Source organism: Panthera pardus, unplaced genomic scaffold (genome assembly GCF_024362965.1).
Source record: "Panthera pardus isolate Hobbes unplaced genomic scaffold, ASM2436296v1 HiC_scaffold_17, whole genome shotgun sequence".
NCBI classification, from domain to species: domain Eukaryota; kingdom Metazoa; phylum Chordata; class Mammalia; order Carnivora; family Felidae; genus Panthera; species Panthera pardus.
Window position 1 is genome coordinate 34,688,837 of NW_026526732.1, and position 72,089 is coordinate 34,760,925.

Consider the following 72,089-nt stretch of genomic DNA (forward strand, 5'->3'; position numbering starts at 1 on the left):
TCTTACAGGAACTGTCAGAGGTAGGTGTTTTTATTATTCACGTTTTACAGATGAAGACACAGACACACAGAGAGGTCAAGCAAATCTCCCAAAGTCATGAGGCTATTAAGTGGTATACAGCCAGGGTTTGAACCTGTGATTAGGCATCATAGTCAAATACCTTAATCACCATATAGGCTAAACTGGCTCATATCTACATTCATTAGTGGTCTTTGCTGATTATAAATGTTACTGCATGACAAATAAGGAACTGCGGACCAGAAAGGTTAAGGGAATTATCCCAAGTCTTTGGTTAGTTAGTAGCAAAGCCGAGACTCCAGGTTTCCTGTCCAGTGTGCCTCTCAAAACTGTATGCCTCCCAGTTCTATGATAAATGAAGAAAGCCAGAAAGTAAATTGAGAAGATAATCTGTGGCAAAATGACCACAGAATAATTAAACATGACCAAATTGATTTAATCATTCAATTTACATTGCCGGTGTGAGTGCTTCCGTGCCATTCCCTCCTCCCCCTCTGGCTTTCTATTCATCAGGGCTTTTAAAAAAGTCTCAGGATATTGACTTTACTAAATTTCTTAGACACACATAATTCTGCCTTAGTTCTGAGTTATGGCCAAGGAGAGGACACAGTTTTAGCTCACTTGTGAATGATGTTATTAGAAGCATGCTATTGTTTGGATCATAGATTAAGAAGGTAGGAACCTTCTGAGCTATTCATCTGACATCTTTTATTAATTTTAAATTAACCTAGAAATTAAACTGAGTCACTTTTATTAGGAAAAAAATTGGTTTGATAATTATCTGAATAGTCACTAGTCTGTGCTTTATTCTTAGGTCACGTCTTGAGTTGCTTGTATAACCTTCAGAAAGTCCATAAATCTCCCCCAGTCTTAAGATAAAAATTATGAAGCTTAATTTTATCCTGCTTTCTGCCACTTAGCACTGCCCAACAGTGCTCCTATGTGTAATGTTTTTCTTCTCATAAGATGATATGAAATAAGCAGAGAAAGCTGACAAAACTTGGTTGAGCCCATGTTTAACTGGGCTTTCTCCTCTTCTCGAAACCTAGGCCCCAGGTACTGTCCCTCCAAGACCTACTAAGGCACACTTGCAAGAACTGGGTCTGAAGGCTTAAAAAGAGTCCCATCTTGCCTATACTGCTGGGTATCAGTTATATAATCTTTCTAGAGAAACACTCAATACTCCACAGAGGCCTGGAAAATATGCAAACCCATAGGCCCAGAAATTCCACTTTTAGTTATCTACCACATACAACAATTTACTCATAATCAGAATCCACATCACAGCATCATTTAAAATAGTCTAAGAGCAAAAATTCCAACCACATCTGTACATGGTAAATCCAGCAGTAAGGGATTTGTTAAGGACAAGGAGACTTCCAGACCATGTGTATTTCATAGCCATCTAGCCATTAGTTCTTGGCTCATGGAAATGTCAATAAGAAGTTTACAGAATTTGGGTTCAGGTATATCTTCTTATAAAATAAATAACTCATGGGGGTGTAATGTACATTCATGATAACTATATGTTAATAGCACTGTATTGCAAATTGGAAAATTTCTAAGAGGGTAGATCTTAAAAGTCTTCATCTCACACAAAAATACTTTTTGTAACTATGTGCGTGATGGACGTTAATAGACTTACTGTATTGTCGTGATCATTTCACAATATATACAAATATTAACTCATGTTGTACACCCAAAACTACTGTTATATGTCACTTATACCTTAATAAAAGAAAGGTTACAAAATATATCTATTTTTAAGACAACAACAAAAACCATTATATTAACATCCTGAAATTTAACCAAGAGTATATCTGAGGCATGAAACTTTTGTGTAGATTTTACATTCTTCTTTGTGAACTTCCATATTCCACATTTCCCTAATTTTCTAAATGAATGGGACACATTTCCTAGTCTTACCTCTTTCTAAGTACTGACTCTGAGTTACCATTACATTTGGTTTCTATCTCATCTGGATTCCCGCCCCAGCCAGCTGCTGCTGCCATTACATCTGTCCTAGGCAATGGTGACCCATCCCTCTCTTTCCTGCTCTCGGTTTGACCTGTTTTGTTTGGGTTTGGCTTTGTTTTCTGTTGTTTCATCAATTTTCTGTTGGTAAAGTCAAGGGGAAGTCCTGACAAAAGTCATTTTCCTTTCCAGGAATCCTGGATCATCTTACTCCTCTCTGTGTGGGGAGTAATTAATAATTTATTCAAATCAAAACTTTGGAGTAACTGAAAAGAGGACATCTCAAATCATTTTTACTAATGCTATGTATGTCAGGGAACATTATGGCAGGGAACATTATGACCAGTCCCGTGAATGAACATAAACAATGACAAAGAGACTGGTGTGTATAATAATAAGACTTTCTCTTTCTTACATGATAAACATGTTCTCCCAAATGAGCAGGCATAAAGAACAAAATATGACCTTGCAATTGAAAGGAGAAGGAACAAAAAGCCTCTTAAGGGGCTAAGCATTTATTTTTAAGTTTTCTGTTTGGTAAGCTGAAATCTCATATGTAGTACTAAGCATTTAATGTCTTAGAGAAGGGCATGGTAGAGTTTTCTTGGAGGAAATTTTGTTTATCTGAATAGCTTCGGTTTTGTGTGGGTTCAGTTTCATGCAATCAGGTTTCACTTCCTGGAATAGATCATTATTTTTTTTTACCCCATGATGAAGTAGCTATGTGAGTTTATAACATAGCAGTTCGTTCGAGCTAGCTTAATGTAATTAGTTTATCAGGTGTTATCTCACCTGAGGTTTTTATGCAAAACTTCGTATTTTCCAGGAATGCCATCAATACCTACAAACATAAATATCCCATGTTGGCACAAAACTTTCTATGTAAATTTGTATATATTCAACTATGCTCCGCTGAGTTGCTGGACTCAAGAGCCATTATGGTCGAATTTCACAAGAACACCAGGCAAGAAATGTAAATACAGAGCTTATGGACTTATTTATGGAACACCTGTCTGCAACATGACAGTCTCAAATGGTGTTTTTGAATGGTTCTTTTCATGAATTTTGAATATGCTCAACTCTGTAATATAGCATCTATCATAAATCCAATGGTGGTTTGGGCTCATTTAATTCTAGGTCGTTTTCAAATGCTTTGGGTTTGGTAAAACTCAAACAAAACCTCCTCTACCTCCCCGCACCTGTTTGGAACTATTCACACTTTAAAGAGCAAATGAATCCTTCCGCGTATGCATGCCAAATTAGCAATCAAGTTGTCGGGGTGTTGTTTTATTTTCACTGTTTAATTTCTCAAGAAATTGCAGAACTGACTTTATGAACCACCGCTGCCGTTTCTCCTCCTCTCCTTCTTGTAAGTTGCTGGACAGACACACTCCTCAGTGAGAGGCAAAGCAAAACCCGAAGAGATTTGGACAACTTGGTTTATTTAAATGTGGATTCCATGAGGTGCTGAGTGGTTCTAAGTTTGGTAAAACCTGTTCTCTCACTCTTACGGTCAGCTCTTTTTTAGAGTCATCTGGACTTGATTTTCAGAAGGGAGAACCTGAAGGTTGAAATTCAGCTGTACAATTTAATGTCAGCCCAATACTTCGTGGGGATGTGCATGTGGGGTACCTGTGTGTGTGCACTTCTAGGTACGTACATGTGAGTATGTGTCTTTAAATAAAAAACAAACTATACATTAAACCTAGGGATTATTCCAATCAAGTTTTAAGGCTCCCACCTCACCTCCCCACACTGACTGTGGGTTTGCACTGGAAGGAATAGTGGAAAACTATTAGGAAATGGATCTAAATGTTCCAAAACTTTTTTTGGAATTATTTTTTTAAGGCAGCAATCTATGCAGAGAATCATTCCTTTCTGTAATTTCTTTGTCAAAACACCAATACCTTTGTTGGCCTAAGTTGCTTTAAAAAAATCATTCTTTCATCACTGCTTTCACGGGACTGTGTGTGTGTGTGTATATATATATATATATATATATATATATATATACACAGTTATTCAATAAATTTTAGTAAAATCAATGTTTGGATAAATGAGTGACTAATGATTTTGTCTACAAAGATGTTTGAAACTTTCCACAATTAGTACAATTTTATATTCTCATATACAATTATGTGGTTTTATTTTAAAAATAAAATTCTTTTTTTTTTTTTTTTTAGTTTATTTTGAAAGAGAGAAAGCATGAGTTGGTGAGGAGCAGAGAGAGAGGGAAAGACAATCCCGACTCAGGGCTCGAATCCACGAACCATGAGGGCATGACCTGAGCCAAAGTCAGACGCTTAACCGACAGCCACCTAGGTACCCCTAAAAATAAAATTCTATTTAAATTTTTTTATGTTAAAATTTAAAAATATGCAAAATATTTGAAAAATTATATTTCTAAATGCTACAATTCATTGATTTTTCTTAACTTTTGTCATGGAAAAATCCTTTTTTGGTCCTTGGGCATTCTGTAATCATATTATTTACCCCAAATGTTAATATTTCATGATGTGTGCATTGGCTAGCTTCCAAAGCGGCCCTATATCATCCACACCCCTGGTATCTACACTCTTGTGTTGTCCCCTCCCATAGTGAATCCAGGCTGACCCTGTGTCACCAATGGAGTACAGAAGTGTGATAGTCAAGGTTGTGAAAGCCATTGTACCTTCCACCCTGATCTCTTGGATTGCTCATGCTAGAGGAAGCTGGCCACCATACTGTAGGGACACTAAAGCATACCTTGGGAGAGGCCCAAATGGAGAGGAACTGGGGCACCGGTTTGCCACACAAGTGAGGGAATCCCCTTGGAAGTGGATTCTCAATCCCCAGCCAAGCCTTCAATGACTGTCATTCCAACCAAAATCTGACTGTAACTACATGAAAGTCCTAAGCGAGAGCTAACAGTTCCCTTTTTGAATTACTCAGAATTTGTAAGCATAACTTGTTATTTTATGGTATTCATTTTTGGAGTTATTCATTACACATAGTAAGTAAAGTGATATCCAACTGTATATGTATTCAGCAAATTTATAGATTCAACTCTCACTTTGAAGGATATGAAAATCCATAGTGATTCTAAGATCAAGTAGATACTTAGATCCTCCAACAATCTTCTATCAAATTTATCTTCTTAGGAAAGTTTCTCTGTTGAATGTATTCAATTCTGGGCCATTAAGTTCCCTGATGCCTTTGATATTATGTAATACTGAAAGCTGCAAAGCAGCCAGTTCCAAGCCCAATTATTCTACCTTTAAAAAAAATTTTTTTTAATGTTTGTTCATTTTTTTTAGAGAGAGAGAGACAGAGCATGAGTGGGGGAGGAGCAGAGAGAGAGGGAGACACAGAATCTGAAGCAGGCCCCAAGGTCTGAGCTGTCAGCACAGATTCCAGTGTGGGGCTCAAACTCACAAACCGTGAGGTCATGACCTGAGCTGAAGTCAGACACTCAACCGAGCCACCCAGGTGCCTGGCAGTTTTTCTATGTTTTAACTGCTTTGGTGAATTTACTTGTTCTCCCTCTTGAAAAACATGCCCCCTTTGCAATCAACATCTGCTGGTGCCCTCTGGGGGTGGTGAACCAGATCCGGTGAGTGAATCAATAAAGGGATTAGTGAATAGTGGTTGGAAAATATATGAACCAAAGAACAACTTTTGGTGCCTAATATGTGTCAGGTACCGTGTGAAATGTTTTCAGATTACGTTCCATGCTTCCATTTCCATTAGCTTGTATGTGTGTGGTGCGTTTGGTGGCACTTCATTCACATGCATTTAATCTTCCCAAGAATCCATTGTACTCAGGAAGAAAGGAATATCATGGACAAAGGGAGTTCGTTAGTATTGAGAATCTTCCTGGCATGATTTTTTTTTTAAAGTGATAATCAGCTTTTGGTTTGTGGAAAGAAAATCTGAGAACTATCCATTAACCAATAGCTTCAACTTCCCCAGAAGACAGAGGCCTCTTGCTCTCAAAGATCTTCATTCTTGAGAGGAAACTGATCATCACCAAAAAAGGAAAAAAAAAAAAAAAAGAAAAGAAAAGAAAAGAAAAAAAGAAAGAAAATTACTACAGAGCAGTGGCTTCTACAGAGAGATGCAAAATAAGATCATACGTGAGAGTCGTCAGATGGCTGCTTTAAAGGACAGGTAGCCAGAGATCTGAAAAAAGGGCCAAGATGAAAGGCAACCTGGGCAGAAGGAGCAGAGCACAGAGGCCACGAGGTGGGACAGAGCTTGGTGTATTTAAGAGGACATGAAGGCCAGTGGGCAGGAAGAGAGTACACAGGGTGGTACAAGATGAGGTCAAGAGAGAGAGACCAGCCCAGTCGGGGAGGCCTTTGTGCAACAGCATAAGAAATCAGAATCTTCTTCTAAAAGCAACGGAGAAGCCAAAGAGGATTTTAAACCAGTTATTTGACTTCTATTTCTAAAGGATCCTTCCTGCTGCTCTGTGAAAAATGGGGTACCCTCAGGGGCAAAAGTAAGAGCAGGCAGTTGTTAGGAGATGGGTACCGTGGGAGTGGGAGTGGGAGGGGTGAGGGAGGCCTGGCTGCGGAGGTGGTAACGCAGAGCGAGGGAAGCTGGTTTAGGCAAGGCGTGCTTTGGCTGATGGATGGCAGGCAGAGGTCTGTCACTCTTCTGGCTCGTACAGCACTGTTTCAACAGTCATTTTCATCTTCACCTGCCTATCCCTTATTATTTTAGAAAACAATAAAAACGGAAAAGTGAAAATGTCAGTGTCAATGATAAAAAGCATGGGTCTCTCAACGGTGATATCTGAAGACCAAGATGGCAATGTGAAAGCCACAAGTTTTAGTGTCCGCTGTTTTGTCAATGAAATCTAAAGCGGTTAACAGGGGGAACAGAAGAACATTAAAGACTGTGTGGAATAGGGGCACCTGGGTGGCTCAGTCGGTTGAGCATCTGACTTCGGCTCAGGTCATGATCTCGCGGTCCGTGAGTTCGAGCCCTGCGTCAGGCTCTGTGCTGACAGCTCAGAGCCTGGAGCCTGTTTCGGATTCTGTGTCTCCCTCTCTCTCTGACCCTCCCCCATTCATGCTCTGTCTCTCCCTGTCTCAAAAATATTAAAAAAAAAAAAGACTGTGTGGAATAGATTACTGTATTGTTGAGAACTGTTTCTAAAGGAAAAGATACACTGAAAAAACTTTTTTTAACATCTTTAATCTGGAAACCTTTGCATCATGTTCAGGTCTATTGTTCAACTTTTGCACAGTCTTGATATTCTTCAAGGTTTCATGCTTTCCAATGTATATAGTCCTTTAGCAAATATCACATTTTATTGAAAGACTATATATGTTTGAATGTAAATCAGTATGTATTATGGACTGCTATGTCCTGGGCACTTTTCTACGTGTCTTGGTTACAGACATGAACGAACGAGGTCAGATACAGCACTTGCCTTTGTAGGGATTACAATCTAATGGGTATAAAAATAAGTACACAGGTAATCACAATGGAAAGACAAGAGGTATCATGGGCAATGGTCAGGGTACCACAGAAACACACAGGTAGAAGTACTAACTAAGAAGGTGGGTCACTTAGGGTAGGAGATAGTACTGCAGGCCCCCTGCAAGAGGTGACCTCCAGGCGGAGGCCCCAGTTTAAGTGGCAGCGCTCCGGGGCTCAGTTGTAAGCACTGGCCACCTTGCTAAGGTGTCAGCCAGCCATTCATTCCACAGCCACACCTCAGGGTAGCATCTTTTCTTTCTCTAACATGGCACATGTGGGAAGTTTGGTAAAAAGATAAAAAATCATGTCTGTTTTGGGGCACCTGGGTGGCTCAGGTGGTTAAGTGTCTGACTTTGGCTCAAGTCATGATCTCGCGGTTTGTGAGCTCGAGCTCCGCGTCGGGCTCTGTGCTCACAGCTCAGAGCCTGGAGCCTGCTTTGGATTCTTTGTCTCCCTTGGTCTCTGCCCCTTCCCCACTGTGCGCGCGCTCTCTCTCTCTCTCTCTCTCAAAAATAAATAAACATTAAAAAACATTTTTTTTTTTTAAAATTGTGTCTGCTTCTTTAAAAAAAAGGACCTGGAAGAAAAAAGTTAATTGTTAAAGGCCAGTGATGGAAGTGAAGATGAAGTTAGCTGATAAAAGAAATTAATGACTTTTAGCCAGAAAAACAGACATCTCTGATATATGGAGAAGCGGCATATTGGGGTTCACAATGGCTTTGCTCTGTGAGGCAATGGAAGTTTCCCTGTGGGTTCTATGTGGAAACAAGTCAAAGCAAATTGTAAAAGTAATTCAGAAAGTACCAGAAATAGTAAAAGTATGCTCACTGAGAAAGATAAATCATTATGTGTCTGAAGAAGTACATAGATGTTCACTTGTGTTTTTATTTTGTTTTGTGGGAAAAGCATATATTATGGTGGAATTCACAAATTTGGACACTCACAAAGGGTTCAGGACCCCTCTCTGGAAACATAGAGGTCTCTATCCCCTTTGGATGGATATGAGTTTTTCTCTAAAAGAGACTAATACAAACCCAACACTTGCATCGTGGGTCTTTCTTAACATCTGCTGAATAAATCCACCCATTTCTGCATTGCTGCTGGCCCTTCTCAAAGTTCCCCTTCCCTGCATATGATACTGCCCGAGTTAAGAAGCCAGAAGGATTGACTCTCACCTATTTCAAATATTATTTATATAACCAATTCAGTTTATTCAAGTAATAATGTATACACCCAGTGGGATCTGCTCTATAAATAGCTCCCAGTTCATCTTGGGTTTCACTTAAAAATTGCCCTTATTACTAGCTTATGAGTCAAAAGGTGAAGTGCTTTTGACAGATCTGATGATCATGGGAAACTTCCTTCTAGGGAGCTAGAGCCCATCAGCAAAGTAAGGAAATAGTGAATCCACTCACCTGGGTTCAAGCGTGAAACTGGGGCAAGTCCATGTTTCTGATATCCTCGCTTGTGTCCATAGCAGAAGTCTAAATTTTAGGTCAGTGGATTAAATACTACAAAGATCGTCATACTTTCTTGTCTCCATCTCTGTGAAAGCTCTCACTATGTATTCCATTCCTCTTTACCTCTTTTTTCAACCAAACAGTGAATATTTGGAAAATGTCTTTCTCTGGATAGCCACTTTCTAAGTTATTACATGAAAAGTCATAGAATAGGATCTTATAAGACTCTCCTATTAGTATTAGATCCACCAGAAAAAGGCATTGGGGAAAAAAAATCTTACACTGACAACTCTTATAAGGCTGAAAAATGTTTAGCACAATGAAGACAATAGAACTGAGTTTTTTTTAGAAAACATATTTTTCTCATAAATCATTTGTAAATGACTGTGTAAATGCTTCTAAAGCAACTTGAAGCTTATTGTGACTTGCTAAAGTGCCAAAGTTTTGTATAAATCTGGCTCTGTCTTACCTGATATTAGATGCACCAGACGGCCTTTACAGCAATCTCAGCCCGAGTGTCAGCTTACTGACATGCTGTGTACTAAAAAAATGACAAAGCTAGTAAGGCATACAGATAAGCACTACCATGTGTTTTTCTTAAAATCATGCTTTAGTTATCGTCCCCACTGATTTTAATTTCGTTTAGGTGAGAGAGAAAAATGGCCAGCAAATAAAACACCCTCTCAGCATCGGGTGTGTACCCACCTCGTACCCATGGCACGGAGCATTTGTAGTCTCAGAACTACTGTCTCCATTCGATTTAGACTTGCTCTTGAACACCCTTCCCTGATCCCTTGGAAAACTGGCGCTTCTCTGTAGAACTTGCTAGCTGCTTTACAGACAGTATTCCGTATCTTCATTAAATTACAATTAGGTCATTTTTATTCCTTTTTTTTTTTTTTTTTTGGAGTGCAGTTTATAAAAATGAAAGAATTTGGAACAGTTTTGCATACACCAAAGCACCTCAGATTATTTCTCAAGTGTTTTTGGTTGGGTAAAATCTCAAACGCATCTTGCCAAGTGCCCTTTTCTCCATGACTTCCAAATCCATGCAAATTCAGGGAAAATTTAATCCGTATGTTTCTGATTCATTCACTCTTAACTCATCATATTGTTGTTTTCAAAAAACAATTTTATATCCAAGAAACCCTAGGGGCAGTTTTTAATATAATCTGTTCTTAGTCAAATTTTTCCCCAGTTGGAAGATGGAAGTTGTGCATTTTCAAGTATTAAGCATTGAACTTTAACTTCCTCCCACCCCCATTTTAACTTCAAATTATTCACGTAAGAGGTAAGTTCCAGTCAGAATATGGAGAATGTGAAATGCCTGCACATTTCTGCCAGCAGCTGCCTTGCCAGGACCGAGGCTGACTCAGCCGGAGCCTGATGAACAAAGCCAAGTGTGCCCCTTAATCGCCCTCAGCGCTCTCAGGTCTCAGGCAAACTTCCCTCCGCTGAGTCACCGTTAAAAAAAGTTGCACTTGTGGATCTGAATCTGCCATTTTGCAAAAAGTACAGGCTGATGCACTTCTGAACTGTTTTGGAACAATGGAGTATCACACTTCGTAACCATTAGCTTTGAAAGGAGGTGGGGAGCCTGTCTATAGTTCCCTGCATCTACCATAATATTGTTTGTCTACTCTTTTATACATCATTTTAGGGTCATCAAATCACATTACAGAGGATTTCAGATTTCTTGCAAAAAGACAAAAATACGTAAAGATGCTGAACACATTAACAAGTAAATAACAAATACATGTTTATGCATTGGCTTCTAGTTGAAGCAATCTGGTTGGCATTTTCTCAAGGGAGTTATTTAAATTTTAAATGGAACAACATCTCATTTAGATTTCTGCAAATATGCTAGGGCACAGAAGTAATTTATATGTACATGAAACTCTTCACTGGAGCACCTGGGTACTTGACAATAATTAAAATACAAAGTAGACTTATTAACTTTCCTTTCAAACTTTCTACCCTTTGGCTTCTTCACCAGGAGGGAGAGGACATTTCTAAGGGAGACTGTCAAGTACGTAGAGGTCCTTTTTCCTACCTGCACAAAATGCCTGACTGCAATTTGCCGCTGAATCTCTTTCCGTTGCATCCTTCAAAAGTTATGTGTGGCTCTTCTCTTCTACATTCATTGTCTATTTTCAGAATGAGTGTTTTTATTTCTTAAACTTTCGGTCCCTTTTATTCCAGCTGCCAGAGACTGAACACTTATTTCACTTTAATGCTAGCGATATAATTAAGGAAACAGATGATAGAGAGCATAAAAATGATGGAAGGGGCTGTAAATCAGAAATTCCCCCAACATAGTTTCACCAATGGCCTGGGTGTGGATAATTCCCATATTTACGCCATTGGCCCCAGACCCCCCATCCTCACCTTCATCGTCACTGTCTTTGAGTACATGATTTAAAGCCATGGTTCTCCAAATGTGGTTACAGAAATGCAAGGGCTGAGTCTGTCCCAGACCTACTGAATCAGAAACTCCTTCAATCTGTACTGCAACAAAGCCTTCAGGGGATTCCTACACCCCCTGAAATTTGCCCTGGCCCCAAACGTAATGTGTTCACTCTGCCAGTTTGCTTCTTATTTCCAATTTTCTTTAACCTTACCCTTCTTTTAATTTTTTTAAATCAATTTATTTATTTTGAGAAAGACAGAAACAGCCCAAGTGGGAGAGGGGCAGAGAGAGGGGTGGACAGAGCATCCCAAATAGGGTCTGCTCTGTTAGCTCTGAGCCCAATGCAGCTCAAACTCACAAACCATGAGATCATGACCTGAGCAGAAATCAAGAGTCTGACACTCAACCAGCTGAGCCACCCAGGTGCCTCTAACCTCACTATTCTTATCAACAGCTTGGCAAACACCTTAGTTTGTTGTCAAAATCTGGAGGCCATTTTCCCTCTTCATCATTTTGCCTTCTTCCTCAGCGCCTCGCAAGAAGACTGGCCCATTTCGTCACCAAGGTGTTTTTAAACATCAAATCCTCCTCATTCACTCTAGGTCCACAGAAACTCAAGTCCCAAGCCTTTTCCAATAAGCCAACTGTTATCCTCTCCGTAGTGTTTCATGCCATACTACCATTAGAATAATTTTCCTTCGATGCTAGTTTTTACCTGTCTTGCTGCTGCTCAAAAACAGCACTATTTTATTTTGAACCCAAATCCAATTCTCTGCCTTGTCCTTTGTAGCCTCCAGGGATCAGCATTTCTCTGCTGCCTCGGGCTCATTCCTCCTTCTCTAACAAAGCAGTTCTCATTGGCTCACTTTCATTTCCTCCATATTTTCTGTTTCTCTTGGTTGGAATGCCCTCCCTCTCCTTCTATAGCCTCTTCCGATTGAAAACCCAATTCACATTCTCCGACTCAGGACTCTAACTTTATCCTTCAGTATTTATATTAACTCTGTGATCACTGTACTGAGTTTGCTTTAAGTCCTAGGTTTCTTTCTGAGGCTTTATTTCAAGTTGATACAATGTATCGACTCTATAGATTTTTTTTTTTTTCCCACCTGTATCTTCCTAATGTCCTTCCACTCTGTAATGCCATCTCAGGCCAGATCTGTGGTCAACTGACTTAAAAGTAGGTCAAGTGACATACTGAGACTCTAATGTCCACGTTTACAGTTACTAGTAGCCCTGGCTTAGGTTTATGTGAGAGAGTATGAAAATTACTGTCTGATTGGGGTTTGGATATACATAACTACTCGCCCATGCCAACTATTTTTTTATTCTGTGCTGTAACCGTTTAGAGGTGTTGTCCCTTATTGTGACTTTACCTTTCAAGACATAGTTTATTACCCAGTAAATCTGAAACAATGAAATCAGTGTGTACTTATACATACATACATATATCTTCTCTTTAACATAGACCCAAACCTAAAGGAAACTCCATTAAGGCTATAAACAGAAAAAAAATTTACCTCAACTCTGATTGGTATTTCGGCTCCCTGAAATAGAGTCTTTTTGTTCCTGATATTTTTTTTTCTGATTTAGTGATATCCTATAGAGTATTTTAATTTCAAAAAGGCACTGAACAACAGATGTGGTAGAAGGCCATGAAAGGGAGAAATGGGTTAGAGAAAATCAGTCGAACTAAAAATACACAGCACCAGGCTTCCAGAGCAAAGCCGGCTATAATGGAAGGAACAGAAAGCATTAATGGGAACCAGTTTCATTTCATTCGGGCACTGAGAGCAAAGGAATTTTATTTTTTTTACTTCTTATGGATAATCAGACTATGTTAACACAGTATATTCATCTTTATAATTTCATTTAACATTATATGTGGAGTTCTATCATCAATAGCAATCTTCAGATTTTTTTTAAATATTTTATTTTTAAGTCGTCTCTACACCAAATGTAGGGCTCGAACTCACAAACGTGAATCAAGGGTCACATTTCATACTGAATGAGCCAGCCAGGCGCCCCTCAATCTTCAGCTTCTTATTATTAAATTGGTACACGTCCAGAATTTGTTATCTATGAACCCTAAATCTAAAAGCTCTGAAAACTATTTTTAAAACTCTTAAGGTGGTAGAATATTACCTGCCCTGAATCAATTTGGTGTCAAAACCTTATATAAACCAACATAAAAGTATTTACGGTTTTTGTTTATCCCACTTGGGGTGAATTTTCATACCTTTAGCTGTTCAAACAAAATGTGTGAATACAGAGTGAAGTCCCAGACTCCTCGGACGTATGATGCAACATATTATATGAATCCTATTATCTGTTTAAAATTTAAAATTTTCTGAATTTGGAAATGTATCTGGCCTGGAAGATTTAGGATCGTGGACCTGAACTCATTTTCTCCTCTGACTTTATCAGGAAGCAGTTCTAAATTATGTACTATTGTCTTGAAAATATCTATTTAATACCCTGAAGTTTCTGCATGTCTCTACCATGAAACAAATAGCTAAGCTGGGTTTCGAGAAAGAACGCTGAGTACAAGTTACACGAAGGGACTGAAAATACTTTAAAACATGATAAAACGCCAAGGGGCACAAGTCAGAATGCAGGAATGTGAAGAGATTTCCACATTTTATTCCTTAACTTCCATATGGATGTGCTGAATGAAAGGTATACACACGTATACCTACAATAGGTACATGTGCATATATTGTGTCAATCTAATGGCGAACTTGGCTATCGACTGGGTGTGTGTCTGTCATACTCTACTCTCACAAGAGATTATAGTTGTAGCTAAAATAAAAGATATTTATTGTTGTAGAAGCAGCTACCCACACATACACACAGTCTCCACACAATATACTTCACTGGCCCCCTAAGTTTTCTAGCGTAAGTATAGAAACCTAGTGCTTTTCGATATTTTATCCAGTGGAGTGGTTATCATGAAATTCGTGTTGGCTCCCCATGTGTGATGCCAGCTTCCCGAGAGGATCGGTTTGTTGTGACTACTACAGCGCTGAATAATTATGACAGAGTACGTATTGTACACAAAACTTGTCTTTTGGGTACGTGTTGGGAAACGTGTTGGAAAGCATAGGTCCTTTGCTCTGCACTGGGCTGTGACTCCCAGAGAGCTCTCCCTGGATTTTTTTTTTTTTTTTTTTTTTTTTTTTTTTTTTTTGCAGGGTTGGGGGAGTGGGGGAGAAAGGCTGGCTCACTGCTGTCACAAACAGGGCAAGGCTCAGGATTCAAATAGTCCAACATTTACTGAGGGTTCCCCGTGGGTAGCGGAGGGGCGAGCTGTTACAAAGTTACTAGCAGGCAGGAGGGTCTGTCCTCTACAAGAACTCACAATGGAAACAGAGATGCAGGGCAGCTGCCTACTAAAAGGATTATCAAAGTCCTATTAATACAAGAACATTGATAATATTATTAATAACCATCATGAGAGTCAAATTTTAAAACATTTCCATAAGAAAACTCCCGAACCCTGGGTTTGCTAAAGACGATCTTTTCCCCCTTTCCCAGAGCTGTGCTCTGATGTATGGGGGTATGCATTACAGAATGTGATCAATAAGAGGTTATGAAGGTGCTGTACTAGCAAAAGGACTACAGAAACAAGTGAATTGCCATCTACACGTTGGAAGTCGGTGCCAATCAAAAGATGTGATGAAGTGTGGTAAGTGAAGGACTGGTTCTGGAGCCCTGGGGCACAGAGAGATACAGAGTTCTGGTACTGAATGCATCCTGGCAATTCGTGGAAACATTTCACTCTCTGTGTAAAGGCCTTTATTTTAGAGCATGAGGATCACTCTCCTTCCCAACCCCAAATCAGAATTTTTATATTGCTTTGCCGTGATGTGAAGGGTCTAACGATTTCTTTCCTCGGCAGGCGGAAGCTCCTGCGGGGGAAAGAGAGAACAGGCCATGCTTCACCACGAATGCCAGTAGCATCCTTCGGAGACAGTCTCAGGACCTCCCAACTGAAAATCCATGTTTCTAATTTAAGTATGAGCCCATAATTACTCATACAGCCAGGGAGAGTTTCAAATCCCTGCCCATTTGCCGTGCTGTCTAAAAACAATCAACTCATCTTTCAAACTCGACCAAACTACAAATGGAATGAGAGCTCGGTCGTCTAATAAGGTTGTTCATCCCGGAGCTCAGCAGCTTACGTGTGGCTCACAGATGGCTTCTGTCTCATTCTGTGTAATCCAATCATCCTGCACTACTGTGTCTCACACTTAGTCTTCAGGAGTAATTGGGAAGCTCGCAGCGACAATTGTCTCTCCTTCCAGATGTTGTCAATAGAAAGAGAGTGTCTGTCACCACCTCTCTGACTAGGATGTGTCCATGGCTCTCCAGACCAGAGTTGCTGCAAGCAAGGTAAAGAGGAATGACTTCTTCGCATTGGCTTTCAGTTACTGCCTAGCACGGGTGTAAGCAAATATGTTCTATAAATGGCCTCTCTGTCAGCAGGCAACTTGTTTCACTTTTGGCTGGGAACTATGCAGAAAACATTCTGCGGCAATGCTTGCGTCCTGTGGTAATGGTGGCAATCTAGAGACACCCTTGCCCAAGAGAAGATTCTAAAACATTCAGAGAATGGTTGTTGAGGAGAGACCGTTTCACCTTCTAGTATTAACCCCTGCACCTCTGCTATCGGTTTCTGAAATCATGACAGTTTGGCCTTACTCTGTTTTTGGCAGGGGATGGCTTTCATTTTTCCCACTTCTAAAAGATGTGCAAGATTTTAAAGGAAAAGTATTGAAACATTTTAAGCTGTAGGTTTGTTAGTTTCTTTTTCCCTTGAGGCTAGTGTTAATAGTTGTGTTTTATTTCAGTATAAAAATACCCCTTTAAAAAAATCAAAGCACCTAAAACAAGGAAATATGCAAAGCCTCAAAGCAGCTGTGTAAATTCACACAGGCTTTGGGCCTATAAAGATCTAGCCTTAAGGGAATGACACTCTGGAAAGTCAGATTTTTACTTAAAAATTAAATTATGTTTTATGAATTAGTGCTACATTCATTTTAGTAAAATATCAGCACTGTGTGTATTTCCTCAAGCTTTTTCTGCTCACTGCCATCATCACAACATACATCATCAGTTAGAAATGTTAAGTATGGCAACAGCTAAGAAAAATTTTCTAGGTCAGTGAAAATATTATCTCAGGGAAAATATTTTTTTAAAACTTATTTTTAAGAGCATTTCAAACTATTCATAATTTATATATAGTTTGGGGATTGAACAAGCAATAATAACTTTTACTGGAGAGAAAAAAATTAAAAGGTAATATCCTTTTCCTTAAGTAGCTTACATAAAGAATGGGGACTCTATATTTAGTCTGGGCTTACACACACACACACACACACACACACACACACACACACACAGTCCTTCCAGGGTAAATATTCAGGTAATTGCTACAGGTCTTCCTTTTTTATAATCCCAGAGCTTTAGGTGTTAGAATCCCAGCTATAGAACATTAGGCCAACAGTGAATACATTCAAAATAGGTGAGTTGTTGAAAATCTGGTCTCATGATACATGCCTGTAAGTTATGAGTTAACTTTCCTCAAGTCCTTGTTCATTGTCAATATCATCATCACAGGAACTATTCAAATGCTCATAAATTAATACTAATGGCAAAAGTGACCTTTATCCAAAGAGAATTTCAAGACTTAACAAACATTTATTGAGTGTATGCAATGTGCCAGCCATTGGGCTAATTAAATCCCCCCGTCTCTATACTTTAAATGAGAGAAAAGCTGACTCAAGGGAAAGAGCCATGGCCAAAGGCCATTTAATTAATTTGGTGTCTGGGGAACTAGCACAGGAACTGGGAAGAAAGCCCAGGTATGAGGACTGCTAAATTGTTGTTCAGAATACAATGTATTGTTATTCAGAACTCCGGTAGGATACACATTTCATAACTACACTGAACTAATGTAAAGTTACAATTGTAAAACAAACACTGAATTTAAAAATCTCAGGGACACACCACATTCCTGTGTGTGGTTATTGACATGACCTAGAGAATTTCATCCATGCAGACACTTTCAGAGGGAACCACTATCTGAAGGCAGGACTGTGCTCCGTGGTACTATAGGCTAGAGAGATGTATTTCATGATTGCTCTGGAATTGCCCAAAGAACTAAGAAGTAAGCTTTCATGTGGGGAGTAATAGGGCAAGGTATTATCTGTGGAGCACATATAGTACTTAATGCTAGGAGTTTTACACGTGTTCTGAATACAAAACCCCTATGAGATTTTACCTATATTTTATAGATGAGTAAAACCAAACACAGAGTAATTGGCCAATGTCATAGCCTTGCCAGTGAGAAACTGGAAAAGAAACCCTAGTGTCTCTCACCCTGAAGCCTACATGTTTTACGAATAGACTATGGTTCATACTGAAGTGAAATTTTGTTATTATTTTTACTGCTCTTCACTCATTATTATTCAAAATATATTTATTGCATACTTACCACAAACTAAGCAATAGCTTTGTGGCTGGAGAATTAAACATGATTAAATCCGTGTCTCTCTCCTGGAAAGTCTGGAGAAAAGGGAACCTCTATAAATAAGTATGCTACAAACAATGTGATCAGATCTGTAAGACATATACACAAGGCTATGGATGCAGAAGAAATAAGAAAGGATTGATTCTGTCCTACAGTAGGAGATGGAGTGGTAATAATGATACTTGAGCTAGACCTTGAAGAATACACATATATTTTCTCTGTAGTCAAGAGTAAAGCTCTTCTAGTTAATGGGAGCATTCTGCTTTGTAAAATCACATAAGGGCTCCCAGTTTTCAGAGAATAAATAGAGCAAGTTATTATAAACGGACTAGACCCAGAATTCCCATAGGGGACTTCTATACTCCAAAGATCATACATTCCTAATGCTACTTAAGATATTTCTGAGTAGAGGAAAAAAAAGAAAAGCCACAGATATTTTTATGAAGTAATAATTACATTGTCATCTAAACCTTATAAAGATAGCAAAAGAAATAAACTACAGCTCAATCTTACTTATGGAAATAAAAGTGAAAAGCAAAATAACATACATTAAGACCAAATAATATTTATTCTGAAAATGTGAGGGTGGTTCAATATTGGGTAATCTACTAACATTATTTATCTTGTTTATAAAACTAAGTAGGAAATTGTAGAATCATCTTCATAGATGCTGCAATGGCCTTTGACAAAAGTTAACAATGATTCCTGATTAAAACATTGAATAAAATAGGAAGTGATTATTTCTTTAGTGATAATATATAACAACATACACACAAACACAAACATTGCAATCCTAAATCCAGTATATTTCTTTCTTTTAAAAAATTTTTTAAACATTTATTCATTTTTGAGAGACAGAGCATGAGTAAGGGAGGGGCAGAGAGAGAGAGGGAGACACAGAATCTGAAGCAAGCCCGAACTCATGGACTGCGAGATCATGACCTGAGCTGAAGTCATGTGCTTAACAGAATGAGCCACCCAGGCACCCCCAAGCCCGTATATTTCTTGATAGAGAATGTTAGAAGCATTCACAATAAGGCCAAGAACAAGGCAAGTATACTCACCAACTCCACCATTATTTGAAAATAAATTAGAGGTACTAGCCAATGCAATCAGACTACAATAAATAATGAAGCCATAAGAATTGGAGTAGAAGAGGGGCGCCTGGGTGGCTCAGTCGGTTAAGCGTATGACTTCAGCTCAGGTCATGTTCTCACGGTCCGTGAGTTCGAGCCCCACGTCAGGCTCTGTGCTGACAGCTCAGAGACTGAAGCCTGTTTCAGATTCTGTGTCTCCCTCTCTCTGACCCTCCCCCATTCATGCTCTGTCTCTCTCTGTCTCAAAAATAAATAAAGGTTAAAAAAAAAAATTAAAAAAAAAAGAATTGGAGTAGAAGAAGTGAAACTATATTTACAGGTGATATTATTGTGTATTTGGGCAATCCAAGAGAATCAATAAAAACACTAACATAATTTTAAAAAAAAGATTCTGGGGGCCCCTGGGTGGCTCAGTTGGTTGGGCCAATGACTTCGGCTCAGGTCATGATCTTGCAGTTTGTGAGTTCGAGCCCTGCATCGCGCTCTGTGCTGACAGCTCGGAGCCTGGAGCCTACTTCGGATTCTGTGTCTCCCCCTCTCTCTGCCCCTACCCTGCTCACACTCTGTGTCTCTCTGTCTCTCAATAATAAATAAGTGTTTAAAAAAGAAAAGATTCTGTAAAGTGATAGAATGTTAAATTAAAAATAAAACCCAGAAATCTTTATGTACAGAAACAATACCAGTTAGATGGTACCATAAGATAAATCTTTGGTAACATTAGTAGCAAAAGCAGGATTATTTTAAGAATAAATTTCGGGGTGCCCAGGTGGCTCAGTCGCTTAGGCGTCCAACTTCGGCTCAGGTCGTGATCTCGTGGCTCGTGAGTTCGAGTCCCGCGTCAGGCTCTGTGCTGACCGCTCAGAGTCTAGAGCCTGCTTCAGATTCTATGTCTCTGTCTCTCTCTCTCTGCCCCTCCCCTGCTCATGCTCTGTCTCTCCTGTCTGTCAAAAATAAATAAACATTAAAAAAATAAATAAATTTAAAAGGGGCACTTGGGTGGCTCAGTCAGTTAAGCATCTGATGTTGGCTCAGGTCACAATCTCACGGTTGGTGAGTTTGAGCCCCTTGTCAGGCTCTGTGCTGACAGCTCGGAGCCTGGAGCCCACTTCAGATTCTGTGTCTTCCTCTCTCTCTGCTTCTTCCCCGTTCATGCTCTGTCTCTTTCTCTCTCTCAAAAATAAAATAGACATTGCAACAGGAAGTGTGTAAAATGTGTTATGAGGAAAAATTAAAATACTTTTGAAAGATACAAAAGCAAATTTGAATGAATTTGGAAATTTTTTTGTTCTGGTTTTTGGATAGCAGGAGTAAACATCATTATAAAGCCATCATTTATTCCCATCTTAATAATAAATTTAATATTATCCCAATAAAAATAACATAAAGTTGTTTTATAGAGCTATTTAAGTAGATTTTGAAGTTTATTTAGAAACAAACATAAAACATAGTAATGAGACCTCTAACAAAGAACAATGAGGGGTGCCTATATTAAAACATACTATAAAGCTTCTATAATTAAAACAGTGTTACATTTATCTATGAATAGACAGAAAGACAGGGAAGTCAATGGAAGTGAATAGAAAGCTCACAAATAGACAAAAATGCATATAGAAATATAGTATAAAAAAGGCGAGTGTCTCACTGGCATGTCAGGCTGTGACAGAAAGCAAGGATGCATGAAGAAAATGATGACAATATGTAAAAAGAACACAGGAGGTATAGTGTAGGTGCTCAAATCGGTCAAATTTGGGACAATTTTAGCATCAACAAGAATCATGATTATTAATGTGTTGTAACATATGGAAAATAAAAAACACTACAAGTTACCAAAAATAGATTAATAAATGATATATACATAAGTTCAAGGTAAGAAGGGAGATCTCTAGGGGCACCTGGATGGCTCAGTTGGTTAGGTGTCTGACTTCGGCTCAGGTCATGATCCCAGGGTTTGTGAGTTCAAGCCCCACGTGGGGTTCTGTGCTGACAGCTCAGAGACTAGAGCCTGCTTCCAATTCTGTGTCTCCCTCTCTCTCCCCCGGTTTGTGCTCTGTCTCTCTCTCTCTCTCAAATATAAATAAACATTTAAAAAAATGTTTAAAAAGAAGGGAGAGCTCTATGAAAGAATGTGCACTAATATGTAGAAGAAAAAATAAAATGAGAAAATTACTATTTTACAACACCAATGTAAGTAATTGATTCAGACAAGGTATATCGCTGGATGCTAAAGCCAATAAATACAAAGTTTTAGGGGAACAGAACATTCACATAATCTCAAGCATCACTCCACAGATTACTTATTAGTGATAAAGGATAAAGACTACAATTAAAACAGAGACATCAGCAGGCATCATCTTTACCAAGTGATCAAACTGATGAGACAGAAATGTGTCTCCTCATGAGGTACAATGGAAATATACAATATTACATATGTAGAATTCTTCCCCAAAGATTCTAATCAGAAGGAAACCATCAGACCAATCTAGGGTATGGCACGGAAGAAGTATGACAACCAAATGTAATGTGAAAATGTATTTATTTGTTTGTTTTTAATCGTTCATTTATTTATTTTGAGAGAGAGAGAGAGAGCAAGTGTGCGTGGATATGCAAGCAGGGGAGTGCAGAGAGAGAGAGAGAGAGAGAGAGAGAGAGAGAAAATCCCAAGCAGACTCCATACTCAGCATGGAGCCGGACACGAGACTTGATCTTATGATCATGAGATCATACCCTGAGCTGAAATCAAGAATTGGACACTTAACCGACCAAGCCACCCAGGTGCCCCTAGAATGTGAAAATTTAATTGATTCTAAGTTTTGGGGACAACTGGAGAAATTTGAATATGAATTCTGTATAAATAATATTGTGTATCCATTAAACTTTCTAGTGTATGATAATAATTGTGTAATTATATAGGAAATGTCCTTACTGTTTTGAGAGTTCAGGGAAAAAAATACCTAAATTCACTGACAATTTTGTTTCCACTTTCTGTGCTTGAGAAATATGTTACAATTTTCACATTGCCTTTTTACGGTTTACCTGCTTGACTTTTTCTTGCAAAGGCTGTAGTTAAATTTTAAGTCATTTAAATGGGGCAAAACCTAACATAAAAAGATCTCTTTTGAAAGTATATATTTTATGTAAAATACAAAATATTCTGGTATAATGTAGTGTGAGATACATGTGCATAGATTAAGCTTAATCTACACTCCAGTAGCTGCTGGTTAGCATCTGGAGTATCCTTGTCAGGAGTATACAGTTGAAAAGATTCTCAGGCAGTTGAAAAGCTAGAGACATTGTCAATGAGCATAAGAAAGAAATTATAGTTTTTTACTGATGAAATGAGTATTGTTCAAAATAGGCAAAATTGAACAGGCCTCACTATCCTTACATGAATGAGATATCAGAATCTGGGAAGGTGAACCACCTGAATACCATCACAGAAGCACCCAAGATCTAGAGCCCATATTCTTGTGTTGCCCCCCGTCTCACAACTCTACCCGCACCCCACCACACCCCCAACACACACACACTTCATGAAGAAATCTGTCAACTGATCTGGCCAAGATGGCTGACCCTGCCTTGAGGATATCATTGTGACATCGTCAGAGTAAACCTGGCAAACACAAAGTATTTGTCAAAGTGCTGGGAGACAGAGAGTGCAAACTCCCTATGTTTTCAAAAACAGGTTGTATAAATGTTTTGGTGTTTGTCTGCTAATACATTTTTGTATATTTGGCGTGGGGTTAAGAATGACTATGGTTCTAGCATATGACATAGAAACCTGGTCTTTTCTCTTTCATTAGAAATATATAAAATACAGAAAAAGTAGAAGGAAATGGCATGATTTTAGCATCTAAAGACAAACACTCTTAAGACATTTATGTTTCCTATCAGATTTATAGTTTTTAGATACTGCATTAAGGGTATGGGAGAGAGATAGAAAGCCCCCACTTACTTCTCGTCTCTGGAAACTACAGGGGTTGACAAAAAGAACCTACAGCTCTGGATAGCAGTTTAACTTACATTTGTGAGAATAATGGATTGTGGGTGATTTCACTTTTTTTGTGCTTCATGCTTTTATGTTTTCCAAAATTTCCTCAATGACGATTCAGTTCACAGATTTGTGTATACTTTTATCTTTTGTACTGAATACTTTGGGGACTGAATTAATGACTGTGCATTATTTTAATAAAAGCTGGAATTTAGAAAATCAAAGAGGCAACTGGGGTCCTAGAGTATTTTAGACCCTTTTGAACTTTAGAAATTGGAGAAGAAAGAGTGGAGACCTGAACTGACCAAAAACTGTTAACCACTACCTGAAAACAGGAGAATCTGTCTCATCTTCTCCCACCTCCTGGAACCACCCTCATCCTCATAACCTACGCTATCATATTAGTTTTAATAGAGACAAGTATCTGAACTTGTTTTCTACATGTTTGTCTTACAAACAGTCTTAGTTTAACAGCAGCAAATAAGCCAGAAGCCTTCTCTTTCTGAGAAGTATTCTGGATACTGACCCTTACCTCAACCCTATTTGTGGGGTGACTTTTACATAGGTCACCATGCTTTGTGTGAGGCGAATTCTATCATTAGACATCCCTGGCGCTTTAGAAAAGTTCATTTGACTGAAAGACAGCCACCTATGGTCCAGTCAGCTGTCTACTAGCCCCTGTTAATAGCACTGTATCCACCCTGGAGGCCATATACCAGGTAGTGACTGGTTTATCTAACCAGGTTCTCTTTTTGTGTGTGAGAGAGTTCATTAATTGGGAGAAGACTTGAAAGAAGAAACAAAGAGAGAAACAGAGACCAGAAGAGGTTAGTCATCACGTGGAAGATTGTCTCAGTGTTGTTGGGTCTCCAGTGCCACCGTGTACTTAACTATTGAGTTGTGGCTCCTGAATGGTGGCTAAACAGCTAAATAGCTGCTGAGTCCATTTTCTAATTGATTCAGACATTATTCCAATAATCATCATTATGAAGCTTTTCTGTTCCCTTCAACTAGAGAAAGAGCCTAATGGACATATTGAAGTTTGAGATACAATTTAGAGTACTAATTCTACAAATAATATTTTTTTATCACTTGTAGCATCTGCCATTGCTGTAGATATGATGACTAGGTTGATGGTTTCTTTAGTTCTTATGAAGGGGATGGGGACACTATCTGCCCCATAGGATTTTATGTGCTCATAGTTAGACTTGAAAATATCCTTCAAGATCAGAGATTCTTAACCAGGGATCCATGCATGGATTTTAGCAGTTCTGTGAAAACCCTGAAATTGCAAACAATGCCTTGTGTATTTGTGAGTATATCTATTTTTCTGCATAGTCCATACTTCGCATTAGACATTCAACAAAATAATGAGCCCCTAAGGGTTAAAAACACCATTGTTTTATTTTACACATAAAAACATTACTCAGAGTAACTTGCCTACAATCATACAAGATGTGATAGCTAGAAACTAGGTCTCTCTCTTTCATTACAAATTTATAAAATACAGAAAAAAAGGGGGAGAAATCACCAATGATTGCACCATGTAAAGACAGACACCTTTAAGAGTTTTCTATTTCCTACCAGAATTTAGGTTCAGATCACACTTTTGAAAACTACATACTGATTTATTGCTTCCTATTACACTTGTACTAAATTCTACTCACACCAGCAGTCTAGAACAATGTCTTTTATGTTCACCAGAACAAGTAACTCTTCTAAAGATATATATATATGTGTGTGTTACATATATACGTATATATATATATACACATATATACGTATATATGTAACACACATATATACACATATATATGTATATATATCTTGCCTATAGGAGAACAATGGTATCTTACTGTTGTTTTAGTGTGCATTTCTTTATTATGAGTGAAGTAAAAGATTATATTTGTTCATTCTAGTTGGAAATCTGTCTCTCATCCACCTTGTCCATTTTGCTCAGGAATCCAGTTTTCCCAGCTGTCCATCCAATTCCCATTTAGACATTCTACCTGAGGAGGAAACGATAGGAGAAACCTACCTTCTGTTTATCACATGCACTTGTTCCTGTGTCCTCAGTAGATCTTTGCATTGCAATCATCTGAGAGGTTTGTTAAAATGCAGATACCCAGGCTCTACCCAATATCTAGAGAATCTTAATATCTAGATATGGAGTATGGGGATTTTGCACTCTTCACATGCAAACACTTGGTATTTCTTAAGAATAATAAAATTTGAATAGCATTTAAAGGGCATGTGGGCTGACACTGAATATGAAGAGTGTGGACCATTATGATTCTCATTAACAACAGCCCTCTATCATTGTGAATCCTGGGTTATCTCCCTTCTGAGGTAGTCTTGCCCTCATAATCAGAACTGCAAAGTTTATGTTTTGACTTGGAGTTAATAAACTTGATATAAAATTGCAACTTTTCCACTGATCACCTTTGTGCATATCACTTCATTTCTCCCAACCTCTGTTTCTTCATTTGAAAAGAGGTGATTACAATCTTAGCTCAATTATAGTGCTTATTTTGAAGTATGAGATAATCTTTACAGGTATACTTTAAACGGTTGTGTAAATATTAGATATATTTACTTGTTCTAATTGTTTACTGTGTGATACTTTTGTTTGTCTCACTTCCTTTGTCATCCCAGGAAGTCTGAAATAGCTTTGGGCACAGTGTCAACAGTCAATAACTATCTGGTGACTGATTATTATCTTATCGTTCAGCGAAGATTACTTTTATACGAGGTGGTGTTCCATGTGGCCTGGGCTCTGATCTGTCATAATGGTTACTCCTTAACACATGTGCAGGTTGAAAATCAGCCATGATTCTCTCACTCCTAAAACTGTAATGAGTGAGTCAACTCATATTCACTGAGAGCCCACCTGTGGCAGGAACCAGGCCAGCCACTGTGAATACCTTAGTGAGCATAAAGGACGTGTCCCAGTCCTCCTCTAGATAAAATGGGGTGTCATAGAACAGTTAGACCCCATATCTTTTAGCCAATTGCTTGAAGAAATACCACAAAATATGTGGAAGTTATCCTTCTGGGGCTGTTATGAAATGGTACGAGAAAATTCAAAAGATGAATGAAGACTAGGATGAAAGGTGGCTACTGACTCCAGAAGGATGGAATGAATATGAACTTTTCCTTTTTGAATTATGCCCAGAGTTAGAAGGTGGAGGAAGGACGGTAAAAGTATCCTCCAGACTGAGAAGGCACTTTGAGACTGCCAAACGAAGCAAGCCACTCCATACCATTTTCACAGAGTTTTACTCAGGGCAACTTACTGACCGTGGGGATCAGGTGAGTAATGATCCACACGCTATGCAGCCAAGTCCAGACCTTAACCCACAGATTTTGTAGAGGAAAGGGTATAGTTATCTAAAGTGGGCAGATCCAACAAGTCTTCCCGCATTCTGGTCAGAGCATACATTAACCTCCAAGGCGCCTGGAACACATAGCCCCAGGGGAGGGCACCAACAAGATGCAGGACCAAAGATGGAGTCAGTATTGTTCACACTCCTGCACCCAGTCAAACCAGTTTGGAAACTGGAAAGAAGGTTGAATGAGTTATGTAGCTGGAGCACTCAGTCTGCACTAAAACTCTGAGATCTCAGAGACACAACCTGCATATAGTAGTTCTGGTTTGGGGGATTCTGAAACCTCAAACTAAAAGAATTTTATTCCTTTCTAGAAGGTATAGTCGTTCCTTAATTTCAACGCATTAAGAAAGGCTTTGTTGTTTAGGGCAGTAGAAGGAAAACTGGCATCACAATGCTTTTCATCAAAAAAGATGATTGTGAAGGTCACGTTTAGCAGACGGTTTTTTTGAAAGCAACTTATAAAGTATTTGCCGTATCCTAAATTTGCACATGTTCCAGACTTGTGCAGATATATTCTACTCTCAAAATAGTCCTGCAATTATGCACAAATAAAACAACATGGGAGCTTTTTAATAAAGAAATTGCATTTATAATGATCTTGTATTTGCATATGATAAACCTCTAATCATTATAACACTGTGAAATATTAACAATAATGCTTTAACATCATCAAATATCCAGTCAAGTTCAAATAGCCAAATGTCATAAATGTCATATTTTTTTCACACTCTATTTGGTTCAGGATCCAAATATGTTTTTTTAAAGAGTAGTAAAGGGGCACCTGGGGGCTAAGTTGGTTAAGTGTCCGACTTCTGCTCAGGTCATGATCTCGTAGTTCATGAGTTCGAGCCCCTCGTCAGGCTCTGTGCTGACAGCTTAGAGCCTGGAACCTGCTTCAGCTTCTGTGTCTCCTTCTCTCCTTCTGCCCCTTCTCCACTAGTGCTCTGCCTCTCTCTCTCTCCCAAAAATAAATAAACATTAAAAAAATAAACTAACTAAATAAAAATTATTTAAATTTTAATATCAACATAGAAATAATAGTTTTGTGTTTGTATATTAGTATAGGGACCATATATTATTTTCTTTAATTTTTTAAAAATGTTTTATTTATTTTTGAGACAGATGGAGACAGAACATGAGCAGGGGAGGGGCAGAGAGAGAGGGAGACACAGAATCCAAAGCAGACTCCAGGCTCTGAGCTGTCATCACAGAGCCCTACACGGAGCTCGAGCTCACAAACCGCGAGATCATGACCTGAGCCAAAGCCGGATGCTCAACCGACCGAGCCACCCAGGTGCCCCAGGGACCATATGTTATTTATCTTATTTTGGATAGAATTGAAACAAAGCGATCATCTAGAAATATTTCAACTAGAGGCTATTAATGCTCAAATTAAAAGACAAACAACTTGATATTAATATATAGAATAAAGAGTAAAACAAACCCAAAGACACATGACCCTTAAGAAAATTATAAGGCTGCAGAAGCATCAATGTTGTTGCCTACCACATCAGCAGATTCTTACCTCAACATTTGGGAAAGAATCCAACCAACTTAAATGTGGACACATTATTTGGACCTTCGACTCAGGCAAAGTTTTCACATGTTCTCATAACCGCTAAATAATCTCTACAAATGAGGGCTTTTTACTACTTCCATATTGATTCTACCACTTGGAAGACACTACTAGCTGCCTACATTGTAGCAGACCCCACTCCCCTTTTTCCTTCTTTGTTAATAATTGCTAATAATTTTTATTTTATTACAGCAGTAGGTGCCAATCCCCAGAGGCAAAGTCTCAGTGTTCTAAACCTACCATGGTAAACCCCTTTACTCTTTGCCTGTGCTCGTTCAGGAAGTGACCACATGACCCCAAGTGGTGGTTAATGAGAGAGACATAATGGGACATCTGATGGGGGTTTCTAGAAAATATTTTTATTCCCTAATAAAATAAAGAATAAAGAGAGCTATGAGAAGAAGGTCTCATCCTTTTCATTATTCCCTTATAAAGGATTGTGTCAGCTTACATGAAACCACAAAGCCATGCAGGTCTTAAAGAAAATTGAGGTGCTAAGGGTACAAACTTGCAGCTAATCATGAGTCCTAGAACTCTAATGCACAGAACAGAGAGTATAGACAACAGTAGTGTATTACAATCACCAACTTGCTGACAGACTAGATCTTAAATGTTCCAACCACAAAAAAGAAATGATAATTATGTGACATGATGAAATGCTAACTATAGCTGCAATGCCACTTATAGTACAATATACAAATGTATCAAATCAACATGTTGTACAACTTAAATTTACAAATGTACCAAATATATTTCAGTTAAAAATAATAAAATCCAAAAATAAATGAATAAATAAAAGAATGGGGATAGGAGGAGATTAAGGACCATGAGGGAGGGGAGATTAGGTAACAAGGAGTGGGCGATACTGAAGAGCAAAAAGGGAGGAGAATGATGGGCAGAGGGAGAAGAGACTTGGGCTAGGGGAAGTTGACAGGGAAAGAGTAGGGGGGAAATGCTAGGCATGGTATGAGTGTGGGCGGGCAGAGGGCATGGGACCCTGAAGGTGCTAGAACGCTTAAGTACTGATTTCTTGTGGTTCTCTTAGGCCAGACAATCCACCCATTTGTAGGTAGTTGAAAGAAGGAAATTCTTGGTAAGCCCATAAAGTTGGTCCAGTTAGCAAATTGGTTGTAGTGTGCTGGGTGCTCTCTTCTCTTCTTGTCTCTAGCAGAGGGCTCCTCTGTGCCCAGGCCAATTAAAAGATTTGGTAGATTTGGTGAATTGGTGATTCAGAGAATATGAATAATGCTCAAGTATTATACAAGTTGACCAAACAAGAAGACTTTTAAAAAGATTCAAAAGGGAAAAAGATAAACTAGAAAATTTCCATGTGAAATGCTGACATTTTTATTATATTCACAAGAATATATTTCAAAAGATTAATAGGGAGGTTCAGACATTTTCAATTGTTTATTGGCTTTTTAAATGTTTATTCATGTGAACTGCCTATTTATATTCTTTGTCCATTTTTCTCTTGGTTTGTTTGTCTTTTTTTTAAATTTGTGTGTGTTTATGTATTATGGGTATCATTTTTTTGCTCTTAATATATATTGCAGATATTTTCTTCCATTTTATTTCTTGGCATTTAAGCCTTTAGTCCATTTCCAGTTTATTTTGGTGTCTGGTACGAGACTGGGATCTAATGGGATTTTTCTGTCTAGAAGTTAGACAATTTTCACAACACTGTTGAATAATCCATCTGGTCCCCATTAATCTGCAATGCTTCCTTGGTAAGTCTCATATGTGGTAGAGGCCATTTCAGGCCCCTCTCTGGTGTTTAGTCAATTGCTCTGTAAATTCTTGCACACAGGCTTAATTATTATTGTGCGATTATGTACTTTTTTGTTCACACTTTTCAAATTTTCTTAGCTGTTCTCATATTTTGACTATTATGATAGCTGAGATTTAAAATCATTTTGTCAGGGGCTTCTGGGTGGCTCAATCGGTTAAGCCTCCGACTTCAGCTCAGGTCATGATCTCACGGCTTATAAGTTTAAGCCCCGCATGGGGCTCTGTGCTGACAGCTCAGAGCCTGGAGCCTGCTTCGGATTCTGTGTCTCCCTCAATCTCTGCCCCTCCTCCGCTCTCGCTCTCTCTCTCTCTCTCTCTCTCAAAAATAAACATTAAAAAATTAAAAAAATAAAATCATTTTGTCAAATGAAACTATGAATGTTGGCATGAAGGAAGTATGTTATGGTAGATGGAAGGTAAATGCTATGGATTTTTTTGTACTGCATTAATCCTTGGGGCAAATGTGGACCATGTCAGCCTTTCCAGTCCGAAAAACTTTCATTGTGGACTTTGAAGTCCTTCCCACCCATGGGTCTCCAAGCAAAACAAAGGTAGCCAACACTATCTAGTGGTCATTCATCGTCTTTTGTTTGTCAGACTCGTTACCGACAACCGTGTGAAAAAGCCCAGGCTCTTGGACCTCACGCCTCTGTTCTCCGCAGGTTGTTTTGCAGAATCTCCTTATATGTGTCATTCTCTTCTACACTGTGTACTACGCGGTTCTGGGCATGTGCTGCATGATGCTCAAGTAAGTAGTGCGTTTCCTTCGAACAGAATGAAAAAGCTGAGATTGAATATGAAAGGAGTTTATATTTAATTCTTGACATGTCTTTATGGAAGAGAGGATACAACTTAAATATGGTGTATTTTCATGCCATTCTTAAGCAAAAATAAGCAAATGTGCCGTCTTCCAAAATGATCAAAGCACAATCTTGAAATGATGTGGATAGATAGGGCCAGACAGGACTGTCCCCCTTACTTCTTTGGAAGATGGTCATGGAAAGAAAATGAAGCTATTACTCCCTGGGCTGGTATTGAATCAGAGCAGTTTGAATGAGAAGGGAATTTAGAGATAATCTACATCAAATTTAAATATTCTGATATATACTGAAATATCTCTTGGACTCAAGTCAGGAGACCTAAATTCTGGCCCAGGTTCTTACTAACTTTCTGAAACATCTTAACTAAGCCATAGAACTTCTCTTATTTTAATTGTCTTCATTTGTCAAGTGGAAGTAATTGATCAAAAGAAGGTTATTATGAGGACAAAGTGAAACGTGTATTTTTAATGCTATTTCTATGTAAGTGGGAGGCAATTTTTTCAGGTAATTTTTTTAGTCTCGCTGTGATTTAATTTTGTCTCTACAGATTTAGGTTGCCAATACATTGACTGCCTTGAAATACATTACGTAGATTGACAAATAATTTCTAAGAAGCTGAGTGTTTATACAATTTAATTTTATTGTGCAAGCAAGGAGTTAGGACCCTTTGATTTCAATATGCAAATGAGTACCCAAAAATAATTATACCAACTTCTGCAATGGGAATAATGCTATTCAGCACGCTTGCAGGCAAACCCACCGAGGAAGCATCTGCTGCTCTAACAGGGTCTCAGCTGTTGCTGGGACTGGAGATGGTGAGGCCATGCCTGGAGCAGGCAGGAGCTGAGAATCTTTAGGGCTCTCTGAGCCTCATTTCAAGGATTTGTAGTTAATGTGAGTCAGAGGACAGGAATTTTAAGTTCTTGGGCCTTAAAGCTCCAGGAGGCGGCTAACTGATTGACCAGCTGCACACAACTACAAACAGGCACAGTAGACGGGGTATATTTATAGACTCCAATTTTACAACAGGAAGAGGTCTCAGAGATTAACCTTTTCAGTTTACAGATGAGACACTGACGTTTGGCTCCAAATGGAACTGACTTGCCCAGATTCACAGTTTCACAGCACCATCAGGATTAGAACCCGGGTCTTGTTTGTTTCCATGCCTATGCTTTTGACACAGAATTAGATTCTCCTCCCATATTTGATGTCAAAGACCGCCAAGATTACAGCGAAGACCCAAAATACATTGAAGTCCACTTGGTGGACAAAGTGGACTTAATTGGACAAATAAGACAATATGGATAAAAAGATTATTTGGTTGCCATGCAGGTCAGCCAGCTTCTAAATGTCCCACACATGGTAAAGCTAATGCATTATGTTGTATGTGAAGAGCGATATTCAAGGCCTTGATGTACGAAGCTGTGAACTGCCTCCTCCAGGGTAAACTATTTTCATTTGTAACATCTTCAGGGTGTATGAGTTGGATGTCCTGGCACCATTTGATTTCAAAACGAACCCCTCATGGCTCAACACAAATTATAAAGGTAATTCGTTTTAATTTCCAATCTTTGTCAATTAGTGAATCAAATGCCTCCAAAAATCAAAAATAGTTGTTGTTTCATAAAAATTTATAAAATATCAGGCTTTCCTCTCAGCCATCTGTATCTTATATCTGACTTAAGAAATTAATGTAGAAAAAATGCAATCACAAATTTTAAAGTGGCTATTCCTTAAAGATGGGATAGGATGGAATGGTGGAATAATTGAAAAGAATTACTATATGAATTTCTATTTGGTAATTTTATAGGTAAATTTTTTGTGCATTAAATATTTTTCAAAGGAAAGGAAGAATGATTTAATATGTTGATGTAAAAATGCTCATGAGATGTGGCATGGAAAATGAAGACAATAGTGTTTGTGTAGTGTAATTATTCATTTTTGTAGAACAGAGTAAAATACATGGTGTCAGTGGTAAGAAATCTGGAGAATTATGCAACAAACTGTTATCTCCCAGCTGGGATGACAGAGGACTTTCATTTTCTGCTTTGTACATTTCTGCTTAGTTTGATTTTTCTTCCCAAGATAGGAAAAAAAAGGGGGGGGGATGATATGAAAGAGTATACTAAGGAAAAATTTATCTTTTTAAATTAATCATTTTTGCTGAAAAAGTAATTATTAATTAATACCTGCTATACTCGTCACCCGTATATATGTTAATAATAACAGCTATTTATATTGAATATATGTCGAACATACTTATTTGGTGGGTATTCAAGGTAAGTTTGTCTCATCTTTAGAAAAAGAAGATTTTAATGTTATTTCCATTATAAAATAATACACATAAATTAATGAAAGCTTATAAAATACCTACAAGTAGCAAGGAGAAAAACAGAAATTCAATCACAAACTTACATTCAAAATATAATCATTCTTAACATTCTGCTAAATTTCTTCTTACTTTTTTTTTTTTAAGTGAATTGTGGATTCTTTAAACATTACAATTCTTTAGAAAACCACTGGACGTGGTTTGTTTGGAACAAATATGCAAATATACAAAAATTGCCTGAAGCCAAAGAAACCCGATTTTGAATATGACTTGTACAGGAAACTTGGTCAGTTAAAATTACTGCATTCAAGAAGAAAAGCTTTAGAACAACTTCCTCAAATGGGTAACCTTGTTTGGTGCTATTATGGATTCAAGTTTGGATAGACAAAGAATAAGTTAGGAAAAAGAGGCTTTCATTCTAATGAGACACAAGAGGTCTAACATTCTATTTTAACCTTCTCTTTATGCACTTCCCTATTGAACACAGAATTCACTTGTTTTCTGTCAAAACTGTCCACAGTTGATATCGTCACAGTAAAGAGTTAAGTAGGGGCTGTGTATGTGTTTTGGGGAGGGGATTTAAAACTCAACCGTTACTATTTAATTCTTGCCTTTGGGTCAGTCAATGAAAGATAGGAATGACACAGCTTATTGGAAAGGCTGTGTTTTTACATAGCTGAGATTAGTGAAAATCCCCAGGATGCCTGGCACAGTTTATATCGCTCTTTCCCCTCACAAAACACTAACATTTGTACAAAGATATCAATAAAACCTTAGCCTATTAGATCTTTAATTTTGGGCTTGGGGAGATAACTACCATAACTCTTCAAAGTTGTTACTTTGAGAATTTAGACTAATCTCAGAGATAAAGTGTAAGAGTAATCTCAGAGCCTTGGGCATGTATCTAGGGTCAAGTTTCTTGTCTGTTTCAATGATTTTGTCACCCAGGAGAGTCGGTTTAGCAAGGACACTGGAAAGTTTAAGTCTAGTTAAAACATTTTGATTACTAATAGCTTTCCTTTACATAGCAGAGAATAGGTTGCAAATTGCTTTCATTTTAAGTTAACATCCTCCCAACATTTTTTTTTTTTTTGAGGTAGATAAGATAGCACTCCATTTCCCAATTATAGAGAAAGACTGACCCAGAGGTTAAAATTGTGCTCAAGGTTTTATAACTCCTAAGCTATGAGGCAAGACTGTCACATTGGTATCCTGACTTTAAATTGTGTACTGCTTCTTTTACACCATGCTTTCTTTCATTTCATAAACAAAGCATAAGCCTTTTTTTTATCAACATATGCAAATATAGCTTGTTCAAGACAAAAATCAATGTCTCCAAGCAGCTGCAAGTTAACCTATAAAATCTGTAAATGCTGATAACGGAGGCATCTCTATTTCCCTATAATAATCTGGGGGCTCTGTGAGCCACTGACAGAGGCAGCTGTGGAAATGTGGTAGCAAGACGTGGAGTCACTATGACACAGCAATGCACTTCCTTCCACAACCTTGATTGTAGGGAATAGGACATACTGAACTGAACCTCATTCCCGTGTGATAAAAAGGAGCTGGTGTGAATTCTCCATTCAACTTCTGAAACCTGTTAAGTTAAATTAAATAAAATCAAAGAGGAATAAGCGGAAGGCCTTTAAAAAGGATGGCAATTGGGACTTGCTTACTTGGTTGGTGTTTTGCTTGCCCATGAAACAATCACTGGCTCGTTGGTTAATAAATGACTTCTGCACGATAGCATATCATGTGATTATTTAACCCTTTGTTTTGAAAAATAGAGAGTTTGCCTGTCTGGATTCATTGATCCCTGAATTATAAGAATGTATAATCAATTGCTGTGTTTTGTTTTGTCTTGTTTTGTTTTCAAAAATAGAAAGGTAATTTTTATGGAAAGTGATACCATTGCAAAGGGACTTTGACATGTGTCACGTATATTTGTCACATGCATTTGATGGATCTCTCCTTTGAAACCACTTTAAAGATCCATACCAAAGACAAAAGGCAAAGGTTGACCCTTCACACATTCAAGGCTCTTAGAGATTTGTGGTCCTGACCTATAAATAATGAGCTCTTTATACATGTTCAGGGAAAGCACTCCAAGACAATTGGGTGGATTTAGAAGAGTGCCTCCATCCACATGAGCCATTTATGAGGCTTCCTTTCATCCATGGTTATCAGTTATGTGTCCCAAATGACTATCTGGGCATGCCATTTTATTATAAAGACACAAAGGAATTCATTTCCAAGTTAGGCAATGATTGGTACCAAAGAAATGTTATAAATCAATGAACTCTTATGTTTCTTTTTTTCATTTCCTAAAACTGAGAACTGAATTTCTCATTAGTTTCTAATATATCTTAAATGGAGATTCGCAATCCAACTGTAGATCAGCAGGTATTGATTCCATTGTAACCTTCCTTTATTGTATTTTACCTTTTAAAATGGTAAGCACAAAGAAGTACAAAAGAGATACTGTTATTTTTCTATTAAGTCTGAGGATTATTAAGAAATAGAATATGTTAACAAGTTCTTATCCAAAGTTGAGGATTGTTAAAAGATGGGATATTTTAAAAATTCTTGCCAAAATGTCTTCACAGACATTGTTGTAATGGTCCTATTACTAACTGTGTTTCAGAGTTGTTAGTTTCTCTAGTTCCAAATAATTATATTCTCCGTTCCATTTGCAGTCCTTTTAATCTCAACACAGGTTACCTACTTGGTGTGTGGATTGCTTTTTGTTCTGGTTGTAGAAGAATGGGTCTGGGATTATGCTATTTCAGTAACCATTCTTCATGTTGCCATCACTTCAACTGGTAAGCAAGATAAAATAAAGGAAACAAAGTATGTTAAATCTGATGTTGTACCTAAATTGATTCATAAGAGTAGAACTTTGTTATATGCATATTGCCCTCTGATGGCTAACTAATAAAACTGGTTAGAGTTCTTTATTCCTTCCCACACTACTCCTCCCCACCAAGTTCTCTTACCACTTCCTGGGGAAGATTTTGATTGGCTACACCTTCTAATTCAAAATGGTACTGAAATGTAGAGAGATGTGTCCTATTCTCCTCTCATATTCAACTTGCCAACAACTTGTACAGGCTTTGCCTCTGTTTGGAATACTTTTGCTCCAAAACCCTCCCTTGAGGCAGAAATTGACCAAATCCTGGGACCTGGGACCTAAGGAAACTCATACTGGTAGGCTGGCAAACTTCCCAACAGTAGTTAATTTACCAAGAATACTAGGTTCTTAAACTAAAGGGTTTTATTTCTACCTGTGATCTTTGGAGTCAAAAGAAAATGGATTAAATTCCAATCCTACCTTTTTAAGAAGTGTATGGTCTTAAGGAAAGTCACAACATCATTCACATTAGTTGTCTCCTGTGTAGATGGGGGAGACCCAGTGACATGTCAATGAGAGTGAGAAATTTTCTGACTAGTGTCTAAGCATATATTTATTCAGTAAATGACAGTTCAAACATTCTTTCCTCTAGCCATTCAAAATGTACTCTTCTATTGTAACTTTTCTCCCTTCCTGTCTTCCATTGAAAAAAAAATACTAGTCCAGGTATGTGTGGTAATCAACCACAAGTTATAATTCAAAGTTATTATTTATTAGCAACTTAAATCACTCTTATATTTTCAGTGCTGTGGTCTATTAATGGTTTAATCAGTCTCCATCTTAAACAATTTCCAAATGAATTGCTACATCCCAACATCACTATTATTAGAGAATGCTGGTATATCAATATCCTAGTCCCCTGGCACACACCCTCCCTTAGTAACTTTTGGAACCCCTGAACCCCATAACTCAAATTCTCTGTCTTACTTTGGGGACTAAGTTCAAATGGAAGACAGTCATAGGATATTTGCAAAAGGGCTCTGGAGCATAGGGTGGCTCAATCTTCAAGGCTGAGATAGGCAACAGGTTCTAGACCCAGAAAAGTTACAAGTTAATTGTCTGACACATGGCACAAAGAAAGTGCTTAACAAATATTGCTGAGTAGAATTGAGCTCAGAGCGAAGTGGCTCAGAACTCCAGGGTAAGTCAGGTTTTAAGGATGGTCTTAGGATCATCTCTGTTGCATAACACTCGAATCAACTCATAATCAAATCAACAATCAATTCAAAACATCATTCCTAGATGAGGAGTTTCAGGTATCTGATTTCACAAATGACTTTCTAGACTATGAATTAAATACAGCTTTGGGGATACCCAATTTTATGAATGTGGATAAAACTTCTCTTTGTTATGTGGATATGATCTGACCAAACAAGTATTTCTTCGTTGACTAAAAAGAAAAATAACATATATTTTAAAAATGAACAACATCCTTTTTTTCTTTCTTTTGCAGTTATGTTGGAATTCCCCTTGACATCACATTGGTGGGCTGCTTTAGGTATATACATATGACACCATATGTTATACACATGTGTGTATGTATTAGGTACAACATAAATATTTATATATACAGTGGGAGCATCAAAATATTTTTTGTGTGGGTCAGGTAATTGGACCAGAAGACTGCTCAGAGTCTCCATCTTTCTAAAATTACATAGAGTAAAACACTGGATATAGATTTATGACATATTCTTTTGGTTCTCTTTCAATATGAATGACATTGCTGTTTTCATAGTAGCATTATTTCATCTATTTTTTTTCTTCCCACAAATCGAACAACTGAATTAATCAATTGTGTATCTAGTAAGAAAATTAGCCAATTTACAGTGGACTTTTCTAAAGCTTTTCCTTTAGCTTAAGCCATGTATGGACCACAAAAATTTTTACCTTTCCTCTTTTCAGTAAGTTTGGCAATAGTTTTAACTAAATATTGTCATGCTTAATAGTGGAAAATAGAAATGCAGCATTTTACTACATTGTTTTCCCCAAAGCCAAGTTATCTGTTTATAGTATCAGTATTATTTATATTACTCATTAGCTCCCTTCACTAGAATTTAATTTTCCACTTCCCTTACATCTCCATAAGCCTTAGTGTGTACTCTTCTCTAATATTGTTCAGTACATACAGAACACACATGAGAAAGTACTGAAATTTTATTTTGCATGAGGCTTTCAAAAAATGCACATTTTTAATAAATCAGGAAGAAAATCCTGAAAGACATGCTATAATTAGAAATGCTCTTATCTCTCCATGAAAAACAAGAACTTATCTCTTGGATTTTATTCGCAATACCACAAAATTTACTTTATTTAAAGCCCTAGGCATTTCAGTCACATAGCAAATGCCACCTGATGGCAGAGGAAGTCTGTTGGTGAACTGGAATGGCCAACAGAATTGCTAAAATAGTTGGGTCACTATTTCAGTTTTAAGAACTAGGGTTGGTTTACTCAGAGAATGGTGGCCAAATGACGTTTGAGGTAACCTTCTTCTGTTTGCGTTGAGTTAAAAAATTTAGATATAAATGAAATGTGGCTACACAGCTTGGAAATTCTATCTCATGGTCCGCACTAGATGTGTATCTGAGTGAGGAAGTTGTCCAGTCCTGCTGAGCCTCTGATCCCCTAAGGGCTCTCACCTCTGGGAACTTTACCTTTCATGGGAGTTACGCTGTTACCGGCATCCAAGGAATCACAGATTTATGGAAGCCCTATTAGGCTGGATTAATATTAAAACAAGACAAAACAAAACACAAGAATCGCTGGGCCAATGAAATCAGAGCTAAAGGCATTTTCATATAACCGAATAGCGCAGGTAGGTAGACTTCTGTTTTCAAAATCTCTTCTAGGCTAAGAAATATTTTCCAAGTTAGAAGAGAGCATATCTTCCATTTATAATTAGAGAGGAAATACCTTATAAAATATTTTTAAATAACAACAACACAAACAAATGGCAGGTCTGAAGAGCTACAAGAATTGAGAATCGTGAAATCCCTGGCATGTGCTTTGACTTCATTGTCTTTGAATTTCTGAGTTTTAAGAGCTCCTTACTATTAATTTGACACAACCACGCATCTATTCCCTGAAGGAAGTTTTGAATTTCAACAATTTATCAGCACAGAATATATACCTACTGTCTCTTAGCTGAATCTATAAACTACCCTTTTTCAAATGCTATGTCAGTTTCAGGAACATTATTTTAGTCATGACAATTGTTCTTATTCATAATCTCACCAATGAATTATTCATTATTGGTAGTTAACCAAAACTTCCCTTTCATTACTTGCAGGATCCGGCTTAATTTCAATGATATGTGGAGGCCAGGCTTTCGCATACTGTTTGTTCAAAGACAACTTTATCTATCCAGATCTGGATGAGTTTTAACAAAACAGCTGAATTAATTCGCCTCAGACTTTCTGTATTATTACATACATTGTGTCAGAGCTAAATTGTAGTTTTTTGGTTCACACCTTATATTCAAGGTTGAATGTATTCTAGATACTTTATAACTATGAAAAGAAAAGGAGAAGTTAATGGAGAGCAGAAGAATACTAGTAAGGTATTCATGAGCAGAATGTTGCAAATCCATAAAATGCAGTATTTTACCAAAGAGTGTTCCATAGGACACTAGTTTCAAAATATGTTAATAGTGCCATGCAAGGGAAAAAAGTTGCATGTTTAAGTATATTTGTAGAATCTTGGGTTTATGTAAAATATGTTTATTTTAGGACTTCTCAGAATCTTTAACATACTATTGAGAACAAGACGTGTCTAAGTAGTAGTATACATTATGCACTGTTTCTCAGACATATTTGATTAGGGACACACTTTATTTCTGAGACACAGAGAGAGAGACAGAGCACAAGTGGGGGAGGGGGAGAGAAAGAGGGAGACACAGAATCTGAAGCAGGCTCCAGGCTCTGAGCTGTCAGCACAGAGCCCAATGGGGGGCTTGAGCCCATGAACCGTGAGATCATGACCTGAGCCGAAGTTGGAGGCTTAACTGACTGAGTCACCCAGGCACCCTGGGGACACACTAGAAAATGCTGATGTATCGTGTGGGTGTGGAAATTATAGAAGAGAGTGGAGTTAAAACTACTACAAATCCCTATAAGCTGAATTAAATTCTATTACTGTCCCACAGTATTTGTTTTTGTGATAGAGCATTTCTTGTAAAATTATTGCCTTTTAAAAAATATCGGTGTCCATTTCTTTCCTTAGACTATGTTCTTTTAATATAGTGCTCCTCAAAATTTTGTATGCATTTGAATCACCTGGAAATCTTATCACAATGCAGATTTTGGTTTGGAAGGGCTGCAATGGAGCCTAAAATTCTGTATTTCTAACAATTCTGAGAAATGTTGGTTCATGGGCCACAGTTTGAATAGTAAGGTACAAGTGGTTGGGACCAGATATTTTTAGAGGTTATATAGCTCTGTACTGCCAGTCCTATGTTGTTGTTTTTTTATATCATTGTTATGCAATGTTTGTTGAATTGGATTAATACTGAGACTACTTAAATTTATATAATTGTCTTAAATATTTACCACTTTTAAATGTAGATTAAAGTCTCTTTTGATATAAAATAAGTGCATACCATGGTTACAGCTAAAATATAAATATAGGGAAAAGGATAGGAAAGTAACATATACCACTTCCCCTCCATCCACGTATTCCCACACACAAACATTTTGGGCAACAATTAGAAACTAAGTTAAACCAGCTCTAGAATTGTTTCCTAGATGACTCTTTTTTACTCTAAAAATCTAATTCTTCCATAAAGGTTTGCATTTAACCACTAAGAAATGTCATGCTAATTATCTGTATTCATACATACACAAAAACTACACTGTGTTGATCTGTTACTGGTTAGATAATTCAAGCTTCTCATGCACATACAAGCACAAAAGTATTCCTACTTTCTTCCTTGCTTCTTTCTCACATTTACTTATTTCCACGAACTTTTGCCTTCCATCCTTTATTCTCAATCTTTCCATTAATTTCCTCCAAAATATTTAGTCATGGAATTAGCAAAATATGTAATTCATCTAAATCAGTCAAAGGATTATGAATTCCAATTATTAATAAAGATTTTTCTTTCACCTTTAAAGGAAGGCAGCATAAGGTAGCTATGAACAGGGCAGCATTATGATCTTTGATTCTCCAAATAAAACCCTACTGAAGCACCCAGAAAAGAGTGTATGGTTATATATATAACAAAACTCAATCCTGCTCTATGCAATATACAAATCTCAAACAAACTGTGAATTACTAATGACAAAGTCTGCCCCTATAGAAACTCACACATGGAAGAAATTTACAGAAACATTAAAGCTGCCTAAATAAATTTGATAATTAAAAAAAGATTTGGTTGATTAAGTACTTTTTAATATATTGAGAATTAAGTTACACTAGTAAATTAGAGTAACAATCTCTCCAGACTCAGACGACCATAATATCTTATCATTCTGTAGTGTAGCTTAATTAGCATGTTTATTTCTAGGATTAGGAATCCATCTGCTCAGGTAATTACTATTGTGTGAATCCTCTTTATTTTTTTTCTCCTGATCACAAGAATAATCTGTGATTTTCTTCTCTTACTCATTAAAATGATTCTCATTATCTATTTGATGACACCACTTGACACACAAAAATTAAAAATACAATTACAGTACATATTTTAGCTTAAAATATTATATATCAGATATATCAACTAAATAGTTACTTTAACTTTTATTGCTTTGAATTGCATATAAACTGAAAGACCAAGAATTGTGCCCACTTAATGTACTTTTCCAGTGTCCCTTACAGAATCATAAGAAGATGGAACCCTATTCAGTATTTGGATGCATATTTTTTCAGGCAGGACTGAAATTATGTACACATTTAAAAAAAAAAAACACTAATATTTTTACGTCATGACCTTTCCATAAATGGCCTTTATTTATTTTTTTCAGGTTTTGTTTTTGTTTTGTTTTTTTTTTGAGAGCAAAAGCGTGAGCGTGGGTGGGGCAGAGGGAGAAGGAGAGAGACAATCTTAAGCAGTCTCCACACCCAGCATAGAGCCCTACATGGGGCTCAATCTCACAAACTGTGAGATCATGCCCTGAGCCGAAATCAAGTGTCCAACTGAGCCACCCAGGAGGCCCTCCATAAATGTCCTCTTAAGTTATTATACCATTGTGACATAATGCAAATCAATTTGCATATTCCTTTAATAATGTTTTACTTAAAATAATTTTTTTCCCAAATGAATGAACAATATCTTTACTTTTACTGACAATGATCTCAAAAAAAAAATTATATATATATATATATATATATATATATATATATATAGACTACTTTCATAGCTCTAGTGTAAAGATTAGACACCTATATAAAATTTAATGGGCTTTATTAAGCCAATGTACCACAGTTGCTGAATTGATCATTTCAAAAGCTGTTTGGTATCACTGTAACATTTTAGGGATTATTCTACAGAAATGTGAACAAATAGGAGTGCCTTGGGTGGCTTAGTCGGTTAAGTGTCTGACTTCAGCTCAGGTCATGATCTCTCGGTTCGTGAGTTTGAGCCCCACATCGGGCTCTGTGCTGACAGCTCAGAGCCTGGAGCCTGCTTCGGATTCTGTGGCTCCCTCTCTCTCTCTCTCTGCCCCTCCCCCACTCATGCTCTGTCTCTTTCTGTCTCAAAAATAAATAAATGTTAAAAAAAAAAGAACTTTTTTTTAAAAAAAGAAAGAAATGTGAACATATACACTATGAGATAGAGAATTTTATGGCAAACATCCTGAGGAAAAACAAAGGCATTTCCTAAAGCTGTTGTTCCATAAACTTCAGAAACCTGAATGCTAGGTAAATAAATCTATAACAACAGCATCTGTAGATATAATTGTGGTAAAAATCTCTGAAAAGGGAGGGAATACAAATTTAGTTCATATGAAAACAATGTAATTCATCTACAGAAATTTTCTACTGCAGAAAATGGCCACATAAAAGATGTAAAAATTTGAGAATGTTTCACATTTTTAATAGAGGACAATAAAGTTAAAACTTTCCCAAGTGTTATGCCTTACTTACCTTAGCGGTTTCTTTTAGATTTTCTTTTAGAAAATCCATTTAGGATCCATTTAGATACTGGTAGTTCAGTAACAGGAGGACCAAATCATCTTTAAAAACAGAGTTAATAATTGGGGTGCCTGGGTGGCTCAGTTGGTTAAGCGTCAAACTCAATTTCGGCTCAGGTCATGATCTCCTGGTTCAGGAGATCAAGCCCTGCTTCCGACTCTGCACTGAGAGTGCAGAGCCTGCTTGGGATTCTCTCTCTCTTCCACTCTCCCTGCTCCTCCCCTGCTCATGCTCTTTCTCACTCTCTTTCAAAATAAATAAAGAAACATTGAAAAAAATAAAAAGTTAATTACCAACTGACTCTCTTCATGATGAAGAATATTCACTCTCTCCCACATGCCCAATAATTCAAACAGGGAGGAATTAAAAATATTACCCCAATAATTATCTTAAATGAACCCTGCACAAAGTATCAGTTTGTTAATTTAGCCAGTATTTTCAAAGCTGGCATCATAGTTATTTAAAACTGAGCCCATATCGCTTACTATTTCTGTATATCTCTTATATATTAACACTCATAAAAATCATCAGAGTAATATATTATTTATCACTCAAAATAGGAAAATATAAAAGGTTTGAAGAAGAAAATAAAGATAATTCATAATCTCGATACAGTATTTGTGTGTTTGTATGTGAGTTATGTGTGTGAAAACACAAGTGAATAAAAACTTATATAGTCATTTCTTTATTATTGTTGCTTAAGTCCCTTGTCATTCTTTCTCATATTATGTAAATAGATAGACTTCACTTGCATTCACAGATATTTCTTTAAAATGGGCCACGTGGGGCACCTGGATCAGTTAAGCATTTGACTTCGGCTCAGGTCATGATCTCACAGTTCATGCATTCAAGCCCCACATAGGGCTCTGTGCTGACAACTCGGAGTCTGGAGCCTGCTTCGGATTCTGTGTGTGTGTGTGTGTCTCTCTCTCTGCTCTCCCCACACTCATACTCTGTCTCTCTGCCTCTCTCTCAAAAAAGTCAATAAACATTTAAAAATTAAAAAAAAAAAAAAGACCACTAGCAGTGAAATTATTTGGTCATATGGTATGAATGTCTTTGAATTATTGAAAAAGATTTCCAAATTGCCTTTCAGAAAGCTTGAACCTATTCATTCTTCCACTAAAAGTCTGAAAGTCCCTATTTTACTATACTCCTCCAACATAAAAATCGTCATTTTTACGCTATTGATATGCATGATATATTTACAATGCATATAACTCCTCAGTTATTACAACAAAATGATTTATATAATTGAGACCTAAATTAAGACTGTCTAATTTAGAGAATTTAATTTCATCCTATTTCTGGAGTAGCCCTTTAACAACAAACATAGATCAAGTGCCTACCACGTACAGGACACCAGTTGCCCAGCCATCGATCCTTTCATTTAACCAGTCAACAAATGTTTTGCTACGTTCTGGAGCGATCACGCTTGGCACTAGAAATGTTCAAATGCATCACAGGTAAAGCAACCTACTTTGCACTTGTTGTATCTTTGACTGTTGTTGGGTAGATGATAGGACATAAAAGGAGAAGAGATTTAAGCTATTTGATGGCAGGGATATGGTTTGTCCGATGTCATAGAGCCAGCTCGTAGAACAGTGTTTGGACGATGGCAGGCATATCATGTGCACATAAATATTTGTTAAATGAGGAGAAAACAAGTTCCTTTTTCCTTGCTTAGAAGCAGTCGACTACAGTCCGTCAAATTAGTTGCATGTTGGAAGACTCTGGGAACGTGTCAAACACTGGCACACCTGGGGAGGGATTGATTGTTGTACTGACCCAGCCAAAGTCTTTAGTGTCAAAGGGAAAATACATGTACAGATTGCCCTTGGAGAAAGAAAATATCCAGTAGCAAGGAAATAAAGTGTTTAAGCTGAACATAATTGGACACATTGTACCTTCACCAATGTTAGAACAGACTCAGAACAAACATTTTCAGCTCCCAAGGTATTGGTGAGTAACGTTTATTTTACACAAGATTTTGGGGGAAGATGGAGAAGAGGGTTGTTTTGCACTCATCACAGCACACTTAACTCATCTCCTTGTTAGACATCCTGGCTCTCTTTCCTACCTGTTGCCAATGACCAGGTCTCTATTTTCTTCCTCACCTTGTCTCCCCAAAGGCTCTAAAAATGTTCTGTATGTTCCAAGCCAATCAGGTTCTGAACACAGCTAATATATATCACAATAAATTCCGTATTGTTACTTAAAGAACAACTGTTCTTTGTTCTCCTGACATGTCCCTACAAATTATTACCTAAACTATCCCAACTGACTTTGCAGAATATTCACCTCATCAAAAGACATCTAATCTCTTCTCAGGGCCAAATTTTGCCTCTGGAAAGGAAATGCTCCATGTATGTCTTAGAGTTGTTCTGCCTAACAAATTTCTGCAGTGACAAACATTTCCATTTCCATGTTCTATGAACATTTCTAGATCTGTGCTGCCCTGTACAGTAGCCACTAGATACATGTGGCTATTGCTATATTCATAGCAATTTAAGAATTGAATTGTTGATTTAATTTTAATTATTTTAAAAGTAAACTAGTGGTTGCTGTACTGGGCAATGTAGATGTAGAGGCTCACCTTCCCATTTACAAAGTAAAAATAGGACCATCTGCAGATACTATATCTCCCAGTCACGTTGAGTTTTAGGCTACCATGAAGGGTAGAAAGACCCATTCACAAAAAGAACATTAAAGATAAAAGACACGCTTCCCTCCATGGTCATCACTGGATTGGATACCCTCGATTCTTTGAAAATCAGCTGTTTGACTGCCCTGGGAAACCAGAGGATTTAAAGGCCATCAGTTGCATAGTAACAGATGGAGATGTACAAACTGGACACTGTCTTGGTGTGGGGGGAGATTTTGTTCTCTGCCACGGCCTGGCATGAACACACCAGCACCTGAACAACCTTGAAGTGGCTTATGAAACAGCCATTTTCCACCGTATTCTTTGAGGACTGTCAAAGGAGCAACGCCTAAGCAGGAATAGGAATGGAGCCCAGTCCGGTTTCCTGAAACTCAGGATGAACCAAAGGAAAAAGTGTATAGAAAACCCAGAGATTGTCATCCAGGCCAGTAGGCACAAAGACCGTGTGTACATTGTTCAGTAATGTATAATGTATTGCTCTCTTTATTTTCTTTCATATTAAAAATGTAACTTCTATCTTGGAGCTATGAATGAAATTTATTTTTTATTCTTTCATGTCTCATATCAACAATTCTTAAATGTGGAACTCAGCTGGCCATGCTTTTTTAAAAAAAAATCACAGAAATTTATAATCTGGAAACCTAGTTTCTCTTTCCCTTCCCTTTAAAGTCCTCTTGATGTAGGGGCACCTGGGTGGCTCAGTTAAACGTCTGATTCTTGATTTTGGCTTGGGTCATGGTTTCACGATTCGTGAGTTTGAGCCCCACATCAGGCTCTGCAGCGTCCTTGTGGAGGCTGCTTGGAATTCTCTCTCTCTCCCTCTCCCTCTCCCTCTCTCTCTCCCTGCCCCTCCCCCCATCTCAGAATAAACAAAAAAATAAAATTTTAAAGTCCTCTTGATCTTGCCCTGGATAACTAATACCATGTTTCAGATTGTGAGGAGCACTTCAGTGGTAGTGTATTACAAACTATCAGCTTCCAATTGGATTAATGGAGTCAAGGAAAAAGCTGCATAGGAATTGGATGAGGGGGTGAGTATCCTATTATGTAACTGTATGTACCTATTATGGCTTTCACCACTGTGTATCATTCTGTATCTCAAATGGCTTGAGAACCTAAGTTAGCTTTGAGAACAATGTAGGTTTTAACTGGTGGTTTCCAGAAGAGAATGTCAAATATATTTGATCTCATTGTAACAACTACCCTCTTGGCTTTCTCCAAAAATGTTTTATAACATTTTCTTAATTTGCTGCTCTTCATTTTCTTTAGAGTTGATATTTTCAGTCTTTTGCTGGACACTGAAAATAATTTTAGCAAATTATGACTTATATGTGACCTATCAAGTTGGATTTGCAATTTATTTTCTAGCAATTCAAAATAGTCAGCAAGTCTTCTAATGAGGGTGCCAGCGGTACCTGGTTGTAAATTATAGGCATCCCTTTCTCAGATACTGCTATAATAAGAGGACTAAGAAGCTATAGAATGAGGGCTGGCATTAGGCAGAACAATTAGTATTTGGTGCCTTTAAAAACTTCTCAAAAACGCTGAGCTTTTTCTGATTACCAAAGTTTGGTACAATATGTTAAGCACTGCAAACAACATATCATTGTTGTTGGTGCACTTGACACAGGTACTTGTTTATAGACAGATACAAAGACCAAAGTGGCGTTTCTGACCTTTCTGTTATCCTTCCATTGTGGAATTGTTATATGTATTTGATCCAGTGAGTTGACCACTGCTCTCCTCTTCTTTATCCCATCCTTCTGTACCAAGTTTTTGGGCGAGATTATTCCTTTGCAAGATTATTGCCTGCTTCAGGTCTTGGCAAATGCCAGGAAGTTTTGTGCCAAAGCCAGTAGATCTCAGCCACCAGGAAAACTTCCAGTCATAAAGGAAGATATTAGCATCAAGAGCGGGGCTTCGAACCAGCTGTCTTTGACAGTCCAGGTTGACAAAGATCGTGGAAAGATTTGACACAAATCCAATTGTCTTTCAGATCAATGCCTTCACTTTACCTAGAATGGGCAGTCATCCTAAGTGTTTCTGCAGGTATAAGGCCTCCTGAAGGCCTTGGCTTGCCTCTCTGTCTCAGTACCATGAAAGAGATCATCTAACTCCCCCCTTCAGATCACCCTAGGTCTTAGCCCTGGGTATTATTTGAAGTGAAGTAATGACCCCAAGAATTGAGTGAAAAGCTTTTCATTTTTAGGAGCCACAAGCTCCATTAGAACCATTGAAAGAATATAGCAAGGTTGTGGGAAACAAGATAAACATACAAAAATTTACAGTATCTCTCTCCAACAGCCAAGTAGAAAATATCTCAAAGATCTTATTTAAAATAGCAATAAAATCTTAAGTTATCAGGAATAAAACTAAAGAATTATGTGTGGAAAACTTGTAAAACTATGTTGAAGCACATTAAAAAGGCACTGAATAGTTGAACAGGTATCCATGAACTGGGAGATGTAATATCATAAAGAAGTCAATTTTCTCCAAGTTAATTTCTAAAACCAAGGTTTTTTTTTTTCAAATAATATTCCCAGTGAGATTTTCAATGAAATTGACCAAACTGATTCTAAAATTCACATAAAAGAGCAGAAGTCCAAGAATCACCTAGATAATTTTGAAAGGAAGTTCAAGAAAAGCAATTGCTGGGCAGGGGAGGAGCCAAGATGGCAGAACAGCATGGAAGTTTTTTGTGTCTCGCGTCCATGAAATACAGGCAGCCCAACACGAAACCATCCTACACATCTAGAAAACTGACTGGAGGATTAACACAATCATCTGCACAACCTGAATCACAGAATCCAGCAGGTACGCAGCGCGGAGAAGTGAACTCGGGGAGCGAGAAGGTGCAGGAAGGGAGGTGCTTTTGTGAGCGGAGAGAGGATGGAGATGGGGTAGGGGGAGAATACGGGAAAATCACCCCTCCCCAAAAGCAGCTGGAGAGAAAGTAGAAAATTGGAAACAGCTGCAGGGACTAAACTAAAAAGGGAGAAAGGAAAAAGGAGAAAGTTTAAATTCCATTAAGACTGTAAACAAGGGGAGCGCAGTCTGCAACTCCGAAGCTCAATACCTGGCGGTGCTCTGGTGGGAAAGGCGAATCCCCAGGAACAGAGTAGGGTCCGGGAGGTTCTCGGGCCACATGGAGAAAGCGGTTCCACTGCAGGAAGGAAATTTGGTAGAGACTGTTGAAGCCACCTGGTCTCAGCCGACCCCAGGGGACGGCCACACTCGCTGGTGCTGGAACAGGGTCGTTGAGGGTGGGGCCTGGTGCCAGATGTGTGTTGTGATTTTCCATAATCCCTGAAGCGCTGCTTCTACACTATCTAGTGAACTTTTTCTGGGACAGGCTGGCACCTGGCCGCAGTCTCAGGGCACCCGCAGCAACAGGGTCCAGCAAGCGTTCCTGGGTGCAGCCGACATTCGGCCATTGCTCATACGGCCATTGCTCGGTGAGACCCTCCCACAGAGGGGCGTAATGGGTCAAAGCCGCAGTCCGTCAGAAGTAAGGGGCCGGGGAAAACAGCCGCATCTGAGACAAAACTCGAGAGAGAGGTACTGCCTGGGGCCTGGTCACAGAGAGTGAAAGAGCAGGGAGTGGACGAAAGCTGAAGACAGAGGACCGATGCGCGATTGCTGATCCGGGAGAAGAGACTGGGAGAGCTGGGTGGCGCCATTCTAACCAGTCCCGCGCATGCGCATCAGCACCTAGGAGCGCTGCAACAATACACCCCAATAGGCTAGCAGCGCCATCTAGTGGAGAGCAGAACTGTTACACTGAGCCCCGCCCAACTGGGCCAACTTTGCTCTTCAAGAACACAAGCCTCACCACCGGCTTAATTTATGGACTATAAAGAGCTACATAGACTGACTTCTTGGGGAAAACGAAACAATTTCAGTCCTACTTCAATCTATTAGCAGATTCATCTATTCAATTTTTTTGCTTTTTTTTCTTATTCCTTTTTCTCTTTTACAATTCTTTTTCTTGAATACAGAAAGAAAAAAATTTTGTTTTCAATTTTTATTAAAAATATCTCTTTAATTTTTATTACTATATTTTTTACTTCTGTGTAAATTTTTTCAAATTTAACTTTACTTCCATCATTTTATTTTAGCCTACTTCAGTGTACTCACCTTTTCAAACAATTTCCTTTTTTCTTTCTATTTTTGTCTCTTTTTTATTTCTTTTTATTGAATGCAGAAAGAGAAAAACTTCATTTTTACTTTCAATCTCTTTTTAAAATATTTTTATTTAATTCTTTCTACTATATTATTTATTTTTATGTAAATTTTTTCAAATTCTATCTTACTCCCATCATTTTATTTTAGTCTATTACAGTATATTCACTTTTTCAAATTTTGAAACGATTTCTTTTTTCTTTTTTCTTTCTTTTTTTTTAATTTTTTTTCAACGTTTTTTATTTATTTTTGGGACAAAGAGAGACAGAGCATGAACGAGGGAGGGGCAGAGAGAGAGGGAGACACAGAATCAGAAACAGGCTCCAGGCTCTGAGCCATCAGCCCAGAGCCTGATGCGGGGCTCGAACACACAGACCGCGAGATCGTGACCTGGCTGAAGTCGGATGCTTAACCGACTGCGCCACCCAGGCGCCCCTTTCTTTCTTTTTTTAATCTTTTATCTTTTTCATTTCTTTCCTTTTTTCTTAAATACAGAAAATGAAAAAACTCAATTATTTTTAATTTTTATTAAAAATATTTTTCTTTAATTTTTTCTACTATATTATTTACTTTTTTGAATATTTTTCCAAATTCTATTTTACCCCCATCATTTCATTTTAGTCTACATCAATGTATTCATTCTTTCACATTTTCAAACGACTTCCTCCCCCCCCACTTTTTTTTTTCTCTAATCTGTCAAACCACTTTCAACACCCAGACCAAAATACACCTAGGATCTAGCATCATCTATTTGATTTTTGGGTGTGTGTGTTTTTAATTTTTAATTTTAAGATTTTTTTAATCTTAATTTTTTTAATTTCAATTTTTCTACCTCATTAATTCCTTTTCTCCATTTAAAATGACAAAACAAAGGAATTCACCCTAAAAGAAAGAGCATGAAGAAATGACAGCCAGGGATTTAACCAACACAGATACAAGAAAGATGTCTGAACCAGAATTTAGAATCATGATAATAAGAATACTAGCTGGAGTCGAAAATAGATTAGAATCCCTTTCTGCAGAGATAAAAGAAGTAAAAAATAGAATGAAATTAAAAATGCTCTAACTGAGCTGCAATCATGGATGGATGCAGCGGTGGCAAGGATGGACGAGGCAGAACAGAGAATCAGTGATATAGAGGACAAACTTATAGAGAATAACGAAGCAGAAAAAAAGAGGGAGATTAAGGCAAAAGAGCATGATTTAAGAATTAGAGAAATCAATGACTCATTAAAAAGGAACAACATCAGAATCACAGGGGTCCCAGAGGAGGAAGAGAGAGAAATAGGGGTAGAAGGGTTATGTGAGCAAATCATAGCAGAATTTTCCTAACCTGGGGAAAGACACAGACATCAAAATCCAGGAAGCACAGAGGACTCCCATTAGACTCAACAAAAACCGACCATCAACAAGGCATATCATAGTCAAATTCACAAAATACTCAGGCAAGGAGAGAATCATGAAAGCAGCAAGGGAAAAAAAGTCCTTAACCTACAAGGGAACACAGATCAGCTTTGCAGCAGACCTATCCACAGAAACTTGGCAGGCCAGAAAAGGGGCAGGATATATTCAGTGTGCTGAATCAGAAAAATATGCAGCCAAGAATTCTTTATCCAGAAAAGCTGTCCTTCAAAATAGAAGGAGAGATAAAAAAATTTCCCAGACAAACAAAAATTAAAGGGGTTTGTGACCACTAAACCAGCCCTGCAAGAAATTTTAAGGGGGACTCTCTGAGGGGAGAAAAGATGAAAATTTATATATATATATATATATATATATATATATATATATATATATATATATATACACCAAAAGCAACAAAAGATTAGAAAGGACCAGAGAACACCACCAGAAACTCCAACTCTACAAGCATCATAATGGCAATAAATTCATATCTTTCAGTACTCACTCTAAATGTCAATGGACTCAGTGCTCCAATCAAAAGACATAGGGTAACAGAATGGATAAGAAAACAAGATCCATCTATATGCTATTTACAAGAGACCCCCTTTAGACCTAAAGACACCTTCAGGGGCACCTGGGTGGCTCAGTCGGTAAGCATCCAACTTCAGCTCAGGTCATGATCTCATGGTTCGTGAGTTCAAGCCCTGCATCAGTCTCTGTGCTAACAGCTCAGAGCCTGGAGTCTGCTTCAGATTCTGTGTCTCCCTCTCTCTCTGCTCCTCCCCTACTCACACTCTGTCTCTCAAAAATAAATAAACATTTTTTAAAAATTAAAAAAAAAAAAACACCTTCAGATTGAAAATAAGGGGATGGAGAACCATCTATCATGCTAATGGTCAAGAAAAGAAAGCCGGAGTAGCCCTACTTATATCAGACAATCTAGACTTTAAAATAAAGATTGTATCAAGAGATGCAGAAGGGCATTATATCATAATCAAGGGGTCTATAGACCAAGAAGACCTAACAATTGTAAACATTTATGTGCCAAATGTGGAAGAACCCAAATATATAAATCAATTAATCACAAACATAAAGAAACTCATCAATAGTAAATACCATAATAGTAAGAGACTTCAACACCCCACTCACAACAATGGACAGATCATCTAATCAAAAAATCAACAAGGAAACAATGGCTTTGAATGACACACTGAACCAGATAGACTTAACAGATATATTCAGAACATTTCATCCTAAACCAGCAGAATATACATTCTTCTCCAGCGCACATGGAACATTCTCCAGAATAGATATACTTGGACACAAATCAGCCCTAAGTAAGTACAAAAAGATCAAGATCATACCATGCATATTTTCAGAACACAACGCTATGAAACTCGAAATCAACCACAAGAAAAAATTTGGAAAGGTAACAAATACTTGGAGACTACAGAACATCCTACTAAAGAATGAATGGGCTAACCAAGCAGTTAAAGAGGAAATTAAAAAGTATGTGGAAGTCAATGAAAATGATAACACCACAACCCAAAACCTCTGGGACGCAGCAAAGGCGATCATAAGAGGAAAGTATATAGCAATCCAGGCCTTCCTAAAGAAGGAAGAAAGATCTCAGATACACAACCTAACCTTACACCTTAAGGAGCTGGAAAAAGAACAGCAAATAAAACCCCAAACCAGCAGAAGACAGGAAATAACAAAGATTAGAGCAGAAATTAATGCTATCGAAACCAAAAAATAGTAGAACAGATCAATGAAACCAGAAGCTGGTTCTTTGAAACAATTAACAAAATTGATAAACCACTAGCCAGTTTGATCAAAAAGAAAAAAGAAAGGACCCAAATAAATAAAGTCAAGAATGAAAGAAGAGAGATCACAACCAACACAACAGAAATAAAAACACTAATAACAGAATATTATGAGCAATTATATGCCAATAAAATGGGTAATCTGGAAGAAATGAACAAATCCCTAGAAACATATACACTACCAAAACTGAAACAGGAAGAAATAGGAAATTTGAACAGACCCATAACCAGTAAGGAAATCTAATTAGTAATCAAAAATCTGCCAAAAAACAAGAGTCCAGGGCCAGATGGCTTTCCAGGGGAATTCTACCAAACATTTAAGGAAGAGTTAACACCTATTCTCTTGAAGGTGTTCCAAAAAATAGAAATGGAAGGAAAACTTCCAAACTCTTTCTATGAAGCCAGCATTACCTTGATTTCAAAACCAGACAGAGGCCCGACAAAATATGAGAACTATAGACCGATTTCCCTGATGAACATGGATGCAAAAATCCTCAACAAGATATTAGCCAACCAGCTCCAACAACATTAAAAAAATTATTAACCACAACCAAGTGAGATTTATGCCTGGGATGCAGGGCTGGTTCAATATCCACAAAACAATTAACGTGATTCATCACATCAATAAAAGAAAGGACAAGAACCATATGATCCTCTCAATACATGCAGAGAAAGCATTTGACAACATACAGCATCCTTTCTTCATAAAAACCCTCAAGAAAGTAGGGATAGAAGGAATATACCTCGAGATCATAAAAGTCATATATGAACAACCCAACGCTAATATCATCCTCAATGGGGAAACACTGAGAGCTTCTCCCCTAAGGTCAGGAAGAAGACAGGGATGTCCACTCTTGCTACTGTTATTCAATATAGTATTGTAAGTCTTAGCCTCAGCAATCAGACAACACACACACACACACACACACACACACACACACACACACACACAAAGGCATCCAAATTGGCCAGGAGGAGATCAAACTTTCACTCTTTGCAGATGACATGATACTTTTGAGAAAACCCAAAAGATTCCACCAAAAAACTGCTAGAACTGATCCATGAATTCAGCCAAGTTGCAGGATATAAAATCAATGCACAGATATCGGTTGTATTCCTATATACCAATAATGAAGCAGCAGAAAGAGAAATCAACGAATCGATCCCATTTACAGTTGCACCAAAAACCATAAAATACCTAGGAATAAATCTAACCAAAGAGGTGAAAAATCTATACACTGAAAACCATAGAAAGCTTATGAAAGAAATTGAAGAAGACCCCCCCCCCCCAAAATGGAAAAATATTCCATGCTCCTGGATACGAAGAACAAATATTGTTAAAATGTCAATACTGGGGCGCCTGGGTGGCTCAGTCAGTAAAGCGGCCGACTTCGGCTCAGGTCATGATCTCGCGGTCCGTGACTTCGAGCCCCGTGTCGGGCTCTGTGCTGACAGCTCAGAGCCTGGAGCCTGTTTCAGATGCTGTGTCTCCCTCTCTCTGACCCTCCCCCGTTCATGCTCTGTCTCTCTCTGTCTCAAAAATAAATAAACGTTAAAAAAAAAAAAATTAAAAAAAATCTTAATCCTATAAAAAAAAATAAATAAATAAAATAAAATGTCAATACTACCCAAAGCAATCTACATATTCAATGCAATATCTATCGAAATAACACCAGCATTCTTCACAGAGCTAGAACATACAATCCTAAAATTTGTGTGGAACCAGGAAAGACCTTGAATAGCCAAAGCAATCTGGAAAAAGAAAACCAAAGCAGGAGGCATCACAATCCCAGACTTTAAGCTATACTACAAAGCTGTAATCATCAAGACAGTATGGTACTGGTACAAGAACAGACACTCAGATCAATGGAACAGAATAGAGAACCCAGAAATGGACCTACAAACGTATGGCCAACTAATCTTTGACCAAGCAGGAAAGAATATCCAATGGTATAAAGACAGTCTCTTCAGCAAATGGTGCTGGGAAAACTGGACAGCGACATGCAGAAGAATGAACCTGGACCAATTTTTTACACCATACACAAAAATAAACTCAAAATGGATGAAAGACCTCAATGTAAGACAGGAAGCCATCAAAATCCTTGAGGAGAAAGCAGGCAAAAACCTCTTTGATCTTGGCTGCAGCAGCTTCTTAACACATCTCTGGAGGCAAGGGAAACAAAAGCAAAAATGAACTACTGGGACCTCATCAAAATAAAAAGCTTCTGCACAGTGAAGGAAACAATCAGCAAAACTAAAAGGCAACCGACAGAATGGGAGAAGATATTTGCAAATGACATATCAGATAAATGGTTAGTATCCAAAATCTATAAAGAATTTATCAAACTCAACACCCAAAAAACAAATAATCCAGTGAAGAAATGGGCAAAAGACATGAATAGACACTTCTCTGAGGAAGACATCCAGATGGCCAACCGACACATGATAAAACGCTCAACATCACTCATCATCAGGGAAATACAAATCAAAACCACAATGAGATACCACCTTACACCTGTCAGAATGGCACACATTAACAACTCAGGCAACAACAGATGTTGGCGAGGATGCGGAGAAAGAGGATCTCTTTCGCATTGTTGGTGGCAATGCAAGCTGGTGAAGCCACTCTGGAAAACAGTATGGAGGTTCCTCAAAAAACAAAAAATAGAACTACCCTACGACCCAGCAATTGAACTAGTAGGCATTTATCCACGGGATAAGGTGTGCTGTTTCAAAGGGACACATGCAACCCCATGTTTATAGCAGCACTATCAACAAAGTATGGAAAGAGCCCAAATGTCCATCGATGGATGAATGGATAAAGAAAATGTGGTGTATACACACACACACACACACACACACACACACACACCGGAATATTCCTCAGCCATCAAAAAGAATGAAATCTTGCCATTTGCAACTACATGGATGGAACTGGAGGGTATTATGCTAAGTGAAATTAGTCAGTCAGAGAAAGACAAAAATCGTATGACTTCAATCGTATGAGGACTTTAAGAGACAAAACAGATGAACATAAGGGAAGGGAAACAAAAATAATATAAAAACAGGGAGGGGGACAAAACAGAAGAGACTCTTAAATATGGAGAACAAACTGAGGGTTACTGGAGGGGTTGTGAGGGGGGGATGGGCTAAATGGGTAAAGGGCATTAAGGAATCTACTCCTGAAATCATTGTTTCACTATATGCTAACTAATTTGGATGTAAATTTAAAAAAATAAAAAATTAAATTTAAAAAAACTTAATTGGAGGCTTAGAAAATAAAACACATTTGAAAGGAGCTTGAAAAAAAAAGAAAAGGAATTGCTACACCTGATATCAAAATTTGCTATTAGGTTGTAGTAATCAAAACTGTCATTTTGGGTTTGGAACACTTAAATAGATCAATGAGACAAAATAAATTATGTATAAACCCAAGCAAGTTCTGGACTTACTGTAGAAGAGAAATAAACGATAAATTAGTGGAAGAAATACACACCATTCCATGCTTGATTTTCCATATAGAAAAATACATAAACTAGGCTTCTTCTTTAAATCATAAAAAAATCCAAGTGAGTTAGATACCTAAAGTTTCAAAAAATTAAATAATACTTTATAATAAGAAGAAAAATCAAGACCAAAAAGAACAAAGGCATCACAACCAAAGTTAAAAGATAAAAAAATACATTGTGAAGTTACTTGCATATAAATACAAAGGAATACTATACTGAATATAGAAAGCATTTGTACATTTGAGGAAGAAAATACAAGTAACTCAACAGAAAAACGAACAGAGAATATAAGCTGGAAATCAAGAAAAAGAAAAGAAAGCCAATATACCTTTGAGAAGATGTCCAACCACATTAGAAATCAAGAAAAATTAATTTGAAAGTTACAAAACATAACTTTTTACTAAATGAATAAGTGCCTAAAATAAAAAATTGACACAATCAAGGTATATTTGCAATTTTACTTGACGTGGCCAAATGGAGCATCAAAGTCAATTAGCACTTCCATTAGCAATACGTAAGAGTGACTGTGCCCCCACATCCTGGCCAACAATTATTCCTCTCCATTTTCCTGTTAATTGTACCCCAGGGAGAATGACGCTGAGGGCCTGCACAAGACATCACACATGTTTAATTGAAGTTCTTTAATGACTAAATTTATAAGGTTGATGAAAATAGGATTTTCAAATGGAAATACTTGGTGACTGGACATATGAACCTAAGTCTCAGGCAGTCCATTTCAAAGAGCATTTCTAATGTTCGCTGTGAATCTAAAGTTAATAATGACTGATCAAACTATTATAATAAAAAGACAATTTGCAGAGGTCTGTCAAAATTTGAAAACTTACTAATGTTATAAACTCACTGAAGATTCTAATCCTTAGGAATTTCCGTTCCAAGTGTAGCTTCAAAATATATTATGGCACAAAAGGGATAGATTATATATCATATTGTTTAAGACAAACATAGGTGAAATTCATTATCATCATTATGTGATTTTTTTTTTTTTTTTTTTTTTTTTTTGCTGTGAGGACAAATGTGCTGTTGACCAATGTACTTGGTGTTATGAAGTCAGGCCTTAACATATTACAATTTTTACAGGATGTATTTGTATAAATGAAATATGATGTTTAAAGACTTGGGTATGTTTTTTATCATTTATAAAATCCAAACTGAATCCGATTTGATAATTTTATGAAAGCTTAAATTAAAATGTTCATTTTCCTTTTCTCTGCTCCTATTTATACAGTAAAAAGAGCTAGAGGTGTCTGGATGGCTCATTAAGTGGCCGACTCTTGATCTTGGCTCAGGTCATGATCTCATGGTTTGTGGGTTTGAGCCCTGCATCAGGCTCTGTGCTGACAATGCAGAGCCTGCTTGGGATTCTGTTTCTCCCTCTTTCTGCCCCTCCTCAGCTCTCTCTCTCTCTGTCTCAAAATAAATAAATAAACTTAAAAATAAAGAAAAAGTTGGATAAGTGGTGCAAAGTTTTGGCTTTGTCATTTGGACTGAAATGTGAATTCATTTTCATGGTTATCAACTGATACTTTTCCTACAAATGAGTCCTCCTGGTCACAAAGAAAATTGTCCTTTATTGACTTACATGTTTGAAAAGTCTAATACTATGCTGGCTTTAGGTAAGGTTTAAAATCGTAGCTCAAGATTTACTTTATTGTTCTCTGTTTTCTAATCTGCTTCCTTGTAGATGCTCCATTCTTGGCACATTCCATCTCATGTTTCCTATTTGGTTGCTTCTCTTCCTTGTTCGACACAATGGGGAAAAAGCAAGGATGTTTCTTTCCCAGAAGTCTCTGGTCTTCTTGGTTCACATGGAGTCCTGAGCCAATCACTGTGACCAGAATAATGGGATGTGTTGTTGGCATAAGACAATCTGAGCTCACCTTTGTCTGGAGAGTAGGGGATGTCAGCTTCTCTTGAAACCCATGAGCTACTTGATGGAAATTGAATACAAGAATGCAGATTGGTTTCTGTAAATAAGAAGTATAAACATCAAATGTGCAGCCTACCTATCAAAGGGAGCTACAGTTTCATTGTAAATATAAGAGAAACATAAATGAAACAATGAATGGACTATATGGTATCCTATAAAACAATACTACACATTGGTAATACTTGTTTAATTACAAAATGCACAATAATAGAGTAACAGAAGGAAGTACCAAAAAACACACAAAGTTCTACTCTGGTTTTGATTGATCAGAAAATGCCCCAAATATTTATCAAACACCCACTCTGTGCCAGGACCTGTGCTAGACTCTGTCACTTACTCATAAAGTTATTGCCTTCTCTGACCTTAAGACTGAGATAACACCCACACTACCTTGCACTTAGAATCAAAGAAACTAATATAGGTAAAAGTGTCAACTGTTATATCTCTACTATATATCATAAAATCAGTAAATTTTACAATCATAAGCTTCGATGCCTTTACTTATGCTCTTTCTTTCACCTGGAATATTTACTCCTTAGTTCAACAAAATCCTATTTCTCATTCAAAACCTAACTAAGAGATACTTTCTATGAGATCTTCTTAAGTATCTATCTCTTTCCCAACGGAGGCAGATTCAATTTACCCATTCTGCATTACACTTTACTCTTACCCATGTAATAATTATCATATGGCTAGCGATGTGCTATTTGTAAAGCATATCCAAGTTCATCAACTGAACTGATTTCATAACTCCTTGGAAGGAAATATTATAATGGATCTCATTTTGTGCTAGAGAGCTGAAAATCACTACCAAACCTTCAGAGATCACATAGTCCCAATGCTCCACTGTTATACGTTACTGAGCATTGAAAATGAAGGAAAACATTCCAATTTTTTATGAAGCAAGTATAACATTAACAATTAACCCTGAGAGGGACAGTACAGGAAGAGAAAATTGTAACCTAATAAGACTTATGAATATTGATACAAAAGTTGTAAATATTAGCAAAAAGAATTCAATGCCACATTAAAAAAATTCAACACAACCAAGTAAAACTTATCTCGAGAATATAAGGTTATTTCAAATTAGAGAATTTATTAGTAGAATATGCCGTTTAAAAATGTTTAAGAAGAAAAATTGTATCATTATCTCCAAAGTTATTAGAAAAAAGAGCTCTTGAAAAACATCATCTTTTCCTGAGAAAAATAGTCAAAGTATAGGAATTCATAAATACTTTCTTAAGATGACAAAATATACATTCCTTACTCCCAAAGCCAGCATCTTACTTAATGGGAAACACTAAAGAAGAGGAACAAAATAAACACTTCCATCAACACTGTGCCAGCATTGTTAGTCAAGCAATTAGATGAAAATAATCAGAAGCATAAGAATTGGAGAAGAAATAAAATTATCTCTATTGGCAGATGTTATGATCTTATACCAGAAAACCCTAAACACCTAATGATAAACTCAGATAATCAAAGAACTTAGTAATGTAGCAGGCTATAAAATTAACATATAGAAATCAATAACAATTATTTATAAAAATGATAATCGGCTAGAGAACACATTGTTAGAGAAAATCTCATTCACATTAACAACAAGAAGATAAAGCACATTGGAATAGATATAACAATACATGTTCAAAACCTGCATGAGCAAAACTTTAAACACTCCTGAAAAACACAAATGTAAACTTAAACAAGTGAAAAACATTCCTATTCTTGGATAGGAAAGCTAACCATCATGGAAATGTCAGTCTCCTATGCAAATTTATAAATTGAGCTCAATCTCAATAAAATACATCAGTAAACTTCATGTATAAACAGAACCATGCAAGATATTAAACAAATTAGTGACCGGAATTGCTTCAGATTTGCTTTCCCACTCCCCCAGAAACACAGGTGAGTAATTCTGAAATTACTTTTTATATATTCTATTGTTTGAATATATATATATACATATATGTATATATGTATATATACGTATATATATATATATATATATATATATATATATATATATATATATGTATATATATATATATATATGGAAAGCCAGATTTCTCCCTGTTATAGAAGATAATAATAAACATAGAAAGGAAATGATAGAATAAACCCTGATGTGTGGTACTGGAACTGTAGATATCAGTGTGAACTCATGGGGACATGAAGAGACAGATATAAATTGATACAGCTATGTATGCATCTGTATATGTATATGTCATATAAATGCACATTGTATGTATATCTGATATACATATCCTAGCATGCACGTGTGTGTGTGTGTGTGTGTGTGTGTGTGTGTGTGTGTATCTCCCAGATCTGTCCTCTAAGATGACTAGAAGCAATAAAACTATAATAGCAATGAGGACACTTAGCACTGGATTTTGTTTTCTAAATACCATTCTTCACTAAAGAAAAGAATATTCCTTGGGAAAATGGTTGATTAAGGACTGGATCAGGGAAAGAAAAGATAAGTCTGAAATATTTTGTAGTGCCAAAATGTAAGAAAGTAACCAAAAGAGGATGGGGACATCAAAAAGACACAGGAGCTGGGGCGCCTGGGTGGCTCAGCTGGTTAAGCATCTGACTTTGGCTCAGGTCATGATCTCACAGCTTGTGAGTTCGAGCCTCACGTTGGGCTCTGTGCTGACAGCTCGGAGCCTGGAGCCTGCTTCGGATTCTGTGTCTTCTTCTCTCTCTGCCCCTCCCCCACTCATGCTGTCTCTCTCTCAAAAATAAATAAACATTAAAAAAAATTTTTTTTAAATAAAAAAGACACAGGAGCCAAACTGAAGGGGCTCTCACTGTCAAAATCCAGGACAATATGACTATCAAAATAAAGATAGTACATTTAAGGATTATACACTATTAACAAAATAAGATTTCATGAGTAAAATCAACAAATGAACAAGCGAGAAACTGGGAAAAAGGGTAAACTCTTCCTACAGGAGAAAACCACCTCATAAATCTAGAAAGATTGATGGAATTTTTAATTGTCATTTTCCAGCCATTATAATAATAATTGATTCATGTAGTTTAAGGAGTAATAGATATTCCCACAAGATCTTTAATTGCAAAGGGTAAAATATCACAGTAGAGAAAACTGGCAGATACCACATTAGACAAATGATCCCAGTTAACACTGCTAGTAATGGGACTAATCAACAGCATGTACCTTCTTTATGATGCACTAGGAAGAACCCAGCATCATTTCTGTGACATTCCTGCCACAAATGAATAATCTGGATCTAATCTTAAGGATTATATTTTAAGGGTACACGAGACAACCCCAAAGTTCAGGTACATGCTACAAAATAACGGGGCTGTAGTTTTCAAAAATGCCAATTTCATAACATTCAAAGAAACACTCAAAAAATTTCCAGGTTAAAGGAGATTTAAAAGACATGATGTGGGGGGCGCCTGGGTGGCGCAGTCGGTTAAGCGTCCGACTTCAGCCAGGTCACGATCTCGCGGTCCGTGAGTTCGAGCCCCGCGTCAGGCTCTGGGCTGATGGCTCGGAGCCTGGAGCCTGTTTCCGATTCTGTGTCTCCCTCTCTCTCTGCCCCTCCCCCGTTCATGCTCTGTCTCTCTCTGTCCCAAAAATAAAAAAAAAAAAAAAAAAAAAAAAAAAAAAGACATGATGTGGGCAATTTGTCAGAAAAAGAAACAAAAGGGATATAAATTGAAAAGGGACAAGTGAAATTGTTACTATTTCTGGAGACATGATTGTATATCTAGAAAACCCTAAGGATTTCACACAAAAAAATGTTAGAACTAATTAGTGAATTCAGTAAAGTTGCAAGGTACAAAACCCTGTTGTATTTTTAGACACTAATAATAAACCATCAGAAAGAAAAAATTAAGAAAAAAATTTCCTTTATAATTGTATCAAAAAGGGTAAAATACCTGGGGTGTTTGGGTGGCTCAGTCTGGTAAGCATCCAACTCTTGGTTTTGGCTCAGGTCATGATCTCACGGTTAATGAGATGGAATCCTGGGTCAGGCTGCACTGGCAGTGCGGAGCCTGCTTGGGATCCTCTCTGTCCTTCTTTGTCTGCCTTTCCCCTGCTCATGCTTTTTCTCTCTCAAAATAAATAAATGAACTTAAGAAAAAAAAAAAGCAAAAATACCTAGGAATAAACTTAACCAAGTTGGTGAAAGAACTGTACATGGAAAGACCAGTAGACAATGATGAAAGAATTTGAAGAACACATACATAAATGGAAAGACATACCATTCTTATAATTTGAAAGAATTAATATTATTAAAATGTCGGTATTACCCAAAGAAATCTACAGATTCAATGTAATTCCTATCAAAATTCCAATTGTATTTTCAGAGAAATATAACAACGTAAATTTTTATGGAACCACAGATCTGATATCCAAAGCAATCCTGAGAAAAAAGAACAAAGCATCACGCTCTCCAGTTTAAAACTATACTAAAAAGCTGTAGTAATTTAAACAGTATTGTATTGGCATAAAAATAGACACATAGATTCATGGAACAGAATAGAGAGCCCAGAAATAAACCCATGCATATACGGTCAGTTAATGTACAACAAAGGAGCCAAGAATACACAACAGGAAAAGGACTGTCTCTTTAACAAATGCTTTTGGGAAAACTGGACAGCCACACACGAAAGAATGAAACTGGACCACTATCTTACACTATACACAAAAATTAACTCAAAATGGGTTAAAGACTTGAATGTAAGACCTAAAACCTTAAAACTCCTAGAAGAAAACATAGGTGGTAATCTCATTGACATTGGTCTTAGTGATATTTTGTTGGATCTAACTCCAGAAGCAATGGCAACAAAAGTGAGAATAAACAAATGGACTACATCAAACTAAAAAGCTTCTTCACGGAAAAGGAAACCATTTACAAAATAAAAAGGCAACCTACTGAATGGGAAAAGATATCTGTAAATCACATATTCAACAAAGGGTTAATAACCAAACTATATGAAGAACTCATACAATTCAATATTAAAACAACAACAACAACAACAACAACACTCTGTTTTTAAAAAAAAATGGGAAGAGGATTTGGACAGACATTTTTCCAGAGAAGACATAGAGACAGCCAAGAAACACATGAAAAAATGCTCAATATCGGGGCGCCTGGGTGGCTCAGTCGGTTGAGCCGCCGACTTCGGCTCAGGTCACGATCTCACGGTCTGTGAGTTCGAGCCCCGCGTCGGGCTCTGTGCTGACAGCTCAGAGCCTGGAGCCTGTTTCGGATTCTGTGTCTCCCTCTCTCTGACCCTCCCCCATTCATGCTCTGTCTCTCTCTGTCTCAAAAATAAATAAATGTTAAAAAAAAAATTAAAAAAAAAAAAAGCTCAATATCACGAATCATTAGGGAAATGCAAATCAAAACCACCGTGAGACATCACCTCACACCTAGAATGGCTATTATCAAAAAGACAAGAAGTAAAAAGTGTTGGCAAGGTTGTGGAGAAAAGGGAACTTTTGCATATTGTGTCATATACGAATGTAAATTAATGTGGCCACTATGTAAAACAGTATGGAGGCTCCTCAAAAAATTAAAAATAGAAATAACATATGGTCCAGCAATATCTACTTCTGGAGTATTTATCTGAAAAAAAAAAAAATACTAATTTGAGAAATGTATGCACTCTGTGTTTATTGCAGCATCATTTGCAATAGCCAAGCAATCCAAGTGTCCATTGGCAGATAAATGAGGAAAGACATGGTAGACGTATACAATAAAATATTACTCAACTATAAAAAAGAATGAGATCTTTCCATGTACGACAGGATGGATGGACTTGAGGTTACTATGCTAAGTTAAATAAGTCAAAGAAAGACAAATACTGTATGACTTCACTTATATCTAGAATCTAGAAAACAAGACAAATGAGCAAACAAAACAAAACCTATACATACAGAGAACAGATTGGTTGTTGCTAGAAGGGAGGAGAGTTGAGGGGTGAAGGAGATCAAGAGGTACAAACTTCCAGTTATAAAATAAGTCATGGAGATGTAATGTACAACATGGAACTATAGTCAATGATATTGTATCACAGGGGCACCTGAGTGGCTCAGTCAGTTAAGTGTCCGACTTCAGCTCAGGCCATGATCTCACAGTTTGTGAGTTCGAGCCCCATGTCTGGCTCTGTGCTGACAGCTTGGAGCCTGGAGTCTGTTTAGAATTCTGTGTCTCCCTCGCTCCCTGCCCCTCCCCCACTCACGCTTTGTCCCTTTCTTTCTCTCCCTCAAGCATAAATAATAAACATCTAAATAATAATAATAATATTGTAAATAATACACATTAAAAAATAATAATATTGAAAGTTTCTAAGTAAATAAATCTTAACAGATCTCATCACAAGTAAAAATGTTGCAAATGTGTGTGGTGACAGATGAGAGAGTTAATGTGGTGAACATCTCACAATATATACAAATGTTGAATCACTATGTTGTACACGCGAAACTACTATCATGTTACATTTCAAAAATATTTTATTTTTTTAAATAAATAAAAGACATGATATAGGATTTTCTTTTGCTATCAAGGACATTATTGGGACAATTAACAAAATCTCAATAAAGTCTATACACTACACAATACTATTGTTTCAATGTTAATTTCCTGATTTTGATCATTGTGCCATAATTAAAGAAGTCCTTGTTTGAAAACAAACAAATGAAACAAAAGAACTTCTTGTTTCTAGAAAATATTCACTGAATAATTTATGGGAAAGAGGACATTGTATCTGCCACTTATTCTTAAATGTTTCAGGAAAAAAATTGATATGTATGGTGTGTGCATACTCAAGTATGCACAGAGATTGAGAAAAAAAAATAAAGCAACTAGAAACTGTTAACGTTTGGGGAATCTAGATGAAGCGTATATGGAAATGCTTTGTACTATTTTTGCAGCTTTTCTGTGAATCTGATATGTTAAAATAGAGAAAAATATGGGGCACCTGGCTGGCTCAGTTAGTGGAGCGTGTGACTCTTGATCTCAAGGCTGTGAATTCGAGCCCCACGTTGGGTGTAAAGATCACTTAAAAATAAAATCTTAAAAAAATATAGAGAAAAATAAAAAAAGGAAAGAGAGATGGAGAATCAGAATTTAAGTGACTTGTCTAAGGTCACGCAAAAGCAGCAGAGAGGTTGTCTGGGGCTCAGACTCTTGCACTTTCCACCATACTTGTCTCTGTGTCTCTGGGATGATATTTCTGTACTGTAGTGTCACGTTTGGGAGAGGGAATGATCTGGGCTAGCAGCTGGATTAATTCCTAGAGAACTTGCCTGAACACCCTGTGAGTCATACTGGGATTCTAAGGCATCTGGCACAGGGGGCAGGAGTGTGGCCAGTGCCAGAGACAGTCTTGGAAGCATACTTTGGCCACAAGAGCATGTCTAGCTGTTCAAAATACAATGTCTAATGCAAGTATTCCATTTCGAGTATTGATCATTATTGGCAAGTCACTCCTTAGTGTTTTCATTAGTCCTGTTCGGTCCTACGAGGCAACTCAAGAGTTCTAATTGTTCTTTCTTATAATTTAGGTACGCGGAAATCATTCTCTAATATTTGAAGATATGCCTATATTTTCTCTTTCTGAACACATAAATGCACCCATCTTTTCTTCCTGTCTTTCTCTTACCGTGAGATTCCTCCTCCCATCTGTGTTCTGCATTTCATCTCTACCCACCAGCACTGAGCTCCCAGTCACTTTTCAGCCTATTGCAATCATCATCCTACTGGAACTATTCTCGTGACGCCTAAGACCTTCTCCAGTAGTACAATCAAGAGACAGTTTTAGCAACGATTTTGCTTAAGCCCTGCATGGCATTGCACTGGCACAGCTGACCACTTCCTCGCACTTGGCTGACTTTCCTTCCCCCTCCCTGGCAGCTCCTTTTAGCCTCTTGGTGGGCTCCTCTTCCTCCATTCCTTGCTTAAGATTTGCTTTCCTCAGGGTCCTGCCCTAAACCTTCTTCCCATTCCATACGTTCTCACTCTGAGATTTTATTCATTCCCTTCACTTTGTTTAACACTTAACAAGAATAAGCTAGTAAGTCATAAATCTCTCTGTCTCTACCAAATTACTTTCTGGGGTTCTGGATCTATTTATGCACCTGTTTGCTAGAGCACCTGTTTGCTAGGTTTTTCCAAGAGAAAACCTTACTGGTCCTCAAACTCAGCACTTGTAGGATAGAAGTCTCCTGTGTTCCTTCACAAGCCAGGAATCTGGGTTTCTTTTTGGAATTCTCTCTCTTCTTGTCATATCCTCCACATATCCACTCATCACCAGGCCCTGTCAAGCATGTGATCTAAATATCTCAGGTCATTCTCGTAGGTCTACGTCCACCACCATTATGGCTCTTGCCTTGATGCCTGCAATAGCCTCCAATATTACTCCTTCTCGTCTGTCCCCCACATTCTGGCCCAGAGTAACTCTTCTAAATTCAAATAGATTTCCATCCTAGACCTACTAGGGTGGCTCTGCCTGCACAAGAGATTGGCATGGACATACCTCTCTAGGAACAGCAAGGCTCCTCAAGAGTTTAAACCTCATTTCCTTCCATTTTTCCATGGCATTCTATGATAAAATTCCTCTAGTTTTCCAAAGTTACCCTACTCTCTCACTTCTGTGTCTTTAAAAATTGCTGTTCCTTCTACCATAATGATTCTCCACATGCCATGTCTCTTGTCTTTACCCCACCTCTTCCTCTGCAACAATACAGGCTTATCCTTTGCCTGGGTAACACTGCTTGGTCTTAACTTGAATGTTATAACTTCCTTATATCAGACTACTGACAGTACCTCTTCTATGCATGCACACAGCACCCTAGTCTTTCCTCATCAAAGCATTTGTCACAGTACATTAGAATTGGCTACTTTCATTACTATCCTATACCCTGTGAGGGCAGGAAGAAGTCTCTTATTTAGCACTGTGTCCTAGAGTCCAGCACAGTAGCTACTCTAAAATACATGCCAATACATACTTACTCATTCAAAACTACATGTTTTTTTAAAAAAATATTGATTTATATATACATTCTGGACTCACAAAGAAAAGCTTAATTTTCTTTTTTTTTAAATTTTAATGTTTATTTTTGAGAGAGACAGACAGAGTGTGAGCTGGGGAGGAGCAGAGAGAGGGAGACACAGAATCCAAAGCAGGCTCCAGGCTCTGAGCAGTCAGCACAGAGCCTGACATGGGGCTTGAACCCACGAAGCACGAGATCATGACCTGAACCGAAGTCAGACACTTAACCAACTGAGCCACCCAGACACCCCAGCTTGTTTAATTTTCTAAGGGAGTAGTTTTTAATCTGCTTCTTGGAACACTGGGGATATCATGGAGATGCTTAGGGGTTATGCCAGTGGGAGGACAGGCAAAGTGGAGTGGCCAGCCCAAGTTTCTACTGCTTTGTGTACTAAAGGATTTTGCTCTGTTTTCTAAAGCTTTCATATATTCCAACATGGCAAGTCCCCACATAGCTGAATCTTCATCTGGGATACATGAATGGTGTATTAGTTTCCTATTGTCACTGTAACAAATTACCATAAACAGTGGTTTAACACAACACAAATTCATTGGGGATATCAAAAGTCTGAGGCAAGCCTCATTGGGCTAAAGTCAATGATGAGGGTGCTGTCATGTTGGGAACTACTGTTCTGCTTACCATAGGTAGGCTTCCTCCTAACATGTGCATACATCTACATTTTCTTGAAAGCACATCAGAAAGACAGAAGTCCACGTTTTTCCAAAATGACCAAAAAGGGTCACGAACCCTGCTAAAACATAAACCATATCCCCAGTATATTTAATTTTAAAGGGTCTATTTTAACAACTTTTTTACATACACGTTTTCAGGACCATATCCAAATGCATAAAATACCAACAAAGTAAATTAGTGCAAACTTTTTGGGAAGGTAGTTCAGCAAAAGACATTTAAGTAAAAAACACACATAGACTAATTCAGAAATTCTACTGCTAGGACTTTTCCTTACAGACATAATTGCAAAAACAACAAAAAAAAAAAAACTGCAAAAGAAGATCAGTTATATGACTTAAGAGTTCATTTATAGACTGGAACATGACACAGTTATTATAGAGAATGAGGGTGATGTATATGTGTGTGAGGAGAAAGACATTCAAGATAAAATATTAAGTGATAAAAGTACAAGATAGGGTTTAAAGTCTGATCTCTCTGTGTAGTTTTAGAAAGGACTGTATATAGGCTGTTTCCCAAACCAATTTGGGGGCAGGACACATGAGAAACTATTAATGGAGTGGGGGGCGGCAGAGGCAAGGAAAGATTATTTTATGCTTCTCTACCATCTACATTTTCTATTGTGAGTAGATACGACTTTTCTTTTATTTATTTACTTTTTAAATATTTATTTTTATTTTTATTTTTTTTTAATGTTTATTTATTTTTGAGACAGAGAGAGACAGAGCATGAATGGGGGAGGGTCAGAGAGAGAGGGAGACACAGAATCTGAAACAGGCTCCAGGCTCTGAGCCGTCAGCACAGAGCCCGACGCGGGGCTCGAACTCACTGACCGTGAGATCATGACCTGAGCTGAAGTCGGACGCTTAACCGACTGAGCCACCCAGGCGCCCCATTAAATATTTATTTTTAGAGAGAGAGCATGTTAGTGCGAGCAGGTGCAAGTGGGAGAGGGGCACAGAGAGAGGGAGAGAGAGAATCCCAAGCAGCCTCTCCACTATCAGCACAGAGCCCAACATGAGACTCCATCTCACCAATCATGAGATCCCATGACCGGAGCCGAAACCGAGAGTCAGATGCTTAATCGACTGAGCCACCCAAGCGCCCTATACTACTTTATTTTATAAAAGAAGGTCAGACGCAGTTCACAGGGTTCTAAGCACTTTACACAGATCATTTTATTTAATTCTCAAGCCTGTATGAGAGAGAAACATTATTATACCCACTTGCAGATGAGCAAATTCAGGCCTATGAAGGTTAAGCTAATGTTCAATGTCACACAAATTGAGGTCTATTGGACCTTCAACCAGTACTCTGAACTGTTGCTGCTCTTTTGTTTTCTTGCTTCTATTCTTTCATGTTAAACTAAAAATCCTAATAAATATTGTCACACATGTTTTAATACTGGTAAAAATGTTCTCACTTGTCAAAACCAAAAGCATCCTTTCCCTGAACATGTTGTAAATCCAAACAGAAATTACTATATCACAAAGACCCCAAATTTTTGAGGCTTAATGTGTTCAAGATGTGAAGAATATTTTTAAATTTTTAATGAGGAGTATTACTCAAAATGACAGCACAGATAAACATTCATAAGGAGAACAATAAAAAGAAATAAAGGGGAGGGGAAATGTAAACAGGGAGAAGAAGAGAAGGAATGAGAAGAAAATTTATGAGATTGTGCTAACTCTGGTGATTTACGGCTTTAAGAAAATGCTTTACAAAAGTAGTCTAGGCTATCATTTCTGACAGCTGTAATTTTTTTCCATTATTGGCACTAAAGAAATACTCTATTTCCATTACAGATAGGCTGAGGTTGGGGTATTTTTCAATGAGCGGATGATACCACTAAGTCACATCTAGCATGCTCTGTTGCAATTGCTTCCCACATACTTTTTCTTTTTTAGGGAAAATAATAACAAAAATAAATAAGCAACTCATTGCCACTCCAAATTTGTATATAATCTAAAACTAATTTGCCCAAACCTTTTCCAGGTGAAAACTGTAATGAGTCCTTGTCAACTTTATTCAGCGTTTCGTGAAGGTTCTGATGTGAGCCCGTGATTCTGAGATCATTTTACATGCATCGTTCCTTTCCGATTCCTTTTACCCTAGCTGGATCTCTCAGGTTAATTTGCTTGCATTGTTGCTTTCAAAATGCTCCCAGTGTGGTTTTAAGGGTGGTTATCAGGTAGTTCTCTTGAATCCCTCGGTTAAATTAATGTGGTTAAGTTAATGGATTCTGATTTAATAACTGTTGACCAGTCTCTAGTCCAAGGCTAATTACTAAACTGTCTGTGGAAATAGTGCAAATGGAGACCCATAAACATTTAAACATTAAAACCAAGCTATCAAACTGTTAAACACAATATGTTTATTCCCTATCTTGACAAAAATATCTTAACAATGAAGTTCTTTAAAATACATAAAACATGGGGGTGGCTGGGTAGGTTAAGTGTCTGACTTCTACTCAGGTCATGATCTCAAGGCTCCTGAGTTCCAGCCCCGCGTCGGGCTGTCTGATTATGTGTCTCCCTCTCTCTCTGCCCCTCCCCCACTCACACTCTGTCTCTCTCTCTCTCTCTCAAAAATAAACATTAAAAAAATTTTAATATGTAAAACATGACTTTTATACAATAAAGGGGAGCAAACTTTCAAGAAAATGTAATTTTATTATTGTACAAGTTTGGATACTTTGTTGACTGCTGGTGATGTTTGAGTAACAAAATGAAGACACTTGATTATTCATAAATTATTATATAAGTATTCTATATAATTTACTTGTTGCTTTCATCGCAGGAAAAAATACTTATGGTTATTAAAATTAGGATTTTATCATAATTTGTGTTCTATTAACAGTAATGTCATATCAGGTCACTGTACTCTGACACCATTTTTAATCAAATTTCTCAGCTGAGTAATAGCATATAAAATTATTAATGAAATGTGCAATCTATATGTTTGGGAATGAAATGCAAATTTTACAAAATTTAAATATTATTAAAGAAACTTTTATGAAGTATTTTATTTTTATCATAGAAGTATCTCAGTGAAGTAGTGATATTTACTATCTCATAAAATTGCAGGCATGTCATTTGATTTGTTCAAGTTGTTTACCTAATAAAAATAATTTTAGCTCATTTACATTGTTTTGTTCAATAATTAAATCTGTCTTTAATAAAGGATTTATAATGTCCTGTTTGCAAATTTTATGTGGGTCATCTTCAATATAAAGCTCATTTTTGTTGTTTCCAGTTTTTAAAAACTTAAGCAAGCTGTCTCTTTGAACATTTTTTGTTTCTTCGTGCTTTTCAGCTTTTCCCCCTGAGCTCTACTTTTGTATTTTATATTTCTACTATGATCTCAGCATGAACTCATTCTCACTAACCTAAAGGATTAAGAAATAAAATGCAATTATATTCAAAGTGAACTTAATTTCAATGTATTTTCATTAAAAGTGTAAAATAAAATTTTATCTGTTTTCAAAAATGTTATGTTCTAAAATATTTAGAACATTTAGAAATATTTATTTATTTATTTATTTATATAAAAATTAAAATGCAGAACAAACCATAACATTGATACACATTTTAGTGTAAATTATTTAAATGAATCTGAAGTGATTTATATTTGGGAAAATTAATAAACTCTCATTAAACACTTTCACAAAAACAATTTTTTTTTATGTAATTCCAGCATTTAATATCCATCTAGTCATCAGTTAGAAAATTTCGGGGCACCTGGGTGGATCAGTCGGTTAAGTGTCTGACTTCAGCTCAGGTCATGATCTCGCCATCTGTGAGTTTGAGCCTCGCATCAAGCTCCGTGCTGACAGCTCAGAGCCTGGAGCCTGCTTCGGATTCTGTGTCTCCCTCTCTCTCTGCCCCTCCCCTACTTATGCTCTGTCTGTCTCTGTCTCAGAAAAATGA

General features: G+C 37.4%; 1 protein-coding gene across 1 annotated transcript; it reads left to right on the forward strand.

Annotated features, from left to right (window-relative positions):
- Window positions 1–15,546: 15,546 nt before the first annotated feature.
- TMEM244 (transmembrane protein 244) lies at window positions 15,547–41,008 on the forward strand. The gene is made up of 6 exons (XM_019420638.2): window positions 15,547–15,729; window positions 30,376–30,461; window positions 32,008–32,081; window positions 35,560–35,685; window positions 37,228–37,272; window positions 39,061–41,008. The coding sequence occupies exons 1-6, from the start codon at window positions 15,697–15,699 to the stop codon at window positions 39,153–39,155; spliced, it is 459 nt and encodes a 152-aa protein (XP_019276183.1). The 5' UTR covers window positions 15,547–15,696; the 3' UTR covers window positions 39,156–41,008.
- The last annotated feature ends 31,081 nt before the right edge of the window (window positions 41,009–72,089 follow it).

What these genes read in the sequence shown, in the direction of transcription:
- TMEM244 (XM_019420638.2), top strand. Translation starts at nt 15,697, where the DNA reads ATGGCTCTCCAGACCAGAGTTGCTGCAAGCAAG. An exon ending in GCTCAACACAAATTATAAAG is followed by an intron (nt 32,082 to 35,559) that starts GTAATTCGTTTT and finishes TTCCATTTGCAG; the next exon opens with TCCTTTTAATCTCAACACAG. An exon ending in TGTTGCCATCACTTCAACTG is followed by an intron (nt 35,686 to 37,227) that starts GTAAGCAAGATA and finishes TTTCTTTTGCAG; the next exon opens with TTATGTTGGAATTCCCCTTG.